Source organism: Musa acuminata, chromosome BXJ2-11 (assembly GCF_036884655.1).
Source record: "Musa acuminata AAA Group cultivar baxijiao chromosome BXJ2-11, Cavendish_Baxijiao_AAA, whole genome shotgun sequence".
Taxonomy (NCBI): domain Eukaryota; kingdom Viridiplantae; phylum Streptophyta; class Magnoliopsida; order Zingiberales; family Musaceae; genus Musa; species Musa acuminata.
The window spans coordinates 3,829,710-3,897,349 of NC_088348.1; the positions used below are offsets into that span (position 1 = coordinate 3,829,710).

Genomic DNA, 67,640 nt, shown 5'->3' on the forward strand with positions numbered 1-67,640 from the left:
TGAGTGTGGATCGACCTATGATCATGTTTTACGTCGAGTGAATGTCGACCATCATAAACTTAGTTATTATTATTTTGGAACATGATTGTTCACCGAATATGATGTGTAGGTTCATGGTCCTAAAAAGGAAGATAGAATCGCCCATGAACTTCATAAATGAAGAAGTCGTAGAATGAGATTATTACTCGAGAGGTTATGTTTTTGAAAAACATTAAAATATATGATATCACGTATCAACATGTCATCTTTTAATCAGCAAAATTTAAAGTTGAGACCAGAAGTTCCATTCAAATAAAATACGTAAGAAGTAAAAAATTCACTTTTGACAATCATCAGACATGATTAATAAGGTGCGAGACAAGTAGTTACTACTATGAATGAACTCCTTAAGGAATATGAGTGAATTTTTGAAGATAATTTTCTCACTAATATCATTCTTTCTAATCTAGAATATTATAAAAATAATATTTAGATACTATGTCCAGCCATTTAGTTGGATCAAATCAAGAATCCATAGGGTCTCCAGGGGTTAAACTAAAATTTTAGAGATTTGAACTAACTTAATTGATGAAAAAACTTATCGTTATTTATAGATGTAAATTCCATCTTTAACACTTATTTATAATATAAATAAATAAAAAATATTTTAATTATATGACTTAAATGATAGCTTAGAACGGTAAACTTACTCGCTATTGTATTTGTCTCACCAATATTGGGAATACAATAATGAATATTCTTGTTTATGTAGAGTAAATCATGCAAGAAAGTTTCTTCCATGACTCGGTGACCTATTAAAAATTTGCTCCTTAAATGACTCGGTCATCTTTGAACACCTCTAGATGTGATGTCACCTCTCACAATCCTAATAAATAGGCCCATAAGTGTGAAATTTTCAGAGGCCAAGTTGTTCTTTGCTTGCAATATGTGGACTTGGCTACGTTGATTAAATCAAATACTCTATCATGACCTAAGTTAATCTTTTTAGGTTATGTTCATAAGCTTTATAATGAAACGAAAGATTATTGCCATCACAAATGAATCATATGACACTACGTGACATGACGTCGAACATTTTGTTGGACATCAAATGTTTGCAGCCATGACCGAGTCTATTTTAACCTTGACATCATCAACATTGGAAGTGTTCGTAGGCGGTGATTGCAGCTTATTTAGCTGCATAATTACTATTAATCCGTACGTAATGTCACCAAACTCACGGAGACACGCTTTCTTGCGTCAATGAAACAAGGAACAGGTCGACTCATATTTGAGATTGTCAACGGCTTCTGCCAATTGGAGGTTTACTAAGTAAACCTGCACCTTTCAACCATTTAATGATCGTCTCGGTGAGACTCTTATAAATGGCAATCCCTGAGAGCAGGCTCGGCATCCCTCAAGCAAATAAATCTTTCTTGCTCAAGCGAAGAAAAGCTTCAGATTAAGGTTGATGATGATGGGTTGCGTTTCTCGTTCTTGTTGGATCGTCTTCATGGCGGTCCTCGCCATGGCTTCTTCAACTTCGGCTTCCCTCCACTTGGGTTTCTACCGGAAGACGTGCCCGTCCGCGGAGGCCATCGTGCGCAGAACCGTGAGTGAGGCGGTGGCCAACAACCCCGGCCTCGCCGCTGGGCTTATCCGGATGCACTTCCATGACTGCTTCGTTAGGGTACGTACGTGCATGGACGTCGGCGTCCCTTCTTCTCTTCTTATTGCAGTGCTTGCGCACGTAGAATACGAGGGCGAAAGGTTCATCGTTGTGTGTGTGCGTGGGTGTTGCAGGGATGTGATGCTTCGTTGCTGCTGAATTCGAGTCCGGGGAACACTGCGGAGAAGGACGCGCCACCAAACAACCCCAGCATGCGAGGCTTCGAAGTGATCGACGCAGCGAAGGCGGCCGTCGAAGCACGCTGCCCGTCCACGGTGTCGTGCGCCGACATCATCGCCTTCGCGGCGCGGGACTCGGCCTACCTGGCCGGCGGCATCGACTACCCTGTGCCCGCCGGAAGGCGCGACGGGAGGGTGTCACTGGACTCGGAGGCTCTAACCAACATCCCCTTGCCTAACCTCACCGCCGCCGGGCTGAGGGACAGCTTCGCCAAGAAGGGGTTGTCGGTGGACGAGATGGTGACGCTTTCGGGAGCCCACTCCATCGGCCGCGCCCACTGTACCGCCTTTGCGCCGCGGCTGTACAACTTCAACGCCACCCATACGCAGGACCCGTCGATGGATCCCGCCTTCGCGGCCTACCTGAAGAGCAGATGCTCGCCTTCCACTGTGGACTTCACCAGCAAGGACCCGACGACGGTGCCGTTGGACGCGGTGACGCCGAGAAGGCTGGACAACCAGTACTACAAGAACCTGGCGAAGCGGAGGGGGTTGCTGTTCTCGGATCAGACGCTGCAGGCGAGCCGGCTGACGGCGAGGCTGGTGCGCCTGGACGCGAAGCTGGGGTCGGTTTGGGCGGCCAAGTTCGCAGCGGCCATGGTGAGAATGGGCCACATCGAGGTGCTCACGGGAAGCCAGGGGGAGATCAGGAAGATGTGTGGGGTGGTGAACAATCGCCCTTAGCCTCTTCTCTTCATCATATGTTTGCACAAATGTCAACGCATCATTTTGTTAGTTCTTTTTCCCATTGAAAACAAGTCCATGCACGATTTTGTTGTAAGTGTTTAAGCAAATTATGTTCGATCTGTGTTCTTTTAATTTCAATGAAAGTTCTTTCGTTAGTAATTGCAGCTTCACAACTGAGTTTAGTGATGAGTTGGTAAAGCATTGACAACCTAGGCTAAGCATTAAGGCTGGAGAGCTGTTCTCGCCGTATTATTTGACTTTGGAAGTCACTTGAGCTGTTGACAATCTCAAATGAGTTGACCTGTTCCTTATTTCAAATCACAATAATGATCTGGAGAGCGTGTGTTTACTGAGTAAACCTCCAATCGGCACAAGTCTAAAAAATCTTATAAATCAAATCACAGAATATTATATGGTTCAGGTTTCGAAATAAGAATCCTTCATTTTATTGCAAATATAGGACCGGAGGCTTAAGGAAATTTGTAGAGAACAATCAAAGCTGCATGAGGAAACAAATGTTCATGTATCATAAACGAAACCTCCATGTAACAAAAAACTATATATTAACACTACTTGTGCATGAGATGACATAAGCCTTAAGGAAAAATTGGTAGACTTGCTAGTTCTGAAACATAATCATAATTTTATTTGTATTATTTGATATTTACATAATCATAATAATATTTTTTAAAATATGTATCTCTGAAACAAATTAATTAACTTACTAGTTCTCATCGATTCTTAGCGATTTTACTTCGGCAGATCCTACCTATCACACTACTCATGATTGTTATTATTAAAAGGAACCCCCTTTCTTCTTACACACAAAAAGAAAGAAAATGACATGAGATCTGTTAGAGTAAACAACCTTAAGCTGTGGCCTCGGGATCGACGCGGCTAAATTCGGGTCCGAATAATTAGGGATCTTCCTAGAACGACCTTTGAGACTGCCGAGGTGGTCGATTACGGTGGGTCAGCCGTTTCCTTTGGGAGGGGGCTCTTCGTCTGGGCACGCGATGGGAGTCGTCCCTGCACACAGATCGGGTCGGGAGGCTAGACCCGACCCCTCCGACAATCAAGTTAGTTGATGTGAAGGGGATTTCAGATGAAGAAGTCTTTTTTGGTCTCTCCCCCTCTCCTTCCCGTTTAGAATACGAGGGTATTTATAGGGAAGCTTACTGTTTCCTGATGTGCCCGCTTGCAGGGGGCAGGCTGGTAGCGTCTGACATCGGTGTTGGCGTGGCGTAACGGACCAAGCCTGAGCGGGGCGTTAATGCGCCTCGGCGGGTGTTCTGGTCCGTTTGACCAAGGGCTGTCGGGTCGATCGAGGCTTGAGGTGTCATAGGTGACGTCAGCCGAGTCTTATCGTAATTAGTATCCTCATCAGGGCGTCATCTAGGCCTGCTGATGTCATGCGAGTCTTATCATAATTATTACCCTCATCACACTCCCCGCCCCAAAGGAAGCCATGCGTTGGTTGTCGCAAGAGGGGTTCGAGGCATGGCTTCGGCTCTAAGTTCCGGGGGTGTGGGAATCGTGGAGCTTGGCAATTGATGAGGGCTGGTGGTAGTGGTGGCTTTCGGGCAGCGTGGGGTCGAGGAGCTGGACTTGGGTGGGCAGGTCGCGCAGGTGTGGTCTCGGGCATCATGAGACCAAGGGGCACGACGCAGGAGGGCTGCGGCCGAGGAGTCAGACTTGGGCGAGCAGGCCGCGTAGGTGTGGTCTCGGACATCATGAGACCGAGGAGTACGACGCAGGCGGGCAAGCCGCGCAGGTGTGGTCTCGGGCATCATGAGAACGAGGGGCACGACGCAGGCGGGCTGCGGCCGAGGAGTTACTTTGGCTATGTTTGTGTTGCGCTGCGGGAGGCGCAAGTGGCCAGGCAGCCTTTAGTTTTAGCGGGAGTCCAGGGGACGAACCCTTTCGGGAATCGCCAGTTTTCGAGAAGGGCGGTGCTTCAAGCCCGTTGGTTGCCACGCGTAGCGCACCTGTTTGCCGCCGCATCAAGCCATATTTAAGGTGGAATGATGTTTGGCCAGCCCGACGTGACATGCTTCAGGAGAGGAAGGGTCGCTGTTTTGGCGGGATTTTGTTTATAAGTAGCATGCAGTTGGTCCCCCGATGGTCTTGCTCGTTTTTGTTCCGCTGCTTCGGACTTCATCGTTTCGTTCGCATCGACCATTTTCCTTCTCTCACTAAATGTTAGTAAGGATGGCGTCCTCTTCCCGTTCCCCTTCATCTCCACCCCCGGCTTCGGGTAAAGTCGAAAAAATGGTGACTCCATCGAGCCCCAATTCGTCGTCCGACGAAAAAGCAACCCGGGCCCTAGAGACTCTGATGTGGCCGCACGATCTCGATTCCACCATGAACGAGTCGTTGCTCGATCGCCTCTGAGATCACTACGACATCTCGGAGGAATTCGTCCTTCTCGCCCCAGAGCCCAGCCAGCGAGCGTACGACCCAATTCCTAAGGGTTTCGCCCTTACCCTCGATGCTTTCGAGGCCGGGCTACGTCTCCCCTTGCATCTCATTATTGCTTCATGCATTTTGTGTTGGCGCATTTCCCCGTCTCAGATGGCGCTTAACTCCTGGCGCTATCTGGTGGCGTTCCTAGGGGAGTGCCACTACGCCAACATCACCCCGACCCGGTCCCTATTCCTTTCTTGCTTTCGTCTTTCCAAGGGGTCGGGTGGGTACTATTTGTCTGCCCGAACGGGCTTCCGGGTTAGCGAGGCTCCTTCCAGTAATAAGGGGTGGAAAGAGCGTTTCTTTTTCATCCGTCGCTCGGAGGATTGGGGTTTCGGGCTCCAGTGGGCGGTGCGCGCAATTGACAACACCGCCCCGGCTTTGGTCGATGAGGAGCGTCGGGAGCTCGAGAGGTATGCCATAAGGGGTAGTTTTTGGGCTTTTCGTTGGGGGTTATTCAGCTAATTAACCAATGTTGGTATCTTCATGCAGAAATGGTGAATCTCCGAGCCTTGTGCGGGGGTAAAGCTTCGTCGTCCCCATCCACTCGTTCGCCAACCGAGGCGAGGGTCGGCTCGAGGGAGGTACCAGTGGACATCGAGGCTGGTCGGCCTCGGAAGAGGACGAAGACTTCCGCGACAAAGGCCTTTAAGGCGGCCGCAACCCAAGCAGCAGGAGCCGTCGCCGTGCCGGCCGGCCGCGTTGGGAGAAGCCTCAGGAGAGGGGAGGCTGGCACTAGTAGGGAGGCGGCAGGGAAGGCGCCTCGCGAGCCTTCCATCCGCGATCTTTGCCACCTTTCGGCCGGGGGGGAGGACGAGCCCTACCAGACGCGGGTAATGGGCGATCTCCCACAAGGCCAAGCTTTCGACCCGCTGGTGGGCTGTTGGGAAGGCTTTACCCGAGGTAGCCGGGTGTGGGCCGACGGGGACTCCGTGGCCTGGTTTGTCCGCGGGGGGCTTCATCCCGACATAGCTCGGGATCTATACACACTGCCCTCCAAAACCCTTCTTGGCAAGTCTGCCAAGTCACTGCTGTGGGTAAGCGTCACAGCCCCAGTTTGGCCGTATGTGTTTAGGTAGTTCCTTCCTAACTCGCTCTCCTACAGGGCAATCATTATGCTGCGGCGCTGATGGACCGTGTTCGCGATGCAGGGCGGGTCATTGGTATTTTGAGCGACCGCAACGCCGAGCTCCGGAAGCAGATCGAAGAGGTCCACGCCGGGGCGGCTCCTGAGGCGGTCGCGGTGGCTGAGTAGCGCGCCTCGGATCTGGATGCGGAGGCGACATGCCTCCGATCCGAGCTCAAGGTGGCCGAGGAGCAAAACAAGGAGACCCAGACGCATTTGAAGGCGTCACTGGTCGAAGCCCGTACAGCGAGGGGGGAGTCATTCGAGTTGATTCGGAGGTTGGAGGAGGCGCGCGCCGAGGTGCGGGGAGCTTTCGAGGCCCTCGCTGTCGAGATCCGTGAGAGGCCGGCAAAGGACAAGAAGTTGATCGAGGACTACAAAGAGTCATCGGGCTTCTAGCTTGGCTTGGTTCGGACTGGGTGGGTCTCGTACGAATATGGGTACCGGATAGCTCTAGCCCGCTTCCAAGCGCGCTATCCTGACCTTGAGGTTGCGGATGATCCTTTCGACTCCTTCCCTGAGGATATGAGCGTTGACATGCCCGATGAAGTCCCATTTGACGACAGCGTCGACGCTCTTGAGAAATAATGTAATCGCTTTTGTAGTTTCCTTTTTCTTTTCTATCTTGTTGTTCAGGTGTTGTAATGTGTCATCTAATGCAATAGCACAACTGTGACTTTTTGTCAAGTCTCTGTCCGTCGTATTACGGAAAAAACCTTTTGAGGTTTTATGCATTCCAAGTTCTTGGCAAGGGTTGTCCCTGCATTGTCGTGAGTCTGTATGTACCGACCCCAACAACGTCGATCACTCGGTAAGGACCTTCCCAACTGGGAGCTAACTTACCACGCGTTCTGGTCAGGTCACTGACTTCGGCATTGCGTAAGACCAAGTCACCTAGCTTAATTGGTCGAGGTCGTACCCTTCGGTTATAGACTCTAGCGATGACCCTCTTGTAAGAGAGGTCCTTCAAGTGTGCGTCAACACGTCGTTCCTCGAGCAGGTCAAGATCGGCTCGTAGTCCTTGGGCCGATACTCCTTCGTCGTAGGTCACCATCTCGCGAAGTAGGGAAAACCCTTTCGGGGGGCAAGACAGCCTCGGTCCCAAATGAGAGGCTGTAGGGGGACTCTCCGGTTGCGGTCTTGGGGGTGGTCCGCAGGGACCACAAGATACTAGGGAGCTCATCCACCCAAGCCGATCGGGCCACAGACACCCTTCTCCTGAGTCCGTCCAGAATAGATCGATTGGTTACTTCGGCCAACCCGTTTGTTTGGGGATGGGCCACGAAGCTGAACTTCAGTTGAATCCCGTAGGTCATGCAAAACTCCTGGAATCTTGCACTGGTGAACTGGGATCCATTGTCCGTGATGATGGCTTCGAGCAAGCCGAACCGGGTCACGATGTTTTTCCAAACGAATTTCTCCACTTGTCGCTCCGTGATCGTTGCTAGTGGCTCGGCCTATGTCCACTTGGTGAAGTAATCTACGCCCACGATGATGTATCGTCGTTGCCCCGAGGCTGGTGGGAAAGGGCCGAGGAGGTCCAATCCCCATTGTGCAAATGGCCACGCACAGTCAATGGGGGTTAGGGGAACCGCCGGCTGCCGGGGGATTCGGGCATGCCTCTGGCATGGACCGCACCGCCATACGTAGGATCTCGCGTCTTGGGACATGGTAGGCCAGTAGTATCCTTGGCGAAGGATCTTGAAGGCCAAGGTCCGACCAGCGATATGCTCTCCACAAATCCCCTCATGGACCTCGGCCAGGATCGTTTGAGCTTCTTCCGGCTTGAGGCACCGTAGCAGAGGTTGCGAGAAGGACCGCTTGTAGAGCCGTCCGTTTACCTCGGAGTACCATGCCTACGTTCGGCGAATGCGCTGAGCCGCGGCCTTGTCGTCGGGAAGAATCCCGTCGCGTTTGAAGAGCAACATCTCTTGTACGCACGTGGCGCACGTGTCGGTGGGAGCTATAGCCGAAAATGAGATAGCGCATAATGGGAGCTCTCTAACCTCGGAGTGGTTTCTGTGGTCCGGCCCCGAGGCCAGCTTCGCCAACTCGTCGGCTCATTCGTTTTGGCTCCTCGGCACCCTGGATATCGTAAAGTAAGAGAAATTGGAGGCTAGGCTTTTTACCTCCGCCAAGTACGTCGCCATGGTCAGTTCCCTGGCCTCGTACCCACCGCCGAGTTGCTCAGCCACGAGCTGCGAGTCGGTGAAGACGTGGACGGCATCCAACTGCATCTCGAGGGCCAGCTTGAGTCCTGCCAAGAGCGCCTCGTATTCGGCTTCATTATTGGTTGCTCGGAACCCGAAGCGGAAGGAGCGTTCGAACGAGCGTCCGTCGGGGGTCGAGAGTACCAATCCAACGCCTGCGCTACTTGAGGTAGCCAAGCCATCCACGTGTAGTAACCACGCCTCCTATGGCTGCTCGGAACTTCCATTCTCGTTCTGGACAAGTTCCGCGATGAAGTCGGCCACAGATTGGGCTTTGACTGCAGTCTTCAGTATGTAACGTATGTCGAATTCTCCGAGTTCTACCAACCACTTGAGGAGCCGTCCTGAGATATCAAATTTAGAAAGAACCTGTCGGAACGGTTGGTCGGTGATTACCTCAATCGGATGAGCCTGGAAGTAGGGGCGTAGCTTCCGGGATGCCAGCACGAGCGCCAAAGCGAGCTTCTCGATTGGCGGATACCGCTCCTCGAGCCCATTCAGGACATGGCTAATGTAGTAGACCGGTAGTTGCTCCCTAGAGGCCTCTTTGGTCAGGACGGAGCTGACCGCGTGCTGGGAGGCGGCTAAATAAATACTGAGCTTTTCCCTGAAAGCGACCGAGGCAAGGTGGGGGAGGTTGGCCAGGTGTTGCTTGACTTGTCCGAAAGCCTTTTTACACTGCTCCATCCATTGGAAGTCCTTCGGGTTCTTCAATGCTCGGAAGAAGGGGAGGCAGCGATCACCCGACCGGGATAGAAATCGAGATAAGGCAGCAAGCCTTTCGTTTAGTTGCTGCAAGTCCTTGATTGTCCGAGGGGCCTGCATGTTGATGATATCCCGAACCTTTTCCGGATTCACGTCGATTCCTCTTTCATGCACGATGAATCCGAGGAAATTTCCCGAGCTGACGCCAAAAACGCATTTCGCCGGGTTTAGTCGTAGGCTATGCCTTCGTAGCGTGGAGAATGTCTCGGCCAAGTCGGTGAGGTGGTCTGCTGCCCTGCGACTTTTCATGATCATGTCGTCAACATAGACCTCGACGTTCCGCCCAATCTGTGGGGCAAACATTTTGTTCACGGCTCTCTGATAGGTAGCACCTGTGTTTTTCAGTCCAAATGACATGACTTTGTAGAAATACACCCCTAGATTGGTGATGAATGCCATGTGCTCTTGGTCCTGGGGCGCCATTCTGATCTGGTTGTAGCTGGAGAAGGCATCCAGGAACGATAGGCGGGAGTGCCTGGCCGTTGCGTCGACTAGTTGATCGATCCTCGGGAGGGGATAGCAATCTTTTGGGCATGCACGGTTGAGACTAGTGTCGTCAACACACATCCTTCAGCTCCCGTTAGGTTTTTTTACCAGAACTACATTAGATAGCCACAGTGGGTACTTGATTTCTTCTATCAAGCCTGCCACTAAGAGTTGTTCCACCTCCTCGCAGACGGCCAGTTGCCTGTCTGGGGCCTGGCGTCGTGGTTTTTGTTTTACCGGCCGGGCATCAGGTAGTATGTTCAGGTGATGCTGGGCAGTCACCGGGTCAACACCCGTCATGTCGGATGGCGACCAGGCGAAGACGTCGGCGTTCTCCTGCAAGAAACCGACGAGCCTCTCCCGCTCTTGCTCGGGGAGTTCCAACCCGACCCTAACCGTCCGATCCGGCTGATCCTTCAACAATGGCACGTCGCAAGTGGGCATCGTCGGCTCAGGATGTGGCATCGGCCGCTTCTTTTCTCTCGGGTCCTCCAGAGGTTGGTCGGTCTTCGCCCTTTTGTGTAACAAAACCACGATCAGGTAGCATCGTCTAGACTCTTGGGGGCTTCCCCTGTCCCGGCGTGGGTTGGGAACTTTACCGTCTGGTGGTAGGTGGAGACCACAGCTCTGATCCTATTGAGGGTGGGGCGGCCCAGGATGGCATTGTAGGCAGTGGGTAGATCCACCACTAAGAAAGTGGACATCACCGTCTTCATCCTGGGTAGCGCTCCCAAGGTTAGAGGCAAGGTGACCGCCCCCACCGGGGAGATTGAGTCGCCGGTGAATCCTGTGAGCGCTGAGCAGATAGGCTTCAAGGACTCCTTGGCTAGCCCAAGCTTCTGGAAGGCATCAAGATAGAGCACGTCAGCTGAGCTCCCGGTGTCGATCATGATCCTTCTCACCTGGGCATTAGCAATTCGTGTCGTTATCACAAGCGCGTCATCATGCTCTGGTCGTACAACGTCCTCGGGAGGGAACGTGACCTCGGGGTTGGGACCGCGTTGGAGAGCATCGACCCTTGCGAAACAGGCGTATGCCTTCCTCCCGGACATACTGGTCCCTCCGGCCACCGGGCCTCCAGTGATCACATCGATGTGGCGCTCCACGGGGCCCTCCGGATGGGGCGAAGGATCCCCGTTCTGTCGGACGTACCGACTGAGGTGTCCCCTGCGGACAAGCTCCTCAATCTGCCTCTTCAGCTCGTGGCACTCTTCGGTGTCGTGCCCGCTTTGTCGGTGAAAGCGGTAATATTTGGATTGTGATGTCACCTATCACAATCCTAATAAATAGGCCCATAATTGTGAAATTTTCAGAGGCCAAGTTGTTCTTTGCTTGCAATATGTGGACTTGGCTACGTTGATTAAATCAAATACTCTATCATGACCTAAGTTAATCTTTTTAGGTTATGTTCATAAGCTTTATAATGAAACGAAAGATTATTGCCATCACAAATGAATCATATGACACTACGTGACATGACGTCGAACATTTTGTTGGACATCAAATGTTTGCAGCCATGACCGAGTCTATTTTAACCTTGACATCATCAACATTGGAAGTGTTCGTAGGCGGTGATTGCAGCTTATTTAGCTGCATAATTACTATTAATCCGTACGTAATGTCACCAAACTCACGGAGACACGCTTTCTTGCGTCAATGAAACAAGGAACAGGTCGACTCATATTTGAGATTGTCAACGGCTTCTGCCAATTGGAGGTTTACTAAGTAAACCTGCACCTTTCAACCATTTAATGATCGTCTCGGTGAGACTCTTATAAATGGCAATCCCTGAGAGCAGGCTCGGCATCCCTCAAGCAAATAAATCTTTCTTGCTCAAGCGAAGAAAAGCTTCAGATTAAGGTTGATGATGATGGGTTGCGTTTCTCGTTCTTGTTGGATCGTCTTCATGGCGGTCCTCGCCATGGCTTCTTCAACTTCGGCTTCCCTCCACTTGGGTTTCTACCGGAAGACGTGCCCGTCCGCGGAGGCCATCGTGCGCAGAACCGTGAGTGAGGCGGTGGCCAACAACCCCGGCCTCGCCGCTGGGCTTATCCGGATGCACTTCCATGACTGCTTCGTTAGGGTACGTACGTGCATGGACGTCGGCGTCCCTTCTTCTCTTCTTATTGCAGTGCTTGCGCACGTAGAATACGAGGGCGAAAGGTTCATCGTTGTGTGTGTGCGTGGGTGTTGCAGGGATGTGATGCTTCGTTGCTGCTGAATTCGAGTCCGGGGAACACTGCGGAGAAGGACGCGCCACCAAACAACCCCAGCATGCGAGGCTTCGAAGTGATCGACGCAGCGAAGGCGGCCGTCGAAGCACGCTGCCCGTCCACGGTGTCGTGCGCCGACATCATCGCCTTCGCGGCGCGGGACTCGGCCTACCTGGCCGGCGGCATCGACTACCCTGTGCCCGCCGGAAGGCGCGACGGGAGGGTGTCACTGGACTCGGAGGCTCTAACCAACATCCCTTTGCCTAACCTCACCGCCGCCGGGCTGAGGGACAGCTTCGCCAAGAAGGGGTTGTCGGTGGACGAGATGGTGACGCTTTCGGGAGCCCACTCCATCGGCCGCGCCCACTGCACCGCCTTTGCGCCGCGGCTGTACAACTTCAACGCCACCCATCCGCAGGACCCGTCGATGGATCCCGCCTTCGCGGCCTACCTGAAGAGCAGATGCTCGCCTTCCACCGTGGACTTCACCAGCAAGGACCCGACGACGGTGCCGCTGGACGCGGTGACGCCGACCAGGCTGGACAACCAGTACTACAAGAACCTGGCGAGGCGGAGGGGGTTGCTGTTCTCGGATCAGACGCTGCAGGCGAGCCGGCTGACGGCGAGGCTGGTGCGCCTGGACGCGAAGCTGGGGTCGGTTTGGGCGGCCAAGTTCGCAGCGGCCATGGTGAGAATGGGCTACATCGAGGTGCTCACGGGAAGCCAGGGGGAGATCAGGAAGATGTGTGGGGTGGTGAACCATCGCCCGTAGCCTCCTCTCTTCATCATCATCTGTTTACACAAACGTCAACGCATCATGTTGTTTGTTCTTTTTCCCATTGAAAACAAGTCCATGCACGATTTTGTTGTAAGTGTTTAAGCAAATTATGTTCGATCTGTGTTCTTTTAATTTCAATGAAAGTTCTTTCGTTAGTAATTGCAGCTTCACAACTGAGTTTAGTGATGAGTTGGTAAAGTATTGACAACCTAGACTATGCATTAAGGCTGGAGAGCTGTTCTCGCCGTATTATTTGACTTTGGAATTCACTTGAGCTGTTGACAATCTCAAATGAGTTGACCTGTTCCTTATTTCAAATCACAATAATGATCTGGAGAGCGTGTGTTTACTGAGTAAACCTCCAATCGGCACAAGTCTAAAAAATCTTATAAATAAAATCACAGAATATTATAAATCAAAATAAGAATCCTTCATTTTATTGCAAATATAGGACCGGAGGCTTAAGGAAATTTGTAGAGAACAATCAAAGCTGCATGAGGAAACAAATGTGCATGTATCATAAACGAAACCTCCATGTAACAAAAAACTATATATTAACACTTCTTGTGCATGAGATGACATAAGCCTTAAGGAAAAAATTGGTAGACTTGCTAGTTCTGAAACAAAATCATAATATTATTTGATATTTACATAATCGTATTATTATTATTTTTTTAAATATGTATCACTGAAACAAATTAATTAACTTACTAGTTCTCATCGATTCTTAGCGATTTGACTAATTGCCCAGAAACATAAGAAAACAAATTCTAATATGTTTTCAGGAAATATACTGCATTTATTAATTTATTCCACCACTACCTATCAAAAAAAAAAAAAAACTATAACACATAAGGGACTCTAAATATATATCATCAATACTAATGACGGGGAAGAGTTGTTGAGCAACATTACATTCTTCACGAAGAAAAAAGTCTGTTGTATAATAATTGCTATTTTATCTAATATCATAAATCACTAGAGGCTTTTGAGCACGAGTATTGGCACATTATCTAACACAGCATATGAAGATATTGAGAATGTCACATGGCTTATTGTCTGTTGACTTCCACCTTTATCTTCTTCATTCTTTTCAACATCACTATGCAAGCCTAGATCACATGAAAGGAACCGAAATTTACCATTCAAGTTTCATATGATAATAATAGGATTCTCAGATCATTTTGTGTCTACCTAAACTTTAGTCAAGTTACAGAATCGACAAAGAATATGGTCTTGTTAGCTTTCATTATGCATAGTTTTGCATGCCTGTGATTCGTATGTATTACAATGGATCCAAACTTTTTTAGCAATGGAAGCTAGTAGTTATTCTGCAACTTACTAGTGTGTCCTTGAGTAAGCAGCTGGAAAGAATTTTGGCCAAATCGTGTTCTTTGCTCTTACTATCAACCAATATAATCCGTATAATGGGACATGTATCAGTGCCATGCCAAAGTACCTGCAGGGTGGATACGTGTGAGCGTTAGATTTAACTGACATGAAGTAAAGCGTTAAGAGTCAAGGAACTAAGCTTACCAGAGGCGCGCCCTAGGAAGGAGTAACAAGATCCAGAAAAGGGTAAGGCCACCTGAAAAGGCATCAAGTGGCAAGTAATGTCACAAATCTTTAAAAGAGAATTGTATTCATAGTCGGATGTGCATTTTTACGTGCAACCATGAACACCTAGAGTGGTAACAATTATATGCAAGTCTCCGGTTACTCATATTTCATACATGTGATGAGACAGATCTCTTAATCATGCCATCATTGAGAGAATGCATTAAGCCCATTATGCAGCATTAGTGGTCATCAGAAGCATAATTTCTCAAAAAAACTTTAACATAATGATGTATATTCTTGATGCATGTGGCAACCCTTCCATTATGCAGCATTAGTGCACTAGAGATGCTACAAAGTCCCTTACTGTTGGAAAATAAAAGAAAATAATCAAAAAGTATGCCTTAAAAGCTTACAAAGAGACAACGATGCCAAATCCTCAGAATAGGACAATAATAATCAGAAACTAAAATAACCCTGAACAGCAACTGGCGCTCTCACTTTTCCAGACATATCAGACAAACCTTCATGGAATTTTAAGCAGGCCAACAGCCTTTGGAATCTGGGGCAGCTTGGAAGAGGGTGACGGTCCTTTCCTGCTCTAACTAGGAGTGGAGCCTCTGGCTCGACCAAAATAATACTACCAAAACCCTGTTCAGCTGGTGAGAGGGCATTACTTGCCCGAATCAACTGGAATTATTGGTCCACGAAGCAGGTAGGACTGGGCGAAACCAGTTGGGTAGAGAGACTATAGGCAGGCCAAAATGGTCCAGCAAAGACTTCATAACACAACACTTAATAGCGTTATCTATATTAGGTTATGTAATTCTTTGTGTTATTCACATTGTTCAGGAAGAAGAAGTGTCCCAGTAAATAATTTTATACAACTCTCACAAATTATGTGCCATGCTTTACTGGTGCGTCAACAACAAGGGCAACGATCAAATGTGCTCTGTTTAAAAAGCAAGCTAGATAGGATAGTCCGGCAATGCCAAGCCAGGCAACTAATCAACTTCACAGATAAATTGAAATTATGTGCCATGCTTTACTGGTGCATCAACACAAGGCCAATGATCAAATATGCTTTGTTAAACAAGAAAGCTGGAGAGGATGGTACTGCAATGCCAAGCCAGGCATCTAATCAACTTCACAGAGAATTTGAAGAATATGTCAAATGTAAAGGAAAAGGGGAACCCATAACTCAAAACTCTTGAAACCTGGTTGCAAAGGTGCAGGCTTATCTTGGAGTCGGAAAGTAAAATCAACAATTACCAGTAGATCATTGTCACGTAAGGTGAAACATTTGCACAAAGAGCACACAGTCTATAACCTACATTTCTATTCAATTATATGGACATGCACAAAAGATGGCGTTACTTCCTAGAATATTTGCTAAGCAATCAATTCAGTCCTAAAGTTTAATATTTGCAGCTTGAAAAATGTATTAGTTCCACAAGAACTAATCCCATGAAAATGACTAGAAAGTAATGTTAAAGAAAGATGCAGCATAAATGGCTTGGTGTCCACTTTGCCATGGATGTGGTCAAGAGATATATGACATCCTCGTTTTTCAGTTTCTTTCAGAGTAACACTTAGTAAACGAGGATACATCCACAAATATGTATGACACTGAGCCGATGATGATAACAAATCAAGAATATCACATCAAATCAAAATGAAAAGAGAAATTATTGCATAACTATTTACTTGCAAAAGTTATGATCAATGGCCAACCCTTCTGAGGGATATAATAGCTATCTCTATTACATATATTATCATTTTCCATGGAATCTTCAAGAGTCATTTTAGTTTTTCCAAAATTCCCCTTAGATGATGAACTAAAAAAGGGACAAAATATCTTATTTATCTTATGAGGGTGTGAAAATAATCAGCTAACATAATACAGCAATTCATAGAGAAAACACAGCAGCAGATCTTCAATACACTTGAATCAAATAATAAATAAAAGAATGAATGAGAAAATATAATCTGAATCACATATGATCTAGAAATAAAGTTCACAATTATTGAATAAGTATGAAATCTATGGACAACTAGCTATACCAAATTCATAAGAGAATGTAGTATTCCAAGCAATAACTAGTAGATCTGATGAACCCCAAACTTCTGAAAGTCTGGAAGGATTTACTTCAATCTCTACCATTTCAAAAAGCAAATGTAAAAAGGTGATGACCACATTCCCCCTAAGAAGTTAATGGATAACTTTAAGAAGACATGCACTATATAATCTCTGAAGTCCAGAAGCAAATGTGAAATAAAAAATCTATTAATTCCTAATGTCTAAAGACGGATATGATTAACTATGAATTCCCAGTTAGATTGAACAAGAATCAGATTATTGCTATTGAATGTTTTATTCATGCAAGTCCAGGATACTCACAGAATTTACCATAACATGTTCAGAGGACACAAGTGGTACTAGGAGAACCCAAAAGGTGATATCTGCCAAGATTACAGCACCTACACTGGTCTGTTAATTGAATGCTAACTGTAAGTTTCATATCTATGACTGAAAATGGCACGATCTACAGCAATGACAAAATTATTTTGGAAATTTAAAGAAACTTATCGACAGGCTTTCAGGAAGTCACCATTATCTAAGCGATGAAGATAGTAATGGGCTCAAGAAGCATATACTGGTTACAACAAATACTTTGGATGGAATCAGGCATGTAGAGACAAATGTAAAATGTCTTTTTTAATATTATATCATACTTGCATACACCAATCTGAGAAACGTAAGAGAAGGTAAGACGTAAGCTAATATGAAAGTTGTGAGAAAATATATAATTTCTTATAGTATTTTCATAATTTATCCTAAATTGCAACAGTTGACAGAAGCAAAGACCATAACCATGAAAACCTGGAAACATTTGATGATTAAACTATAAGCAACTTTGAATACTAGTCACAACACTCCTAGTAACATAGACTGCCCCATTCTACTTTTGATGCGATATAATGGAAATATATTTTTAGATGCTAACCCGATAGACAAGTTGCATAGCATATGCCTAAAATCCAGCTATTTTTCCATAAGTTTCTTGCTGTTCATGTTGTTGTTGGTTCTGATAGGTAGAGTCACAGAATTGTTTTGTTCAACACCTCCTTTTGGGAATCTGTTGTAGTCCTCATCTTGTTTAACACGTCTTTTTGAAAAAAGCCTGCAGCCATGAGCAGATATGATGGTTGCCATCTACAGTAGACAGACGAAAATAAGAAATGCTTAGAATTGAATCCAGCTACGCGGGACATAAGAATCAACAAATACAAGCTAAGCTAACATTTAGAACAAAAACTCTTCAGCTCAAAGAAGAAGATGATAGTGTCAAAATTAAATATAGTACATATTCTTAACCAGTATAAAAAAGAGAGTGGAAAAACATACAATGAAATAGACAATGACTAATGTAAAGGTCCACCTGCAAATCATTCATCCAAAAATAATCAACTGAAATAAACAAGCTAAAGACAGATTAATTGGACATAAAGAGTCATATAGATAACAAATTAACTCAATGTAAGATGACATTGGTAAGAAAAAGATGCAATAAACAGCAGATCCTACCTATCACACTACTCATGATTGTTATTATAAAAAGGAACCCCCTTTCTTCTTACACACAAAAGAAAAAAATAAAGAAAGAAAAAGGCATAAGATCAATGACCAATCATGTCAATAGAAAGAACACAAAATCCATGCATGTTACAAGTTTGTTGCAAGAAATATGATACCATAATCTTCTCCCGGACAGAAACAAGAATTCAATTATTAAAAAAAATTAATTACTCAAAAACTATGAAAGAAGTTTTGAAAAATAAGACGTTATCTATATGACCAAATTAGAAAATAAAGATTGTTATCTTGCTCATCAAATACTTGACCTAAATTAAATCTAATATAGTTATCTTGTTCATGTTTCAAAGCTTTATTTCATGTTGATTATCACTGTTTCTCATAACGCAACAATACATATCAGGGAAACTCTTACATATCTTCTATCATCTCAAAATAATAATAAGAAGCCACAATTAACTTCAATTCTCAAAGTGACTTCCGATCATCTGTATTAGGAGAATCAAATCTCATTCATCTGACAACAAAAAAGAACTACTAATTCTTATACAATTCGGAGAGCAACAAACACTTTACCTAAACTTAAGCTATTTGCTCGTGTTTTTAAGCTTTACTTCATGTTGATTCTTTGCCGTCTCTTTAAATGATATAAAACATATCTTATTGCTACTATCTCAAAAAATTTTATAATCCATAGAATGGCATCAATTTCTAAAGCGGTTTCTGATCCCATATGCTGTTAAAATCATGTATCATTAATGTAATGAAAAGAAGAACATGCAAATCGTATAATATTCAGAAAGAATCCTCACTGGGCGTAGAAATAGAACGAGGAGAGCCCATCGAATCGAACCATCCGGAAAAACAGCCACGCCATTGCCAAGAACACGAGTTCGCGGTACGCCAGAAGCCACGCCGGGTGCACCCCGCCCCAGCACGGCGCCCAGAGGTCGACAGCAAGGAGCGGCTTCGCCCTCGCCCTCGCCCTCCCCACGACGGCCACCGCAGCGACCGCAGGAGCGGCGACGATCAGGGCGCATTAGCCCTAATGAATCGGCGTAGAGAGGAGCGTAGAAGAGGACGGAAGCGAAGCGAGGGACGCAGCGGAACCTACCCGAAAGCTTCTAAAAGGGCGAGGGAAGGGGTTTAAGGTCTTTTACATGTCCTACGCTCCATTTATGGACATGTCCTATCGCAACAGCCACCGTTAGATTCAATGTCGTTCACAACGGACGGTCCATAGACACCGATGGAAGTACTCGAGGGTCGGACGACTCGCCGTAACGACCTCGATGCTGGAGGATGTAGGATGGAATGACGGTATTACCCTCTCAACGTCTCTTCGTGCAACCGTGCGACTTATCGTAATCTATTTTTTTAAACGATTTTATAGAAAACCCGAAATTTGAATTTTCCCTCTTATTTTCCAAATATCTAAAAAGAACTTACACTATCCTCACAAACAAAATAGCTTTAATTTAATCTTTCAGTTTCCCGCCGACCAAACTTACACTATCAGCTGCAGTATCTAACTATGAACTAAAAATAATATAAGTCAATATTAAGGGATTAAAATTCAAATAAACGTTAGTTATTAATTTTATTATATTTACTAATTTTTTATTAAATATTTTATTTTAGAATTCTTAAGTGATTTTGAATGCAAATAAAGAATGTTTTGACATATGGCAAATATTTTTTTTTACATAACCTTAAATTCAGGTCTATAATTTAGAGAGTCTTATAATACTTTATTTTAATTTATTAAAAAAAAATCCAGTTATAATATTTTTGAATGGACTTCTAATATTCTCGACATTGAATCAAAACACTATAACTCAATTTCAATTAATTGAATTTTTCAGTAAATAATAATATCAACTTTCCTATATATTTGAATGTATTATAAAATTATTAATATGAGAATTTGAATGATTTTGGATAAAATTATAAAGATCTTGACATATTTCAAATAAACTATAATAAATTTTATTTATTCTACTTTCTCTTAAATTTAAGTCTCTTTTTTTAAAAATAAAATATTTATAATAACTTTATTATAATAGAATGATAATAAAAAATAATGAAACAATATCTAGTTGCAGTATTTTTTTAATGTTATTATAGTGTTTTTAGCTCAAATAAAAAATACTATAACTCAAATGAAGCACATTGTAAATCTAGTAAGAAAATATTATAAACCAAAAATTCTATAGCTTTATTGAAATGCATTATAATACTGGACCAATTTATGTAAAATTAAATTTTGATGGAAAACACTTTTAAAAAGAAATGAACTCTCTTTCATAAATACAAAAGCGAGGGGGTTGTGAAAAAACACAAAATATGGAGATTTTTCAGAAAATCACCTTTTTTATATTGCTTGTTCATAAAACTATAATTTATTTTTTTTCGAAAGTATAATGCTATGTGATAATTTCTTTTTCTTTGATGTGGTTCAATTTTATATTCTTATTATTAATGATCAATGATTGTGATTGTTTATAGTGCCCGAATCTCACTTAGAATTATATCTAGTATATTAATAGAAATATAAATTATATATATATATATATATATATATATATATATATATATATATATATATATTAATCTCATAATATGATTTATGATATCTATATTTCATAAATTTGAGCATATGCTATCGTAAATTAAGTTTGAAGTATATGTTTTCTACGAAATATTGATTAGACATATATAAGTATTAATATTTATGTTAAGCATAATACAATAAGTCTATACATATAGTAACTAGAAGTAGTGATTGAATTTTAATCGTTTTTAAATAGATCTCAAAGTTTGAATGAGCTTAATCATGACTAACTTAATGAACTTTAAATTTTAATATTATATATGTAGAGGATATTTAGGCATGGATGAAGTAATGAAAAATTAAATATAAATATAAATTTAAAAAGAGTATTATACTAAATGTTGAGATAATTGAATGATGAGTCTAGACCAAAAATATCATATTCATCCAACCAAATTAGACTTAATTGAGGATGTTGTAAAAGAAGAAAAAAAATTAAATATGACTTAATGTGATTGAATACTATATCTCAATATAACCTCACGTATCTCTACCTTATTTTTAATCTTGTTATTTTTATCCCAACGTAGTTTTAATATAATAGAATAGGTGTTGGTATTTGAATTAAAAGGATAATTTAGCCTTCAAATGATTTTATTTTAAGAAAAAATTAGTATGTATTTAGTTTTATATGTCTCTAAATTTATGATAATTCAACATCATTTGGTTAGTTAGAATAGTGAAGTATTTTTTTTTTCATAATTGTCCAATAGTTTGATTGTATTAATTAGTTCTAGTTATAGAGTGAATTGTTGAAAAACTAGTGGTGAATTTTTGATAAATTTTTAGATTGAGTATAGCCTATTTTATAAGAGATTTTATCAATCTTTTTTCTATAATTATTATAAATAAATAATTCAAAAAGTATGATTTTTAATTATGGTATCCCATGACCTTATGCTCCCAATTTGATAGGTGTATCGCTCTTACATTAATGGTTGTATAGATTATCATATGTATCATATATTTTAGAAAATATGTTTCAAATGATATGATCATCATGAGTTAAACATGAACTAAATATAAATGTATATATTTTGTAAGTAATATATATATATATATATATATGAATTGTGATGAAAATGTATAGTATATATGCATATATTATAACATGCAAAATGGAAGTACGCATATGTGTTATAACATATAGTGTGATTGTGTATGTATATATTATAACGTGCGATGAGAGTATATATATATATATATATATATATATATATATATATATATATATAATTATAATTATTTATTTAATTATTTATTTATTATGATATACAATATGAGAGTAGATGTACATAATATGACGTGCGATATAAAAGTTGACACATATATTATGATAATATGCGATATGGGAGTGCACATATATGTTATGATATGAGGAGTAAAAGTTGATGAATTTGCTAAGCTTTTTACATGTGCATATAATCATTTTGAATTATTTAGACATAAAATTTTACTTCTTTATTTTATAATATTATAGGGTTATGCATGCTAAAGAAGTTATAGAATGAGGTGTTTACTGTTAATTATCTTATATTGATGATTTTAAAATATGGTGTACATGACTTGATGCATGCTCACTTGAATAAAGCTATAAAGACTTATACTTATGGAATAATTATTTACTATAGATCTTATTTTGTATGTAATAATATTAGTACCCACCTTGATGATTTGGTATGAAAGTAAGCGTGTGCAAGCCTATAAGAACATACATATAGATGATGATTTGTGAGCATTTTATGTATATAACTTTTAAGACATATAATGTGTGTATATTTTTTTTTATGTGTTTTTTTGTCAAAGATTATAGATTTGTACATGTTTCTAAAACACTGTATATAGGAAAAATTATATCATTTTGTTTAATAAATTAGCATGTTTTAATTTTAAGTTTGTTTATTTTTTGTTGCACTCTATTGATAGGAACATTAAGATATTACATCCTATTTTAATCATATATATGTGAATGTAATTAAGAGTAGGATGTTACATAAGATGAGTTGCTCTTTTATTAGTAAATTATCATAATTTCATATGTTTTATTAAATTATTACTATTATATTTTTTTTTTAATGTTTATCTGTATTTTTTCTTTTTCTCCATATTGTTGAAGTTGGTAAATTATTGAAATGTCAATATTAAAAATTAAAAAAAAATCAAAACATAATATATTTTTTCTTTTATCAATGATTATAATTATCACAATTACTGATTGATAAGAGAAATATTCATTTTCAACCATACCTCGATACCTGATTTCATACTCACTAAAAGAAGAAAAAAAAAACCTTAATTGATGACATTGCAATGTTAATAAAATTTGAACAAAAAAAATGATACAAAATATTCTCAAAAATCGTCCCAACAGTAATCGATTATAATTATAATCAGATAAGATAAGCCGACGATTTCAAATCTTGCAGGCCAAAGATAAGTATCACTCGACTAACGTCAGCTGTTGCATCATTCGGTGCCTATGAACTCGTCCACCGGTGCGGCCTGGTCTCCGAGTCGAATCGGCCTCTGGTTCGGATTCGGATTCGGATTCGGATTCGGTTCAAAAAACGAAACCGAGACCAGCGTTATTAATCATTCGTGTGCCGTGGATAAGGCTCCATCAATTCGGCGGTCACATAATGATTCCAGCACGAATCTCCAGAAAAATGAACGCCCACGCCTTCCCTCGAATCGAGGCAACTGACTCCGAGATACCCACCAATCTCACGGGCGACGCTATCGATCCGACGGCCTGCCTTGCCTCAGTCCGGTCAAACGGCACGCGGACCACAGGTTGACCGGTTTGATTTTTGGACCTGGTCGGCCCAGACCCTGCTCCCTCCCGGCCTAAATAACCCCTCTCCGCAATGAGCGCAGTCGACCGTGGCGCTCGCTTCGTACCTGCCTCTTGGCCTGCAGTTACACCGGTGGGGCCCCATTGATGATCCGTTAAATGCAGGTGCGCGAGCGGGTGAGTTCTTCAAATGGGAAAGGAAGATGTGGCCGTATGGCTATCGTGGGGCCCGCGCAGGGGACAGCGACAGACCGTTCGAGGTTGCGACCATCGCAGCCAATCATTTCCACCTACAGCCGACCCAATTTACTGAAATAGCCTTCACCGGCTCAGTCGTCATCTGGATCGTTGGGCCGTCCGATGCTGATCGTTCGCATCGTTGGGCAATAAATCAAAGATGGGATCAGAACCGTTGAGGGGGTATTTTGGGTACTCCAGCCCATCAACTTCGACCTGTATTTTCGAAATCAGAGGAGGGTATTATGGTTATTAGGCGCAAAATTAGGCCGGAATTAGGAGCTCCGCTGGCGCATTAACTCTTAATTTGCTAATAATAGGGAAAAGGGCCGCGCAAAATTACGAAGGAAAAATAATTATTACATTATTATTATTGCTATTACAATATTATTTGGGGGTGGGTTGGAGTTTAAAGCCGGAGCGGTCAAAGAAAGGGTACGTTATGAGTACTTGGGAGAGGCTTTTCTTTTGACCGTCATCGGGAGGAGTAAAAAGAATCATATACTACCCAAAAGCGAGACAGGGAAGGAGATTAAAACCCTCGATTCCTGTTCTCCGTCTTGCCATCGCAGTGGAGGAGGGAAGGAGGAAGGGGGCGAGTTGGGGTTTGGCCTTTTTTTCACGTGTTTGATGTTGTTGGTTGCGGTCGATCGGGCTGGCGAATTTGGAGACGAAGGTTGGATCTTGTGAGCATTTTGTTTGTGCCATTCACAATTTTTTTTGTAGACTTGGTTTCATGAGTTTTCCAGTAAATGATCCGACTTCTTGTGCTCCTCCCCTGGATTTGGCATCAGTTCACCGAGTTCTGAGGTGATGTTGCTGTGTGTGTCTTTTTGGTAACGTAGAGGGATTTTGCTCGAGATTTTGTCATATTGTGGTTTATAGGACTTTTCTTGGTTTTTGTCTTTTAATTAAGGGAGCGTGGATCTTTAGATTTGCTTGAAAGAAAAATATGTTTTTTAAAAAGATTATTTGGTAGCTTTTAGCTGCAATTTTGGACTCTTTGGCTAATGAAATGCAGGTCTTTTGGTGCATTAATCCATGCTGTTCTTCTTTATTCATGTGATCCTCTCAATCTTTTGTAGAAATGTTGTTCTTTTCTTGCTTTATTTGTAGTTCTCCGAAGAGAAAAAGGTAATGTAGTTTTCTGGCAAGTTGGAGATGGTTGATATTGGATTCTCTTACCCACATTTTAGCTAACGGTAAGCACGGTCAAGGTTTACTGTGAGATTTACATTAGAGAAGATGATCTATTATTATTTGCCTGCGGACCATTGTTTCATCTTATGGTTTGGGCTATAAATTGGTTGATGTTTCTGATGTAGCGCCACTGGTGATCAGACATGAGTGTGCTAGAGCGTGAAAATCAAGGCCAGTAACCACGAGGCTTTAGACTTGGTGTATATAATTGAGTACCTGTAGCGGACAATGTTCTTCAGAAATTGTTATGGGTGATCGTCAGAATAAGTCTTTGATTTAACTTGACAGTTGAGAAGTATTTTAGATCACTTGCTAAATTTATTTGACAGGTTACTTTGGCTTTGGATTTGAACAGAATGAGCATGTGTTGCTTGGGTGCCGATAATTTATAAGTTAACTCAGCTATTGAAGTTGGATGAAACTAGTATGTGATAGCAGAGGGTGAACAGATATTTAGATTGAAATTGATGCCAATATTGTGGTTGAGATATTCAACAACAATAACGTTAAGTTGTAATGTTCCATCTATTTGGGGCCAGTTATATGAATCTTTTACCACCATTTAACTTTGTAAAAGGTTGACATATTAAACTAGAGAATACAAACAACTTGGAGTACTGTGAATGTTGTAAGGGGTTATTTCAGTTATTTTGCATCTTTTGAGGAAGTTGAAGTTTCTCATGTTATTAGGAAGGTAATAGAGCAACAAATTGGTTAGGAAGCTATGAGAGGATTTACAACTCAGGCTTGTTTTAGAGAGGGGACTGGCCCTTTGATTTGTATTCCATTCCGTGATTTGATGTACAGGATCTTGGTTTTACTAGTATTATGAAGTAGTTAATATATTTGCTCTTTTCTGGAAAAGTAATTGTTTACCACTTTCATAATTTGGTCGGTTGAAAAAAATTGCGTACCTTTTGGTTGTGCAGCTTGGGAAGTGACTGCTGATATTCTTTAATGAACCTCTTGATAATATATTATAGCAGTTGTGAGTGGTGTATATGCTTTAATGTTGCTCTCTCCTTGGTTAACAGCAAAATATTCATGCCTACTGAGAAGCCAGAGGAATAAAGGACTAAATTTACGAGACACATATTTGATTAACTGTATGATTGGTCATATGAAATTCACCTAGAAGTTTTACTTGTTCACAGTATTTTTTTTCCCCTGCCTGTAATTCATGTGTAGCTTCCTTCTGCAAAATGATTTTAGTTCAAATTTTTTGGTAGCTTTTATATGTGCAGTTGGTTTTTGTCTTAGATATAGTGCTATAGGTCTTGCCTGTCAGGCAAAATAATTGAGATCGTCTTTTCATTTTTGTTCTGCTTACTAATATCCTCTATATATTTGACAACAGGTATACGATAGCTTTTTTCGGAGAAAGGTGCTTAGGGTACATTGCAATTGGACTCTCCTTAATTTGTATCACACATAAATGGCTTCAGTGAGCTTGGTGCCCCCTTCAAGGTTGAAAATCACCAGTAGCACTAGTGTTGGCATGGACAGGTTGCCTGATGAGATGAGTGATATGAAAATAAGGGATGATAAGGTAGATGGTCAGCACTTGTCATGGTTCTGACTACTGACATGCATTCTCTATGACATTGATATCAAATTAAGTGCCACCTATATGACAAATGAGACATGTGATGTATGCAGGAAGTGGAAGCAACAGTGATTGATGGGAATGGGACAGAAACAGGTCATATAATTGTTACTACTGTCAATGGGATAAATGGACAACCAAAGCAGGTAAGCACAGTATGCAAACACAAAAGAGATTTTGAGGACATTTATTTTTATCTTTATTTTTTCTTTTGATACAAATAAATATTTTGTGTTTAAGGGGGTTATGATGCAGTAACCTATGCATGCAACCCTGACTGCTCTGACCTTTGAGCACAAAAATTTAAAAATTTCAAAACCTTTTTATTTGTTGTAGTTTTCTTTTGCTAAATTTTTTTGATGTTCTGGAAACTTGATCTTATAAGTCGCTGATTTTTAACTGCAGACAGTAAGCTACATGGCTGAGCGTGTTGTAGGACATGGATCATTTGGAATTGTTTTTCAGGTCAGTTTGGTGATTATTTCAGACTACAAAAGTTCTCATCATGCTTCACTATAGGGACTTTTAAATTCTGATTGCAAGACACTTTAGCTTGTAAGTAGTGCATTGCATGGTTATCTGATTTAGCATGAGCACACTTCCATGATGTTATATATGTCATTGATGTATACTGACGTGATGGATTATGAAATTGTTTCGGTAACACCATGATCTTTTGTCCTTTTAATAGGCCAAATGTCTAGAGACAGGTGAAACCGTAGCTATAAAGAAGGTTCTTCAAGATAAGAGGTACAAAAACCGTGAGCTGCAAACCATGCGCCTTCTTGACCATCCAAATGTTGTCTGTCTGAAGCATTGCTTCTTTTCAACAACTGAGAAGGATGAATTGTATCTCAATTTGGTACTTGAATATGTACCGGAGACAGTTCATCGTGTTATCAAACACTACAACAAGATGAACCAACGTATGCCGCTAATATATGTGAAGCTGTACATGTACCAGGTAAGTTTGAGCTCATAATGGTGTCATTTCTGCCTTTGATTAAGAGTGACTTCATTTTTTATTTCCAGTATAATAATGGTACACAACATGATGGCCTTTTAGCTTGTTTGGTAATTTATAAATCTAGTAGTTCTTAATATTGTTACTCACTTATAAGCTGGCAAGACTAGTGCCAATATTCTATTTATTGATACTAGAAAATAGTGAAAATGAGCGATAACTCAGAAAGAAATTTGACTATGGTTGAGAAACTGATCAGTTCAAAATTTTGCTGGTTACCCTTTTTGTTTAATGTAATTTTAGGTCTGTTGATACAATTTGATTTTCTTCTTTTAACAGATATGTAGAGCGTTGGCATACATACATGGTAGTATTGGAGTGTGCCACAGAGATATTAAGCCCCAAAATCTTCTGGTATTTGCTAACACAATTCTTGCTTTTAATTTATTTATTTTGAATCTAATTTGCTTTGCAACCACCAGGATAACCTCAAAACAACAAACTTGACAGTTTGATAGTGTTGATTGCTAAAATCTTGCCATTATGTTATCTCTGTAGCATTGAAATATGTTGTTAGTTTCTGATATATTTTTGGAACCACTTATTTACAAGGAAGTGGTGCTTTTTACTGATGTGCTGCTTCGCATTCTGTAACAGGTTAACCCACATACTCATCAATTGAAATTATGTGACTTTGGGAGTGCAAAAGTGTTGGTAATTTAGTTCGTCTCCAGAATCATGGTTGTCATTTTTAATGTTTTAGAAACCTTAATTTTCAAGCTTTTTTATGCTTTGATAGGTGAAAGGGGAACCAAATATATCATACATCTGTTCCAGATACTATAGAGCTCCTGAGCTTATTTTTGGGGCAACTGAATATACTTCAGCAATTGACATCTGGTCTGCTGGTTGCGTTCTTGCTGAACTTCTGCTAGGACAGGTGATAACCTCAGTTTATACAAATACACTATAGTAGCATAATGTTCTGTATTGGATTCTATTTCTTAAGCATTATTTGGCAAACTAACATGATTCGTCATTCAAACAGCCTCTCTTTCCTGGTGAAAGTGGAGTTGACCAGCTGGTTGAAATAATTAAGGTATGTTCTATTTTGTGTTCTTGACTTGATATCAACTGCTAATCCTTTCGTTTACTCTTCATTCATGTAATCTTGCAATTGCAGGTTTTAGGTACCCCCACAAGAGAAGAAATTAAATGCATGAACCCAAATTACACTGAGTTTAAGTTCCCCCAAATTAAAGCTCACCCTTGGCACAAGGTATGTAACTATATTTTCTGCGAAGTTTTTAACTTCGGATGATTTCCCATGTATATCTACATAGTTGATTTTATTTTTGTCTGATGGTGAATTCTAATCAGATCATTTACTTTAATCAGATCTTCCATAAGCGAATGCCTCCTGAAGCTGTTGATCTCGTATCTAGGCTTTTACAGTACTCTCCAAATCTGCGATGCACTGCTGTGAGTAGACTTCCTTTTCTAAGAATTTTATGATCGTGGCATGTTCAACATATTTAGTTTTCTTCTCTTTCATGGGTACAGTTAGAAGCACTAATTCATCCATTTTTCGATGAGCTTCGAGATTCGGATACTCGGCTGCCAAATGGCCGTTTTCTGCCTCCTCTTTTTAATTTCAAGCCTCATGGTGAGAGTCTTGGTAGAGATAATAATGATCCATCAAGTAATTTTCTTGTTATCATATTTTACAATCTGATATATTTATTTGCTTTATTTCTTAATCAGAGTTGAAGGGAGTGCCGATGGAGATAGTAGCGAAGTTGATACCAGAGCATGCTAGAAAGCAGTGTGCTTTCTTAGGATTATAAGTTGTTGATAGGATGATTACCTGAGGAAAGTTGCATGCATCTAACCTAGTAAAGAGAGGTATTTCCAAGTGAGATTAGTGAGTTGACGGAGCAGGTGATCTAAAGAAAACTGTGCTGTTTTCATGTGTATTATGGTCACTCCCTTGTCCTTGGTCTAAAAGATGGTTTTCCGTTCTCCAAAAACCTCGATGGTTGTTATCTACTAACCTTTTGGTTTTTTCTGAAAAATTGTAACATTATATTAGTGCATATATATTGTTGTTGTTTAGTTCTTGAAATATGGACCAAAATGTTCTCTGGTTCTGGTGTGTGGCTTTTGAAGGTCAGGGAAATAGTTGCTTGTAGGTCTTCCCCCATCCATGCATCATCTGAACTTTCTGATCTATTCTTCTTGGTTTAGTGATCCTTTGGAACTACCTGAGTGGAATTGAATACCTTAGAGATTGCTTTCTAGGTCTTGCATTTGATTTACTGTGAAAAGATCTTCTAAAGGAAAATTGATGGTTTGATTAGAGTTCTACTGGTTGATTTTTAGAGTAACCAAACGCTGAAGTAACTTGACTTTGGAGAAGTCCAAGTTAATGTTGATCTTTTTTCCCTTGGATCATAAGAGAAGGTAAACAATATATCCGAACACTACGAAAGATCATTAGCCAAACAGTCAGATCCCAGAATGAAAATGTTGATGATTAGATTCCTATAGTTATCAGTGAGTTGAGTCTTAGAAACATTAATATTAAGTTTGCTATGGATTGTGAGCCCTACTGGGATATCCATAGTTCTTCCAACAAGTTCCTTATTCACATTAACATCTAATTTTATGAGACAAAGGAGATATAGATAATACTTAGGATGCAAGCATAATCTTTTGTTTGCTGTGAACAATATTTCTTGGGAATTACTTTTGGATATGATATTTTTGTCCAATGGAGTAAGAATAATTGTATGATATTATTTGATGGAACCAAAACTGTATTTTGCTGATCAGCATTTGTTGATATATACTTTGTTACAGACAGGGACATGAGTCTGATTACTAGCTCTCTGTCAATCTAGAGACAAACAAACAAGATAATTGAATGGATTCAGATTCAAACTGTGTACCCAATTGAAATCAGGTTGTCCAAATATTGTCATTCTGTCACCAGATGTAGCTTTCTTTCGACTCCAGAAGTCACCTGGGCCTTCTCAGTGATGTGATTCCCTTCTTCATGGTTTACATGCAATGCTTCCCTTTTCACTGTCTTACATATTAATATCTTGTGATCTGAGTTAGGCACAGGGCAAACATAATCATCTTCCATTGCTCAAGTTTCAGGACCATCTTCCTCTTCAATAATATGGTCAGGAAGCTGAAGAAGAAGAAATGATCCAGACTGATGACCAACTTGTGAAAGCAAGAAGAATGGATGAGAGATGTTTAGATTGCAAGCATGCATGGCCACTTGCTGTTGAGCTCATGTTGCTATTGGACAGGCCAAAGACTTATTTCTACTGAGAAAGCTCCTCAATGGACTGCAGCTCTACTTGTTGCATGCGCAGAACTCCACCGACCGCCGTCCTACCACATCCTGTTTCAATACCTACCATCCTCGATCTCACAGAAGCTACCAACTGCAGCCAGTGACATCTTCTACCTCAAACAACCACATCTCAGATATGGAAGGACATGGTGAGGACGAGATGTTTCGAGCTCTTTATGCAACAGAACCTAATTCAATGTGATCTTGATCTCATTGCTGAAGCTTGTGCAGGAGGTTCAGTTGATGTTACAGAATCTGCTCCTTCCCTCCGATGGCCAAGCTTGGGTCCCAAGAAAGTGAAAGGGATATCTAGAGCATGGGGCTGTTCTACCACTGCTCTCTCTCTCTCTCAACTATTATATGCGGACTAGACTCCACATTCTCATAAAGCCAAGCCCAAATGGAGCTGGTCGGTTGCCGCCATTAGAATAATCCGTGGTGCAGCAGAAGAAGAACCACAAAGGAAGACCCTGCCACTACCTCCCCTGCAGTCTATAAAGTTGCTCAGCCCAACATTTGCACTCTGCATCTCTCCCTTCCAATTCTCTTCCCGGTCTTGCACTTACGCTGCATCAACTGGCAAATGCCGCAAATGGAGCTCGCTAGGATGGTCATTCTGCTTGTCTTCATCTCCTCTACCTTCTACTCTATTCCCGTGCACGCGAGGAGTCATCATCACCACCATAAGAAGCATCCAAAGCGGGACGGTTCTGAACCGCCTCCGTCCCCGTCCATTAGTCTGCCTCCCGCTTCCGCTCCCGCTCCCTCCCCTGAACCTACCACTGCAGGTACTATGAGCTCTACAACCTCATCTACCCTGTTGCATTCGTCGATGCAGGGGCTAATGCGAACTCATCGAATTCTGCAGTTCTCAATGTGCTATCATTTGGAGCAGTCGGAGACGGAGTGTCCGACGACACCGAGGCGTTCAAGAGCGCGTGGGACTCCGCGTGCGAGGAAGGGCCGGGCGTCGTCCTCGTCCCGCAAGGCTACGCCTTCAAGATCAGGTCGACCATCTTTGCAGGGCCTTGCCACGGTGAACTCACACTTCAGGTACGCTGCATTGCAGTAGAGTGACTTGCAGCTGCTGCCTTTGTTCTGAGGCTTGTCGATTGACTGCGTGGAGGAGTTGTGTGTGAAGGTCGATGGAACGATCATGCCACCCGATGGCCCCGACGCGTGGCCTCAGGGCACCAGCAGGCGGCAATGGCTCGTGTTCTACAGAGCCAATGACTTGACGCTGCAAGGCGGTGGACTCTTCGATGGGAAAGGAGCCAAGTGGTGGGATCTCCCCTGCAAACCCCACAAGGTAGGAGGAGATTGACTACCAAGTAGATGGTAGTGTTAGCAGATGATTAACCATTTCAGCTTGTGATGATGGATGACAGGGAAGGAACCACACGACATTGCCCGGACCCTGCGATAGCCCTGTCGTAAGCTCTCGGATCAACAATTCAATCAAATTAATGTCCTCGGATTCGTTCGAGAATGTTGACCTTGTTGTTCCTTTGTTTGCAGGCTTTTAGATTCTTCATGAGCTCAAATCTAGCAGTGCACGGAATCAGAATCCATAACAGCCCTCAGTTCCATTTCCGATTCGACAACTGCAGGAACGTCACCGTGGACGCCATCTTAATCAACTCGCCCGCTCTCAGCCCCAACACCGACGGCATTCACGTGGAGAACAGCGTCGACGTGGGAATCTACAACTCGGTCATCTCCAGCGGTAAGTGACGACTTCTTCTTCTTCTTCGTCGTCGTCTCCTCAGCTCTTCCGCAGCCGAACTCATCTCCTCGACAGGTGACGACTGCGTCTCCATTGGAGCCGGCAGCACCAACATACACATACGTAATCTCACATGCGGACCGAGCCATGGCATCAGGTACGCTGCAAGATACAACTTCTCGGCTTCGTTCTTCCTCTGCTCACCGGAGCTTGGTTTCTCCGTTCAGCATTGGTAGCCTGGGGAAGCAGAACACGCGGGCTTGCGTGACCAATGTAACAGTGAAGGACTCGGTGATCAAGCACTCGGACAATGGCGTCAGGATCAAGACGTGGCAGGGTGGGTCGGGGTCGGTGTCATGGGTCAGCTTTGAGAACATACGCATGGACACCGTGAGGAATCCCATCATCATCAACCAGTACTACTGCCTCACCAAGGTGTGCAAGAACCAGACGTCGGCGGTGTACGTATCGGACGTCTCCTACGCCGGCATCAAGGGCAGCTACGACACCAGGAGCCCCCCCATCCATTTCGGCTGCAGCGACGCCGTTCCCTGCACCAACATCACGCTGACGGACGTGGAGCTGCTCCCCGCGCAGGGCGACGCCATTGCAGACCCCTTCTGCTGGAACGTGTACGGCGAGTCGCAGACGCTAACGATCCCTCCCGTCTCCTGCTTGTTGCAGGGGCTTCCTCGCTCCATAACGGACATCGATTCAGATAGGTGCTACTGAGGATGTTACAGTAGAAATCACCGTGAATGTACACTGCAACAGAAGCGCTATATAGAGATATATGGCCTTATACTCGATGTAATAGTGATCCTAAAACGAAGCTTGTTTTGTACTCATCATTAGCTTGCTGGGAAAAGCCTTCTCCATCTTCCTAAAGTTTCAGCAAAATCCAAAGAGCTTCCTGCATGCATGAACAAGAATCATGCAAACAAAGCCTCAGATCTGCGCTTAGTAAAGCAAGAAAGCTTAGTTCTTAGAACGTACGTCTAACATTACACTGCTTAGTTGTTGACGCCAACCAAAGCTTATGCATGGAAATCAAATAAACCTAAACAAAGTGTGGTCTGCATATATGGCAAGAACCACATTCAATGCATTATAGTGCTACGTAAGTTAGCCTCAGGACGGTATAAAGAAGAGTGTCGAGTTCAGCTGCGTTGGAATGATGCTTGAGATAGCACTATCACTCGCACAGCATTGCCGAACGCTGCTACTCAATGCAGGTTTGGGTTTCGGATTCAAGTGCTTGTTGGACTTCACGGCTCACGAATGAGAGAGACTGCACAGACTTATTGATGGTGGCAACCAATCGATGAAGATGCCATGACAAGAGCAAGTAATGGAGTAATTTATGGAGCACGGTAGTGCTGCGTGATAACTTCATGATGGTTTGCCGAAAGTTGAAGGCTCAAATTTCCTCTGCAAGAAGTGATCACAAACCTAAACAAGTGAGCATGCATGGAAGTTGCCCACCTTGTTCTTTAGTGCAGAAAAGGCGAAGTTAGTGTGCTTGTGGGCGCGTGAGCTTTTGTGCCTGGAGAAGTCCATGAAGATCGCAATCGTGGATGAGTATTAATGAGAAGGATGAACCATTAAGTGCCTTTAGCTTTAGCTTCTTCACTCACGAGGCAGGTTAGAGTTGAGGCAAAGCGAATGCGTGTTTCGACGGCGAACCGAAAGCGATTTGAGATACAGTGAAAGTGTAGTTCCTCTCTCTCTCTCTCTCTCTCTCTCTCTCTCTCTCTCTCTCTCTCTCTCTCTCTCTCTGTAGCTCATGCAGGAGCAAGCGTAATGATCATGGCAATGGGCATGATAGATTTGTGTGGGCCGGTGCACGAGCTACACTCGGAAAGCCAACACCACTAAGCCTCCCTTTACCCTCACGCTTGCCTCTCTCTCTCTTGCTCCTTTTGCTGTTTGTGCTTCTCTTTGAAGAACTGTGGGAGGATAGAGTGAGGAAATTATAAGGTCATGGGTGTGCTGCCTTTTGGTGGGCGTCGTCACCCATGCACGATTCCCCTCATTGGGGACTATACAAAATATTCCTGACCTACATTTGGACAAGAAGATGCTGTAGAAGTTGATGATCTTGAGAGTTCTCGACATGGCATCCCATATGCCCATTTCCTTTGCCTTTATTTCCCTCGGGACAAAGTATATTCCAATATTATACTGCTTCCATTTCCTTTATTGATTGCAATATACCAAGAACATTAACTAACACAACCGAGAACTCTGTCAGGGAAAGGTTAAACCTCTTTCAGAGACAATCTCCTGAAAAGAGTGCTGCCTTTTACTTCCTTCAGCTGTGTCAGTGGAAGCCTCCGATACAAGAATTTACTACACAGCAAAATCCTTCATTTACAGATGCAGGTTACAAGACACACACACACACAGCAAAGAAGGTGGTCCTCTCTATGCTCGTCAATCATTGGAGAGAAGCAGACAATTATAAGCATGCAGAATCAATGCCTCGGTCTCCAGGCTAAGATAAAAGATCTACTACAATACTCCCAAAGCAGGAAAGCAACTCGTACTAGTTTATCCAAAGCAAATTTCATCACATAAAAGGCTCAACTTTACTACTGAAATCAAGGCATCGTGATAGAATTTAGATCGAGTTTAGAGGATTGGTTAGAATTGTTAAGGGAGATGATGGTGTGAGTAAGTACACATTAAGGGAATTGTGTAAGCATGAGAGGGAGATGGGTGGAGTGTTCTTTATGGCAGATTCTTTCTGCTGCTAAAGATGAGAGGAATGCTGCGTGTGTAAAGCTGCACAAAGAGTGTCCCGGCACATAAAGGGAGCAATACGACCATACAAAAGCTCATAAAGGCGAGGAAGCTTTCTTTTAGAGCGCGCGCACACACTGTGCCACCCACCGCTGGCTTCTGGATTTTAGCTGTTATACTGTGTTCTCCGTGGAAGAAGGAGAAGAGGACGAAGAAGAAGTAGGAGAAATGCCGATTGGTGACATTATTCTAACTCGTTTCTCTCTGTCTGATATCGACCACTTGGAAGTTCTTTGTTGTAGCTAAGGATGTATGATTGATGTACTCGGCACTTGGACATGCGAGTATGAGTGACTCAGCTTACAACATACTAAGAATGAGAATTATATAGAGGAGAGTGGATTTCCTCAAGATTGAAACTATATTAAGTATAACTAAAATAATGATAAGCTTTGTGCACACAAGAATTAATATATACAATCTTACCTTTATATTTAGAGAGATTATCTCTGAGTCTTTTGAACTCTATTCTTCCATGTTGCAAAGGACCAATGTTATATATAAAGAATTAGAGGCCAAGGATATCATCTAATTCAAAATGTTAATGTTATGTTCATGAATTAGTTGTTTCATATCTTCTTATACAACAATAATAAATCATAATGTTCCGACTCTTTAGTGCTAGCTACATAAATTCTTTTTCATTATTAAGTTATATATATAATTTGATATAATTTTATGTTGATTATCAGTGACATGACATAACCCTCGATCTATTTTGCGATCGATTATGTTAAATTTTTTTAGCTTGTTAACATTCGTAACTTTTTGAGAGACTACTCAGCCACAAGTGAATATCCAACTAAACATTAAAGTTAATGATATAATTTACAAGACAAAAATATTATTGGGAGGGCCTATGAGTTGAAGACATCAAGCCTACATCAGGAACATCAAAGTGTATGGTAGGACCAACAAGGCTAGCAATTGATAGGGTATGGGAGGGCCAACAATTGGTTTACATGTTGTCTCCTGTTTTATTCATTCATTTTTTTTGGAGTAAGGAAACATATTAAGACTTAATATTGAGGATATTGCATGAGAGCATGGTAATTGGGTAGACACCATCAATTCTAGCATAAGAAGCTAGAGCATGGACACATCCTAGTTGCATTCTCTAAACAAGAAAAAATCATTTGGATAGACTCACTTTGTCAAAAAAAAAAAAAAAAAGGAAATATTTTGCAATAATTAGAGAAAAAAAAAGCAATATGTAAGACTGAGGATGATGAGAATTAGTCTGGAGGAGGTAAGAGGTTTATACCAGTCTGCACATTGGGTAAGTCATACAACACAAAAGCACATTTAAGACTCAAGAGCAAGATCTACTCACAAACAATACACAAAGAGGCAACCCTTGAAGCAATGTTCAATTCCATCCACCATCTTTCTGCACAGAAGAACACAGCAATTACACACAAAATACCCCCTTTTAGAGGAATTATATTGTCTGTTTATCGTCCGCGAGGTGAGGATGCCATAAGTCGATTGTACTTCAAGACATGTCGACAGGTCCAAATAAGAGAGACACTATTTATGGGGACCTGACTCGATGAGAAGATGAGAGTAGTACTAGTGAAGCGAGGCAAGCACTTTCAAAAGGGAAGCAGCAAACTCCATCTGGGTTTCCTCATCAATTGTCGAGAACAGGGGAACATGCACAAAGAGAGACTTGATTCTGTTGCGCTCAGCAAACCACAGAGAATGGTAGTACACAAAGTTGCAAACGAATCGACCAGCATCATCAGAAGGCATTACATCATATCCCATCTTCGACAAGTTCTTAACAATTTCGTTGACAGGAAGAGAAGTCTGCAACAGCAGTCCAATGGGAAACATTAAACTGATATTTGTTTCCAAATGAAACATAGACTTCCTTCAATATTTGATCAGAGAAGACAAACAGTAATGGCATGTAAAGTGCTCAGAAAATAGTTATGCTATCTGTACAACCGTAAACTCTATGGATGTTTTTGTGAAAGACACAGTTGTTCATTTAGGTATTCCCAAAAGAATAGAAAAAAAATAAAAAGAAAAAGAAAAAGAAAAATGAAAGAACAGTCTTATGCAAGACAGTAAATGCTTGCAAGAACACGCTAAGTCAGCACTTAAGATTTAAAGTGCAGATCAACATCAGATATGCTTGGCTTATGGTAGGTGTGCGAGCCATGGATCCAAGAACATCCAAGTTTGCAAACATCTAAGATCAGCTAATGCTCTCATAGCCAGATATGTGACTCACATAACTAGGATTATATGGTCAAGGCCAAATAACCCAAATATGGAAAATAAATGTCCTGATGCTCCAGTAACTACAGTGAAGTGTGTTTCCACTTGGTGATTGCATACAGGACACCTAGAGGTGATCTAGGTGTGTCAACACATTTAACCTTCATATTTAATCAAAATTCAAGCCTAAAAAGATTTGTAAAATGCTTAAGCTTAAAAGTTCTAACTTCCATGGATTCATGATCTATATATTTGTTAAACCATGTTCAGTGAATTGAATGACACAATTACTTGTGACTTTAGGGAGGCAGGCCCTGAGCCACGCCAGGAGAAGACAAAACAGAGTATCAATCAGTTGATTGGTGTGTAAGATTAAAAGGTAACCTACAGTTATCTAACCATAAGTTGGGATGAAATTCCATATTAGGACTTGCTGCTGATTACAGTACATCATATTGGATCAACTAGAGTTTGCTAGATCACAATAGAACTACAACAGAGAATCACAAGAACATTTTGGTCAAAGTCCACAAGTAAAATATGCATGGGAAAGTTAATATAAGCCTAAGAGATCACTAAGGGATCCTTGTTAGTACATTGATTAGGACAGACATGACAAAAAATTGAATAACTTCGATCTATCTGTCGAGTATAAAGGTAAAAGTACAGAAGAATAGAATCAGATTCTTTTTTTAGTCAAATGACACAAGAATCAGATTCTTATGTGCATAGAATTGTCTGATGCAGAAGATGCATACAAGGACGATAAACACAAGGACATAGTGCAGCAATGTAATTCAACTATTTCCAGTGTTGATGATGCAAACTTGTAGATAAATTTTCAGAAACCCAAAAACCAGAAAAGTCCTCTTCTCCCAATAGAATAGAAAATCTAGAAGAGGTTGGTGAATGTCCATCTTCTTGCTAAGCACCTGAAATTTCCATGGACATCCAACACAGATGATAAAAATTGAATACCAAAGCAACTCCAAGTTCCCACTTCTCCCCAAATTAGGAAAAACAAGAAAAAAGATACCATATCTGATGCTAAATGTCTGAAATCAATTCCCAGGTTCCTAATCCAAAATATTCAACCCTTTCTAGTTAAAAAGATGAAAAATGAATAAAAATGAAAAAGAAACAAAAGAAAAGAAAGAAAGACTAAGGAACTCATATCTGACGGATGGGAGACTACATTTGCTGCTGATTATGTCCATTGGAGTTCAAAATGACAATTTTGAACACTTACCACAGCTACTTAGCAATTTCAATCTCCATCAGGAAGTTAAAATTTACAACACATATTTTCTCTTACTAATGGAGGAAAGCCAGCAATAGATCAAAGTTGGCCAAATAACACTAGCCATGTTGATAAAAGTTCCTTTCATTTCACTAACTGAAACTTCATGAGAAGATTATAGTAACCATAACATATATATGGCATCTTCAGTGAGAACCTGCATTTGAATAAATTTGTTTATGCTGCCAGAATCAATCCTTTACATGGAAATGTGTCGGAAGGAAATCCAGATGAGGTAACCTAGTGATAAACTGAAAGTTATTGTTTTCCATCCAATCACTTCATTCTTCTCTTGGTTAGTAACTGAATACAGATCAATCACAAGAATGTTGTTGAGGAAAAGAAAACAAGGTAGTGTGTCTCGTGATCATAATGCAGTCGAAAGAACCATACTTTATGTACTGTTGAGTTGAAAATTTTAAATGGATTGTTTATTTAGAGGTCGGATTCTATATGTTAATCTAAATAGTTTTAATGACATATTAGGATTTGCATGGGATGAAAAATATCCAAAATCAAAGGAAAGGAGAAGTTAATAGATTTGATGTGTTGGCATTGAATCGTGTGGAAAGAAAGAAAAACCAGAATTTTCTAAATGGAAAAGAAACCTGTTTTAAGTGCTCTTCTACTTCATGATGTCGGACTTTTCTGTGTGCTAGAGAATCTTACTTCTTTTTTGGTTTGTATAATCATTTGTTTTATTCCCATCTTCAGCTTTTTATATTTCAGCTTTTTATTCTTTCTTTCTTCTTCTTCTACTTACTCTTATTATGTCCTTCCTCTAATAATGAATTACAATGGTGTTATATCTCATCCCGATAGATCTAGTAGGCCTATAATTTAGATGGACTTAAACAATTGATCTGTTTCTATCCCCAGAGCAAACACAACGATTTAGATCCTGCAAAAGTCTGTGTGCTCATAAATATGTGTATAGCAGAACAGCATGTACTGATGTGGGTATACTGAGAAAGAGGAGCTACAATAATAAATCTAGTTTAATGAAATCAACTAATGAATGTCTTTGGGACTTCTAGTGAAGTTGTTCTCAGTGATTATACATATCTCAACTAAGAAGTTTGATATTCATCCAATAATTTATTCCATACCATTTTACATAACTCTTAAAGATCATGATGTTTCCAAAAGAGCAGGTAATCATGATCTGAAAGAAAAAAAAACTAAACGTCAATGAAGAAGTTGTCATACTACAGCCACAATGGTCAGCATACCTCTCGAACCTGTGAGATGCTTCCATCAGAAGGTACAATTGCAACTTTCTGCATGGTGAACAAAAGGCAATTGTTTACAGAAGAGTCATCGTGCAAAAGTATGATGTACAAATATAAGAGTAACTCAAGCAATGAAAAACAGCAAAGCACATATGACCTGAGGCTTCCATCCCATCTCATCTGGACAGCGAAAGGTTGCCTCATTGACTGCTTGATTCTCAATAGCAAACCTTGTAGCACCACTATTTACTCCAAGATGCAGCTGATAAAACAACATAACAAAAAAAAGAAGAAAAAGTGTGAAGACATAACTGAAAGAGAAACCAGGTTAAGTCAGCAAGTAAATGACTTGATTGCATTACTCAATCCAGGTCTTATTTTAACTTAGCAAAAACATTTGCAGGTTTCAAGTCTGGTTCCAGTTGCTTTACTTCATGATAATCATAATTGAACTTCTAAAATGAACAAGCTCCAATTTCTCAAGTCCAACAAGCAGAATGCCTAGCAAAAAGGTTCTTGGAATAGAGAAGAGACAAAGTATGATGGTTCTGCACCAAGAGTTGTTCAGTGAAATTTTTTATAGGACTGAAACTAAATTTTACACCCTGGTTTTCTCTTGATTTATTTCTTCCCATATTTTCTCAGTCATTTTGTCTGAGATGGAAAATATTATCTGGTTACTTGCGTGAGTAATGATGAATACAGGGAGGACAAAGTGTCTCAATAGCTATTGTACCAACAAGATTTGTTGATCAACCTAATAGAACTATTATACTACCTACTGAGATGTTTAAAAAGCAACCATGCACCATATCTTTTGACCAAAACCCAGATATTATCAATTCAACTACAGCTGCAATGTCAAAGCAGAATATTAAACATATGGAACTGTAAGACCACCAGAACAGGTAAGGTATTCATTCATAAGAAAGACAACAAGCTCTTCTTTTGTTAAAAGAGAACAGGCTCCATGATGGCAGAATTCTTGGGAGTAAAACAAAAGATAAGAACAATAAACACAAGAAGTTTATAAACACCTATTAAAATCAGCATAATCATATTTTGTGATAATTGTACCACCACTATTCCTGTTTCAAAAGATACCAGACGTAAAGCGAGAGAAATACCCAGATGATTTGGCCCCCATTGGATGTTTCATTATTTTGCCCAGCAACAACAGACTGAAATACTTCATGAAGATGAGGAAGCGCCCCCTCTCCAGCTGTCTCGAGAACATTGCAACTACCAAGAACAAGACCCTCTGAAAATCCTTTCTTTTGCATGAACCCCTTCAGATTTGTGACAATTATCTCTGTTGGATTCTCAGATACCCCGTGGAATTTCTTAAATCCAGTAACATGAATGGTTACCGTGGAGGGCCCTTCAGAACCCATCTTCCTTAATTTTTCACGTACAATTAATTGACCAAGTCTTTAGCGGTCTACAGGTAAATGAATTCTTTGTCAAACTAGCCAAATGTACCTACAAGATTACATCAAACAAATCAAACAGAATCATCTTATCACATGTAATTCTGCATATTGAGATATGAAACCTCAACAAATAATGAAAACAGAGCAAAAATAAACAGTAATTATGGTCACAAGATGAAATCTCAAGAAAGCTCTAAAATATGGAACATCCAATGAAGAGATCATGTAAATGGTCCAAAGATGAGTATCAATCAAAAACAACGTCAAGCAAACAATGACTATGCTACGACTCCTCTGGGCAACCAGATTGAAAAACAACTCAAGCATTATTCCAAGAAACAAGAAGCTGATGCAGAAACCTGAGATCAATTATTTCCATAATCGAAATAAGCCAATTCGGAGGAAATATAAAGCAAGCAAAGAAGAAACATTGCGAGAAGTTCAACGAATGAGGCTAACAAAAAACCTAGTCTGTCGCTAATTATTAATGAAGTTCTCTTCTTTTCTAAGAAAGATCTCCAACAAAGGAGACGATAACAAATTAAACCCCAAATGAGCTCCTACGCTCATCAAATAATCAAAACGCCGTAGCATGATGAACACCTTTTCTTCACTAGTACACTATAAGAATCGGAAATCAGAGATCAATCCACCAATGAAATCAATCAAACAACCACACAGAAAGAAACTCAAAAAACAAAGCCAATAAACAGTGTATTAGAATTCACAGATTTTACTTCGCTTTTATAAATTGCTGAAAAGCCAGGAAACCCCAGCCCTACAGTCCCCGTTGACAAAGACTAAATTCTGGGGGAAAAAACAGACAAAAAAAATGGAAACCCGAGCAAAAAGAATCGAGAAACCTAGGACACAGTACGAGAAGACGGCATCTTTCTCGGATATCGACGCCCATCGTTCAAGGAAAATCCTAAAGGCCTCACCTTTGAGCCTCTTGGAATCAGAGAAATGGAATCAACAGCGAAAGAATCGATCTTTTCGATATATAAACCTAAATTGAGCAACTAGCGGTGATGACGAGAGGGAACAGAGCTGGTAGCGAAAGATGAAGAAAGCGAAAGAGAGCGAGAGCGAGGGAGGATACAGACAGGAGGCAGACGGCGACGGATTCCTCATTCAGGAAACGACCATACAGATTGCTGAAGAGGCCGAAGGTACGAGCGATCGGAGGAGAGGAGAGGAGAGGAGGAAGAATAGAGACACGCCAGCGTCGGTGCAAGTCAAAAACCTGACATGGAGAATTCCTGCCTTGTCTGTGTCGCCATCCGCCACTGCCAATATTTAAGCCCTAATCGATGCATCCATGAATTGGACTATTAGGTGGCATTCCACCCATCCTAAGAAAAAGAAGTGCGTGCATGGATTGCTTCTTGATCTCACCCTCCAAATTATTGACGTCAATGATTGGAATCATTTGGTGGCATCATCGCAAGGTTTTGGATAGACACTATCATTAATATCATTTAATACGATAGTCCAAATAAATTATATCCGAAATTACCGAAGAAAATATTCGTCTTTCTTTGAATGCACCTCTCGAAGTTTCATCCTTCACCTAAAGAAAGCGACAATTTTTGTGCCGATGAGTCTTCCAATGATCTTATCTGTTATGTTTAAAGAAGATAATGACATCGCCTTCAAAGCCTTATCTGTAAGAAACCGAGCGTAGCTATCGCCTTGTCGCCAACGTGATTGGTCGGCGGTTTCCGGCCGCACCGAAAACCCACGAAAGGCATTCGCCCGCAGTTTCCCATGGAACATTGCGATCGTCCGATATGGACCGTAGGATCGACGGGATCCAGCCATCGGACGGTGGAGATGGCTGGGACGCGAACCCGGGGCTGAAGTTTACATATTTTGTTTGTTGAAGGACGAGAGTAGAAAATGTGCTGAGCATTTTCTTGAAAAGCCCTCCTTTTCCAAATATTTACAATGAAATTATTTCACTTTGTTATTTTACATTATTATTTAGGTCCAGAAAAGTTTGTCTAGAAAATATAAATTATAGGGGTGTTTATGAAAATAATACTTCGAGGGGAGAGAAAAAGAGGGAGTAAAAATATCTGCGGTTGGATGGAATTTGGACCGCCGAAGAGTGGAAGGAGGTCTCGCGGTTCCCGCCGGAGTCAATGCCAGTCCTACTCCCGTCGTCCGCTACGGCCGAGGCGCACGCCATGGTCTCCGTGTCTTCATCGATCGCGCGGCCCTCCTCCGTACGACTTCTCCCGCTCCCCGCCCCTCGCTTTCCTCCCGTGAGTCTTCGCGTCTCTTCTTCTACCCCGTTCTTGCTCGAATCCAGTTCCTCTTAGGTAAGCCCACACTGTACATGGAAAAGGGTTGAGGAGATCTGTTTGATCGCTTGATTTTGTATATCTCAACTCGGCCCTTCAAAGGAATTAATGCATCGGTGACTCCAATAAGTATATGATTTACTACCCGAGCTGGGTCCTCTACGTTCGCTGTGCTTTGGAATTGCTCCTAAAGGCGAAGCATTTTTTCTGGCATGGTAAGTTCCGGATTAGGATTAAGCATGTGGCAGATCCCGAAGTTATGATGCTCGTCGATATGTGTGACTGACCGAAATCGATTAGTTTGCGTCATAATAGAATTCTGATGAATGCTAGCAATTGGAATATTGTTCCTAATTACTACACGTGTGCGTGCAAGACACTTCGAACTTGGTGATCCGGTCTGGTGCTGCTTCATGCTACTTGAAGTGGGCATTGTGCTTCTTTTGCTTAATTTTGAGTCACTTGTTACCTTGATCTGCAAGGTAATGATGATTATGACGGGCATCATGCTCCGTTTGCCATTTTCTTTTTGTGCGTGTGTTACTTGTTAGTGTCACCTTGATCTGTAAGAGAAGGATGATTGTGACGTTTCATTTATACAGTTAACACTAAAGTTATAGACTTTTAAGCTGTTAGTTATATATTATTAATATAATTGGAGATTTGCATTAAAATCAATAAGTTTAGCATGCAAAAGCATCGTAAAGATTTGATACTTCCATCAGAAATCTTTTTCCTTCTTGAACTGGAATAAGCTATAATAGGAAAATCATGTCATATCAACTTATTTCCATTGTCCTTTTTCACCTATAGAACTAGCCGAAATCAAATGGCACTCATTCACTTGTTTTTGCTTGTTTTAGACATTACTAAGTGATTCTACCTAACATGCTAAACTGTAATGTCTTCTCATTTGGACAACCATTTATATGCATAGTTCAAAAAGGCTGCCAGACACACCAGAACATCAAAATTACATCTGAGCTTCATTTATTCTGGAGCTTTGAATAAATTTCCTCTGGTAAAATATTTAATGAATAGAAAACATAATGACTTAAGCATAGCTGTCCTGTAGAGCAATAACAACAACAACAAAAACAAGCCATAATATCCCAATTTGGGTTGGCATACCTGAACTGTATGAATAAAAATTTACAATTAATTCTTGTAAAATTTTGAAATAACAGCTTTCTGAATGCTTATCATACTTATCAGATTGCTTTTGCTTGTGAAACTTGAAATAGCAGTTTTCTGAACACTTTATCACATGTCCATTATTGTTTCATCATTATCAGATGACTTTTGCTTGGTTACTTTATCAGATATTTATAAATATATTGATCTTAAATGCATTACTTTGTGTAACTCTTCTTCTTCTTTAGAAACATAAACATACAAATTTGGAAGCAAGGCATCGTCCCTCCTGTGTAGCTCTGTGCCTGTGGTGAACATATTGTGAATTTTTTGTTAGCGGAATTCTATGAGCAACATACATGGTTCAGACTACACAGTGCAGATGCCTTATGAACTTTGAAATTGGCATTAAACTGATAGCCCGAATTACATTGCACTGGATGCTAAGAAGGTGCCAGTTTTAAGGTTACCCAGATAGTCATCTTGGAAATTTGTACTAATGTTATCTTGGTAGGATGCATCTGTTGTTCTTTTCTTTCTTATGCTCCTCCAAATTTTTTCCTAATTATGCTTAGTTTTCACCAGGGAATTCTGTTTTTATTGCTTTTGTATGATACTTCTGAGGAGAGATGTTGGTCTGTACATTTGCCATTTTATATATAATAGTATGTGTTTTGAACTGCACATTTGCCTTCTTATATATCATTGTATTCATGTTGGACTGTACATTTTCCTTCTTATGTATCATAGTACTGTACTGATGAAATATTTCTAGGTTGCATCAAAATGCTTCTTCCATTGTGCTGCTTCTGGTACCACCACTAGAGTTTGTGAATTAAAGATTTGGATGCTTGAGAAGCTTAAATGGCGGAAGAATTTCAGAACACATGGATGGGAAAAGAAGCCCAGGATGCTTCAAGTCCAAGGTAAAGATGAAAGTCATGATCACATAGAGGTTTTCACTATCATGTGAAAGGAGGACAGCAAAGATATGTGGTTCAGTGGTTGTTCAAGTTGAATGGTTAAATGAATATTAAAGAGCTATCAACAAAGGCAGTTTTTATTTGCTTTATCAATTATTTATTAAAATCTATGTTTGATGATGGTGCTAATCAATCTGTGAGTTAGCTGGTGTAACATTATCAATGGAAAGTATTTACAGCTTGTTCCTTCTCGGACTAATGACTTATCCTCTTTCCGCCTCTATCACACAATATTGTCTGAAGATGACATATTTATTTATGCAGATTCAGTTGAAGAAACAACATCAAATTCTGAAGTTGCAGAAAGTTCTCCTCCTAATGTTCAGCCAATTATTCCTAAATATCTTGAGTCTTCCACGGAATCTTCCTCATCTTCTGCTTATGGAAATTCAGTTGATAGAGCACCCTCTCTTTGTATAGCTGTTGTAGGAGCTACTGGTGAACTTGCAAGAAACAAAATATTTCCAGCATTATTTGCCCTGTATTATAGTGGTTTTCTTCCAGAGGTATAGTTTTCTTTGGATCCTCATCTGTTGCATCTATTTGTTTGGATGTCTTTTTTGCCTTTCCATTGTTGGCTGATGCATGTGAAATTATGTCTACATATGCAATCAACATTCATTTGTGTTTTTCAACCAATATTTGGGCTCTATTATGTATGACCTGATGATTTTAGTAGTTTTTTGGTCTACACTATTTAATTCAATTTTCTTGGCTGTTTGACTTTGCATTACATGATTGTAACTTTTTCCAAAACAAAAAGGAAAGGAAGTGAATAAAAAAACAACAATTGTAGTTTGGTATCCTGGGTCGAACCCAAATAGTTGAGACTTAAGGCGTTGTTGTTTGGTATCTTCGATACCAGATGGTACCAGTGGAGAACAGTGATCATGCCTAGCCTATTCATCAAATTTCTAGGTGTGGGCCTCTGTCGATACTTTTTGTTCTCCATGGCCAAAAGCAATGAATTGAAACCAATTTCAGTGTTTTCAGTAATTTTGTATCTTTTATGGAACTGCTTTGCAGGAAAACATGTTCCTTGCTTACTATGGTGTCCTCTTATCCCTCCCTTTCTGTCACTGTGAAACTCTTCTTTTCTGGTTGCCTTCTAAAACTTTACTAGCTTTGATGGTTGGCCTGGTTGGTTAGCAGACCTATATTCTCTGTATTTTGTGTGTTTGATTCATCATCTTCATACCGGTGTCTTCTCTCAAGTTCTGAATTACTATATGAACCTACAATATGTATCTGAACACATTGTTCTTGTAAAGTATTAAAACATCAGACTTTGTACAACAAAGCTGCATACTTGGATAACTACCAAAGCAGAGTACATACCGAGTGTGATCTTTTAAAAATGTTAATTAGGGAGGAGCAGAGTACGTATCGAAGATGATATTTTTAAAGGTTAACTAGGGGTAATGCTTAACATACATTACTGTTATTCTAATTCCTAGACCAAAGATATACTAACATGTTTAGGATAATAACATGAGTATCCCATGGTTATAAAACTTGGCTTTCTTTGATAGGTTCCTTTTACAAACTGTTTTTCATGATTTGTTATCTTACTTTATCTGATACCATATCAACAGCTTTGACACCACAGTTTTAATCTGATATCTTATTAAGAATGATCATCATCTGTACATATGACATGCCATGATCCATCATTGTAGTCTTCATGGTATAGCATGTTCTTGGTTTAGACCCAGAGTTAATGAAATAATTAAATCTCATTAACCTTATATAGTACTCTCAGGTGCTCTGCTTTGTCCTGACCATCGGACTTGACAAATTAATTGGTACTGATTTCTCAACAGGATATGCGAAATGCAAAGTATTAAATATGTTTAATCTGTTTAGATTTTAGTTGTTTGGTAATTTCTTTATCTGAGTGTTCTTGTTGTACTCGCACTTAAAATTTTATGTAACACATTGGGATGAACATTTTCCACTGTGAAGAGTAACATTTCTGTATATACTTTTGACAAGCTAGCTGGACTAAACTGATGGTTTATTTGTTGAGGTTTTGGGTATCGAGAAACATGAAATTAATGCAGATGATGGCGAGCTGAAGCATTTTGATGGAATTGTCATTCATCCAAGTCTGCAGTTTATTCTTGTAGCTAGGTTTTTGGTTCTGCTTTCTTGATTACATTAGTTTATTAATGTTTTAATTAATCTTTGTCTTCGATAACATGTACCTTATCAGGTACTATGATGCATTGTCTTTTTAGTTTTATTACGTTTAGTAAAGCTTTGTCATCTTTATCTTCTTTGCTATCCTCCCTTTTTGCAGAATGTGGGCATTTTTGGATATTCTAGAAAGGACTTGTCAGATGAGGATCTAAGAAACATAGTTGCAGCAACTTTGACTTGTCGAGTTGATCATCAGTATGTTCCCCTTTCCATCACAACATTTCTTCTGTGTAATTTCAAATTTCAAGATTTTTTTGTGCCTGTAATTACTTTCTTTCGTCTGTATTCGTTAATGGAATCTATTAACATTGGCCAAGATTTTCATTATACATCTGGAAGTATCAATTGGCAAGAACGGCACTTGTTTTCTGAAATTGGAAGTGAACGTGTTTTCCTTTTACAAGTGGTCTATAAATTACTTAAGAATTCAAAGTGTGAAATAAATATATCTCAGTTCAGGATGTTCTTATGGTTTTGTTCGGTTGTACGGGTCTCTGTATCTCTAACATCATGCTGTAACATGTTTCTTATTTTTGACTCTCTTGTAGCTTAGCTGTTGTTATGGATATGTCTCACCGAGTTTAACATCATTCTGAACTCTGAAGATTCCAAATATTTATTTTTTGATTACTTTTATAATTCAAGCAATCCAAGAAATCTTTACAAAGAATAAAAATTGTAAATGTACAGCGAGAACTGCGGGGATAAGTTGGATGCCTTTCTTGATAGAACGTATCATATAAATGGAGGATTTAACAACAAAGATGGGATGAAAATGCTTAATAGGCGAATGGAGCAAATTGAGGTAAGGTTTTAGTCTAGTTTGCTTATATATATTTTCTTATCATCTCAACTCCTGTTTCTTCAAAAGTTTCCGGACACTAGAGCTGCTTGTGGGATCATATATAATTATCAATAGCTAATATCTCACCTTCACAGGGTGAACATGAAGCAAACAGGATATTCTACCTTTCAGTTCCCCAGGAAGCACTTCTTGATGTTTCAGTTTCTCTTGCTGATAATTCCCAAACAAAAAGAGGATGGAACAGGATAATCATTGAGAAGCCATTTGGCTTTGATGCATTATCTTCACACAAGCTCACACAGTGCTTTCTGTCAAAGTTTCAAGAGAAGCAGCTGTATAGGTGCCTTGTATTTTTTAACCATCATAACATTATTTTTGTTGCATCTGTAACTAAAGATCCTTGTTTTTTATACACTCGAGTAATCTACTTTGTCATTCAGGTTACCTCTATTGAGCCTTAACATAACATTGTTCTTGATAATGTTTGTTTCAGGATTGATCATCGCCTGGGGAAGGACCTAATTGAGAATATCACTGTATTGAGGTTCTCTAATCTGGTTTTTGAACCATTATGGAGTCGGACTTATATAAAAAATGTGCAAGTATGGTGTTTTCCTTTCTGATGCATTTTGTCACACTTTATGCTTCTATTGATTTTTTGTTTGCCACATATATATTACAGGTTATCTTTTCAGAAGAATGTGGCATGGAGGCACAAGGAAGGTACTTAAGTGGCATTTCATTTGAGCCAAAAAAAAGAGGAACAAAAAAATATAAATGAAGTAATTTTTTGATGTGCTGATTATTATTGATCAGATAATCACATATTTATTGGTCTACCTCATGTGAAAGTATCAAATATTTGTCATGGGTTATCTTTGTAGATCTGTCCTTTGAACATAGAAAAAGAAGTCCTGAAAATCGAAACAGAGGAGGCTAGGGCCTACAAGTCTAGGAAGTTTGTTTGCTTGAAGAATCATGAAAAATAGTGCCCCTTTGATTTTTTAGGTTTCGGTCTGACACTCTTTTCTAACCTATCTCATTCTGACCAAGTTCAACCTCTCAATGCTATACCTCCAATAACTCTTTGCCAACATAAACATTTAAACAGGTTTTACAAGTCAGTATCCACTATGCACTTATTGAATGGTTGGCATGGTGAAATGGTTTTCATCATCGATAGGATTGCTTTATTGCCTCTATCTGTTTCAACTAGTTCAATTACTTTTTATCAGTCTGCTAATGATTACTATGGTGTCTATAGTACTAAAACATACTCATATACCAATCATGACCATAAATTGCTAAAGTCAGACAAAGAATTTAATGGTACGTGAACTTTACAGAAAGTTAGTTATACATTCTACATTCATGCTTAAATTATCTATCTAAAGTGACTAATGCTGATTTTATAAATTGTCAATAGATACTTTGGTCACTATGGTGTTATCCGTGACATAGTTCATAGTCACATTCTTCAGACAATTGCTTTATTTGCTATGGAACCACCTGTGAGTCTCGATGGGGAAGACATACGAAATGAAAAGGTAATGTATCTCCACCATATTGTTATTCCCAGACCAGGAAAATGTCAATTTACAGATGTTTGACTATGCATTTATGCAGGTCAAGGTGCTCAGATCTATCAGAAAGTTGAATCTCGATGATGTTGTTCTTGGCCAGTATAAAAATAGTGCAGATAAAAGTAGTTGTTACATGAACTCCCTGACGCCTACATTTTTTGCTGCTGCTCTGTACATTGACAATGCACGCTGGGATGGTGTGCCTTTCTTAGTAAAGACTGGAGTGGGCCTTATTAAACACAGGCAGGTGCTTTTATTTACATTGTGGTAGGAAGTAGTTTCCTTCTTTTGTTGATATTTTCATGGGTATAAATGAATTAGACCAATACGGAGAAAAGAAAATAAAAAACCGCTTGCTTTGACTTCATTTCTTACCTTCTATAAAGTTTTTTCTAGTCTGGGATGTGATAAAAGGCATGGACTAAAGAAGATAGGTTCAAACTAGCTTGGTTTAATATCTCAAGACATTAATACTGCAATCTAAGTTTTTATTATTGATAACAGTGAATCGCAAAAGAGGTGGCTTATGTTGTTATATTTAAATTGGGAGAAAGATAATAATATATTGCTTTGACAAACAAAGATTTCTACCCATGTTGCTCAGAAACACCAGCTTTCTCATTCACCATGAATTTTCTTCGGTGACTTCCTGACATAGATGATTGCAGTTTTGTTACTTGATCAGTTAGTCCTCATTTCAGGTATTTTATTGATTCATCACTATACATTACATTCTTGATAATGCATTTGTTGGGTACAGAGTTGAAATAAGGATCCAGTTTCACCATGTCCCTGGCAATTTGTACCGTGAACGCATTAGCCACAACATTGATCTCACAACAAACGAACTGATCCTACGGGATCAGCCAGATGAAGCAATTCTGTTAAAGGTCAATAATAAGGTTCCTGGACTCGGGTTGCAGCTGGATGCTTCTGAGTTAAACTTGCTCTACCGGGATAAGTAAAGGCCACATAATGTGATTCTGTGTCTATCTTTGCTTTACATAAAATGTTTGCTAAATCGATCTGTGTTTATCAGGTACAATGTGGAAGTACCCGATTCATATGAGCACCTTCTTCTGGATGTAATTGATGGAGACAACCATCTCTTTATGCGGAGCGACGAGTTGGAAGCTGCATGGAACATACTAACCCCAATTCTCGACAAAATTGAAGAGAATAAAGTGGTGCCGGAGCTCTATGAGATTGGGGGTCGGGGACCTGTTGGCGCTTATTATCTTGGTGCCAATCATGGAGTTCGTTGGGCTGATGACTAAACTCATCTTATTCTTCCGTAATGGATCGAAACATTCAACACACTCAGCGATTAGTCATTGGAGGTAAACGATACAAATATGCCTTCTCCCATGATGTTAGATCAACATATCACTTTTGTAAAGGAACGATGGATCGAAATTTTGTGACATTTAATCCAAATTATTTAATAAATGATGTGGTCTTTGGTCTCTTTCCAGAATCAGAAACTGGACGTGAAGCTGATTCCATCCTTTCTGAGGTTGCCTGGTTTCAGAACGAGTTTTCTTCACCTATCTACTTTGAAGGGATCCTTGAGCTTGCCAGGTTCGAGTCGTCTAGATTGTCTTTCTTATTGTATATATTGATCTTCTCCATGACTCCTCGCACTCCAGATGAGTTGGTAGTATCTTGTACTCACAGCTTACATGGTTGTCCATTGTCATCTGCTCCATTCTAGTGCACCCTTCCTCCTCTATCTCCTCGTCCTCCTTGTCTTTTTTCCTTCGTCTTTTTATTGTATCAACAAATAATTCTCCTTGTCCTCCTAGTCTTTTTCATTCATCTTTTTATTGTATCAACAAATAGTATGTAACGTCAGGTCAAATCAACCTGACCAAATTCTGATAATCAAAACTATAAATCTTGTCTATAATCATTCAAAATATTTTTCTTTTATCCAACCACCATAAAACTTTGAGACGTACAAGATATTTATAAGATAATTAAATAAAAAAAGAATATTTTTATTCTTAAATTTTTTTACTTGTCAACTGGGCACTTATGATCCATATGTCATTTCTTCAATGAACCTATCCAAGTTCGTAGAATTGCCCATAGCAACTCAGAATAGGAGCATGGTACCTTTTCTTCAACCTTTCTCCTGGTACGAGTTGACCGCTGCTCTTTTCCCTCCTCGTCTTTTTCTGGTTGCTTCTGGTCAACGACTAAAACTAGTTTCTCTTTTGCATAGCTTTCTCGCTACCGGACACAATGTTTGGATTAAAAGGCTTCTCCTCCGATACGATGTGGAAAGGCAGCGCCCTCGTCCCAAGCCATGTCATAGCACTTCAGTTGACCTCCAATCAGCCCCCCCGCCGTCGCATACGGTTGACCTTTCGTTAGGCTCGCAACTCTCGTCACGAAGATACAGCAGGAAGGATCGGCGAACCTTCGCAAGGCATGGTTGGCATCATCGCACAACGTGCCATCGGGCACCGATCACCGTACAATACTTGATCTGTGTCATGACGCATCACACTGCCTTCCTTGAAGCTTCCCATCCCATACTACTCGTCATCTCTACCTCTCCACCTCCACCGAGCCTACTTCGTCCCCATCGACGTTGAATCACATGTGAACTCACTTGTTCCGATGACAAAAGGGATGAGAACACGCGCGTGCGTTGGACTTCCCATCAGGTGTCAAGAGCTTACTCGGATGTCACTATTCTCATGCAACTGGCCAAAATGATCTACTAAAAGCACGAGGGAGACACTCAGGCGAAAAAGAGGAATCTGTGAGACAACCTCAGGATCACCCCAGTCGGTGGAGAACACTGGTTAAGAACGATTCTCTATGATCTCAACCCTTAATCACGATCTGATCCTAGTGTCCTGTATCATCAATCAGACTTTACTTTTTAGAATTTGATAGGGATAAATCATGATACCCCCAACTTTTCTCGTTACCTACTACCTATGATAGTAAACAATAGGTCAGTCATATTACTTCCCAACATGTGTCTATACGTTCCACTACTCATCGATTTCGTAGTTGAAAAAATAAATCTAACTCTACATTAATGATTGACGGTATGGCTTGGGTTCACCGACCTTTTCTTTCGGACGAATAACGAGAAAATTACGCCCTGCCTGACCCAAAGAAACAAGAAAATCTGATCGAAGGCGTCATCGCGATAGTCCTCAAACGCTACCCCTGGATGCACACACGAGCAAGTCGACCGTATTAAATGTTTTCGTCATATTAGGTAAAGGGAGACTTGATAGAGGCCCATCTACTTCTTCAAGGGGTCGAACCAGAATACCCCTAAAGTAAACCTATTGTGCAGGGTTGTTAATGTAGCTCGGAGGTACAATTAGAAGGCTATCGAGTAAAAAAGACCACCTAGCTTCCAAACCAAGTTTTACCATTCGAAGACTGAGTTATTCCTTCTGAACCATCTTTCTCTATAGCTTTCTTCATTATTTTCGTAATGTGTGCTCTTTACATCAGTCAAGAGAATCTAGTAAAAAAAAAAACTATACTTATTAGTCAGACCGACTGATCGATCGATGATCTGTATGTATTAAAAGAACTCAAGAAGGCGATTGCACGAGTCTATAGAACAGATCTGTTTAAGGTCGAACATTATATTAAGCATGGACGACGTAATCATATGTTAAGTCAAACATACCTGACGCACATATCAATCCTCTTTAGATACGATTCTCCTAAAAGTCAATTCTTAGGGCCTTGATATCAGCATGCTACTCTGATCAAGATATCCACTGTATCCAACTTGCTATACGAACCATGCACATTTTCCTCGATTCCTAGTGTGGACGGCAATGGAGTCTCCGGGCCTTCACCGTAATGTTGCGTCGTCACCCACTTGAGAGCTAAAGAAGTCCGACGAAGACACGGCAGAATCACACGACGGAGATAGAGAGAAGGAGAAGAAAAGTCAAACTTCAAAGGACATGTACGCTGTTTGATTTCAGTCAAAAAGGCATGTGGTTTCAGTCAGAATCACATGACCATTGCGGCTCACTCCCTCCACACGTCTTTCCTACGCCTACCATTCTATATAAGCTCAGCCTCGCTGACGACCAGACTTCAATCCCGTCCCACTCCACCTCTCATCTGCTGACCCTTTAGAGGACGATCACAGGAAGTCGGAGGAGGCAATGGAGTTCATACCACGAAGCGAGGAGGAGATGGAGCTGAGAAGAGGAGCGTGGACTGCGGAGGAGGACCTCGTTCTGATGAACTATATTGCTCTTCATGGCGAGGGGCGATGGAGTTCCCTCTCTCGTCGCGCAGGTATCGATTCTTACAGACTTGTATAATTAGCATTGAGATGAAACAGGAATCGGTAATCTAACTCTCTGTTTCTCTCTCCCTTCTGCAATCTAACCATCAGGACTGAGGAGGACAGGGAAGAGCTGCCGGCTCCGGTGGCTCAACTACCTTCGACCCGACGTCCGGCGCGGCAACATCACGCCGGAAGAGCAGCTGCTCATCCTCGAGCTCCACTCTCGCTGGGGAAACAGGTAACGCAGTGTAGCATCGACGCGAAGGCTTTGGCAATTTAGACCCTGAATAACGGATAATTATATCTTGCAGGTGGTCTAAGATAGCGCAGTACTTGCCCGGGAGGACCGACAACGAGATAAAGAACTACTGGAGGACTAGAGTGCAAAAGCACGCGAAGCACCTCCACTGCGACGTCCACAGCAAGCAGTTCAAGGACGTCTTGCGGCACCTCTGGATTCCTCGCCTCGTCGAGAGAATCCAAGCGACTTCCGGCGACTCCCCTGCCGTTGCGTCTGCCGGTGCTGAAGCTCCGACGACTTTTGGCGGGCCGGTGAACGCCATCCCGGAGCTCGCGCAGGTGAAGATGAGCCCGGAGAGCTCGAGCACGGGCGGCTGGTCGTCGGTGGACTCATTTGGGTTGGATTTCTCACCGCCTCCGGTCTCAAACGACTTCGGCGCCGGCATGCAGGGTGGTGAGGACATCAGCGGCGTCGACGGCCTCACTGGATGCTGGTCGGAGTGCGGGTATGCTGACCTGGGGTTACCGGACTTCGACCAAAGCATATGGGAGGAGGAGTTGTGGAGCATGGAAGACACATGGCTTCAGCAACAGTTTTAGGAAGGGGAGGAAGAGGCATATATATATATAAAAGATTTTTCAGACACTTTATCCTTATATTCCCATTTTTATTATTCTTTTTTAACATGTAATTAAGTCTGAAATGAAGTTTTCAGATTTGAGATGAAGTTAACTGATAAAAATAAATTTGTTCTTATTTATTGTCTCAATAATTCTTCAAAATAACAAAAAAAACGAAGAAAATCTCGAGTCTCATTTACTGCTACTTTATCTCCAGACACGCATGAATGATATATAGAACACTTTTGGCTTATCTATTGCTGCGGACGGGCACAAATAAGTGGAGGTCCCATCTGTTTCACTCTCATCATTAGTTGGCCACTCATACGTGCGATTGGAGATAGGCTTATATATATATATATATATATATATATATATATATATATATATATATATATATATATATATATATATATATATATATATATATATATATATATATATATATATTCTAAATAAAAGTTTAGGGCACCGATCACCCGAGGAGAACGTGTAGCAGAGGCTGACCGACACGTATGGGTTGCCGCCGAGAACCTTCAGGACCAGCTCACCCGGACCCGCATACACCCAAATCATTCGCTAGCGGATCAGGTGATGGGGCCCGCTAGCGACGCGCACACCTAGGCATCCGCGGGCGTCCGAGCTGGCGATGGCGGCAGGCGTTACGCGGGCGGGACTCGCGTTTCCCGTCGACGCGCCGGTCAAAACGGCTGGTTCGGTCAAAGGTCTGGTCTTCTGCTTCCTGCCTATTTCCCAGTGTGATTAGCCACCTCCGGCCATTTAATTCGAGGTTTGTTTGTAATTAGCCAATCAGGATCTGCCACGTGTTACTATAAAGATTTCCCGTAAAAGTAAAGGAATTTTGATCTAATTTTCTAACAGCAAAAGACATTTATTTTCTAATTTTATCTTTTAAATAAATAATACTCTTTACGATGACCTAATCAAGCATTTATTATGTCGCATTCAAGTGACTCACTCATATTAATTTTATATAATAACCATTTAGGTTTAGCTTTTGCATGAAGAACTATGTCTTCCAATAAAAGAAATAGAAAAGAAAAGAAAAGAATGATGATGGCATTAAAAAGCAGTATATTAATGTGATGTAAAAGTTAAAAGGGGGGAAGGAAGAGAGCAGTGAAAGCCAAGGAATCCGAACGAAGGAAACGACCCTTCATCTCCATCAGCAGCGAAAGTCTTCGAGGTAGGACAGGCCAAGGTGGTGGTCAACTCACGGATGCATGTTAAGGCCACCACCACTACCATACGAAAGCCTTCCTTGATTAGATGTTGTCGCTGGACAAGCCCTAGTGGCTTGCAAAGGAAGTCTAAAGCCGAGGCTTCTGCCATGAATGCCCATCATCACCATACCCTTTTTTGTGTTCTTCCTTTCTGCCATCAAAATATCCCCATGCTCTGTCCAATATTCCACTCTAAACCATGTTATATTGCCTGAGCTATCACGCTCTAAGTTTAATGGAGAAGACAAGCTCAACATACGAGAGAGAGTGAGAGAGAGAGGCAGTGACATATTATCACTTGGAGCCATCATAATGTGAGATTATGTTCGAGAAAATGTCAATTGGTCATATTACTAATGGAGAAGACAAGCTCAACATACGAGAGAGAGTGAGAGAGAGAGAGAGGCAGTGACATATTACTACTTGGAGCCATCATAATGTGAGATTATGTTCGAGAAAATGTCAATTGGTCATGTCATTTGAGATGACAAACTGTTATTGATCTTTGTCCGTGTTATGCTGAGGCCATGGCCATGTCTTCGCAGTTGCAGAGACCAAGGTGGATCTCTCACGGTTCGGAAGGATCGGCGGCTATCACAGCTTCCATGGACGAAGCTTTTCTGTGATTGCTGTTCTTCGCAACACAAACGTCCAAGAAAAGAGAAGGTAAATGGAGAGCTGAGGTCATTCTTTTCTCAGATAGGATCAAAACTCCTTTCACAACACACCAAAAGGCCTTTACCGAATAGAGTTGCAGTGGATACAGCGAAAACTAACATACAAAAGAAACGCAAATAATCCAACACTCTGTACATTGCGACAAACTCAACTGGTCACGAGAAGAATATTAGAGCCTGTGAAACAAAGGAAGCAGACGGCTGCAAGGCATATCTCCTCTGAACGCAAGATACAAAAACTAATTTTCATGGATGACGGAGTAGAAGGAAATACCCTAAATAGCTCAAGAGGGATAGACTGGAGAAGAGGGCAAGTGGGAAGCGAGAAGAGATGAAACGAAAGAACGGGTAAGAAGCCTGGGATGAAGAAGGAGATGACGGCGAAGATCGACCGATTAGGTCTTACAAGGCCAAGAAAAGGTCTTACAAGGTCAAGAAGACTTGCAAGGGAAGAAATGAGGAGAGAAGGATTCAGGAGGGGAGAAGCTCAGCGAGGATAGCACCGTTCCGAAGCTAACAATAAGAAAGGTCAGCGAGGATAGAACCTTCGCTGTTGACTCCAAAGGCGAACCTTTCTTCTTCATGCAGCCAATCTGGTGCACTGCCGAGGATGACGACAGAACCGATGGCCGACGGCCCTCCCATTACAACCTGCAAGTAAAAGAAGAAAAGAAGGTGAAGAAGCATAACAGGAGGAGAGGATCAACACATCTATCATATATTTCTCCCCACCAAGTGATCCAAACCCTCGTCTTCCATTCTCCACATCTAGGGCTCGACCTGCAACAGCAAGAAGACGAGAGAATGAGAAAGGAGATATCATAAGTATCACGCCCATGCATCCACCTCAGCTCAAATTCTCTTGCTCGGATGCCTAACATACCTTTGAGCGAGGGAAGGATATCTACTAGCTGGTTGGCTTCAAGGGATGATAGGGAACATATATGGAGGATGTAAGGGCAGTAGGTGTTGATCTTTAACATCCTGGCTCGGCACGTGCTAACTGTAATCATGAAGTGTTGCCCTAATAAATAAATGATAATGCTATCACTTAGATCGACAAACACATGTTAAGACGAGGTGGGTACTGAGCACAAAGACTCTCACATGAGGGTACGTGCACCACGTAAAACAACGTTGTCGCTGTCTCTTTGAAGTTTGTACAGCTCAAGTTGAGACGATGACCCCTATTTAATGAGCCTTAATCTGTGCTCCATGGGGAAGTGGGAGACCGAGTGCACGCGTCGAGCACGAGATAGACAATAATGATCGACACGGCAAACCCCAGCACGGTCTTCAAAGCGAGGGAAGCCGAGACCGGTCATACGTATGTGATTCGTGCATGCATGTGGAGGAAGATACAGGTAGAACTTTTGATTCTAAAGATTTAGAGCTGTTGCGTAGTATTGCTTATAATAACAAGCTAATCATAGAGAGACAGAAAGAGGTCGATGTATCAGAAGGAGGGGAAGAAGAAGAAGAAGAAGAAGAAGGCGCCATGTGCACTATTAGTAACCAAAAGCTCCGATCTCCATCTGGGTTAGGCGGCACCGAAGGAAGCAGCTCTAGACATCAATGAAACTTTCGCCAAGACAGTAAAGAGACAAAACCGATAAAAGAGCTTCATAATGACTTGCAGGTAAGAAGAAAACAACAGGTACTCGCTTGCACCACTGCATGAAAGGCTGTCATTTCATTCAAGTGTCAACCTTTATATCATAGATTTGAACTCTGACAGTGATCTCATGGTCCCTCATCCTTCCCTCCTTCCATCTCTCTCACACAGACACACACACAATCTGTCCCTGCTAGCCCTTGGTTTAATTCGCTCTTCCCGACGATTTAATTGCATGCCCTAGTTTGTGTGTTATCTGTTTCTGGCATTTTGCATCACTCACGTGAAGTTCATATCCAAACGCAGGTTTACTGACAGATTGACGGGGACCTGTCATGAGAATTAGGACCAGCTTCTTCAATGAACCTGATGATTTCTTTTGTTCTTCAGCTGCCAATTCTTGGGAGCTTCAGTGTGCTGCTGCATGCATGAAGGGTGAAAAGGGTGGCCTGTTTTTGATGTACCGTGCCTCAACTTACGACAACAGCGTAGTGATTTTTACTCAGCACAGACGATGATGTAAAGCATCATAGCTTTTAAATTGCATCATGTGCTCGGAGTGAAAGTGTTAATGAACGATGAGAAAGGATGCACTCTCTACTGCAAGTTTTATATATTCCTCCAAATATTACATCTCGGTATGTATATCACTATCCTCTAAATTCCATGTAGAAAACTCATGTTAATTACTTCTAACAGTGGTCAATATTAGTTCTTTCCATGTAGAAAACTCGATTTGATTTGCCTACGGCATGTATCGAGCCTGAATCAAACTCATATCGGTGCGCGGGCTCGCCGGACTGGATCCTCTTCGACTCCTTTTACTGGGTCCCCAGAGTCGCCGCCGGCCTCGGTGTACACTGCGCCTACGTCAGCCTCGTCACCGCCACCGCCAACGCCTTCATGTGGCCAGCCTTCCTGCTCGCCATCGGCGACTGGGGCCACCGCGTGAAGCCCGAGGTGATGACCACCCAGCACCGCTGGACCCCTTTCCCCACCTCGCTGGCCTACCGCCGTCACGAGGCCTTGCAGGTGCTGCACGACATGGTCGAGCTCAAGGGCCTGGGCGTGTCCGGCGCGTTCCGGCTCGGGTCTTCCCTCTCCGGGTGCGACGTCGTGACCGTGCGTAGCTGCCCCGTGCTCGAGCTCGAGTGGCTCTCCCTCCTTGGCTGGCTTTGTGGCAAGCCGGTGCTCCCTCTCGGTCACTTCCCTCCAGCTGCTATGAAGCACGACGCCGCCGGCAGCTTCACCGAAGGCAACGACTTCTTCCGATGGCTTGGCAAAAGGGAGGTTCGCTCGGTGGTGTACGTCTCCTTCGGGAGCGAGCTGCTGCGAACCAGAGAACAAGCTCACACAGGTGGCCGACGGCCTCGAGATCTCCAACCAGGGGCCGGGGACTGGTGATCACGGTTGGGTCCCCCGGATAAAGATCCTGGCCAACCCGTCGGTGGGTGGCTTCATGACCCACTGCGGCTGGAATTCCCTGGTGGAGGTCCTGCAGTTCGGGTTGCCGCTCGTGCTGCTGCCATTGGCAAACGATGAAGGGCTCAACGCCCGCCTAATGGCGGAGAAGAAGGTGGGGGTGGAAGTCCCGAGGAGGGAGGTGGCGAGGCCTTCGATGGGGATGATGTCGCAAGGACAATGAGGGTGGCCGTGGCGGACATGGAGGGGAGCAGTGCAGTGCAGTGCAGTGCAGGGCCTGGGCGAAGCAGCTGCACGCTGTGCTTGGGAACAGAGACATGCATGACCGCTACGTGAATCGACTTTGTCGAGTTCCTCAAGGAGACGGACGCCAAGCTTTGCAGCAGTCGCCTCCAAAGCCAAAACACAAAACAAAACTCTTTCTTCATTGTCATTCTACTTCGGGCAGAGATAAATCGACAACAGATTACGCATCGAATAAGTATCGAATCATAATTTTATTTTATTTTATTTTTATATATTTTAATCTTTAATTAATTTATGATATGAGGATCAATCATACATTTAAATGCAAAGGCATGATTAAAAGAAATTTCTCTCTCAAAAATATATATCATCTTAATAAATAAAATTTTCTCTTTAAAGGTTTTCTCACTTCCCCTATTCCTTCCTTCCTTCCTTCTATTTGTTTCCCTTCCCTCTATAATCCTCGTTGATCTGCTCCGATGACACCAATTCCCTTCTCTGCATTAATTTGCCTTGACGAGAGCAACTCTCGTGCAATCGAGAGCAAGCTGATCTACACATCACAGCTTTCTCTTTTGCTCTTCTTCACCTACTGCTATTGTTGTTGCTACAGTAATAATGAAACCGCTTGCTTGCTAATTTGCAACAATAGGCATCGCTGCAGCAACAATACCTCCACCTCCCCATCGTCGCATCTCTGCCCCATCGCTTACTGTCTAGATCTTGCTGTAGCCATCCTCTGTTCTTCGTTGCAGATCCAGCGATCCACCGACAATGTAATCGATCTTCATCATAGTCTCTCTTTCCTCCCGTAGGCCTTGCTTCTCCATTGGATTCTAAGCCTCTATGCATTGCCCAATTTGCTTCCATCCAGCGATTCTCTTCCTCACATCGTATCGGACGCTTCCCACAACTAGTCAGCTCTCCATTTGCTCCGGTGCTTACGCTTGTACCAAAGTGGAAGACGCGTGATTCCTCTAATAACAAATCCTAATCACAAGTTATGTTTACGTCAAAATCACCTTATTCTATAAGCTATCCAAGCTTTAGTCACTAGCTTCGTAGCACTATTGATTTCTTCATGCAACACTATAGTCAAAGTATGATCTAAGTTATAAACCATCTTTGCTAATCTCTATCACACTAGCATATTTACTTTTTTATTAATCATGATGACAATAACCCAAAAGAAAAATATTATTATTGATTATATAAAAATAAAATATATTATTATACATGATTTGCCTTTAATAAATTCTCTCCTGAAGAAAGAAGAAATCATTTTCCACACTTTTAATGACATAGGAGATGAATAGCAGCTATTATTTAAACACATGATTTACATCATTTGAAGAACTATACGATAAACTATTTAATCATGAAACTTATCCGAAGCACAAAGAAAAAATGATAGGACTTGCAATTACAGCTGAGTTTTACTAAAAAAACTAAAGGCAAGGGCTTCAGTTTTTATTGAAGTAATAAGAACTTCAATAAAAGCTCAAATAAGATGCTTCTTAGATATTTGAGTAAGTGATAAAATTATCATCCATCACTCTACTACCAACCTATTAGTCACGATGGCCATTCCAACCTACGAAACAACTTCAACTACTACGAACTACAAAGAAACATGATACACTAATAACAATCACGGTAATTAGTGAAAAATCATTTACTAACTATTTGATAAAAGGTATGTGATTGGTGATGGCGCCTAATTGGCCTCAAACAAACATCGTGATTAGTCTAGTTACTTATATAAGTAATTAGATTATCGACCCAAGTAATTTATATCATATCACATTTGATTTACAGAATCTATTCACTCACTCCGATTATAATGATAATGAAGACATTATTTTTACACTTGTTTTATGACACTAAATTCACACATAAATATTTTTACACTCGATGATATTTTGTGTGTACTTCACATAAAAAAGAATATTATTTTTATTTCTCATTCTATAAATAAAATAATACATCTATTTAGTTCTTTCTTTACTCGTTTCTTGTAAAAAAATTGAGCACAATGATATCCTTAGTCCAAAATCAAAATCAAAATAATTATTACTGGTTGTGAACTTCATATATTACTTAGCCAATATCTACAATATCTATTGATTTAGTTGCTACTCTAATTGATGTGACATTATTACCTTAGTCATTTGTCATCCTCCATTCAATAATAACTAATTTCTCGTTATTTTTTTTAACTTTTAAATCAAGTAAAACTATTATTTATCATGATGCTTGCTTTAGTAATAAAAGTCACGTACTATCTTTTGAAATATCTTTTATATCCTACTCCAAACAACTTGAAATTATTTATACTAATATCTGAGGCCATATTCCAATCACTTTCTTTGATAATTTAAAATTTTATATTATTTTCATAAATTACCTCACTAAAGATACATGGCTCTACCCTCTCAAACACAAATATGATATCATATAATCCTTACTTATTTTAGAAAGATGATTGAGAATTTCTTTTAGTCAACCATTAAAATAATTTATTTTGATAGAGGAGGTGAATACTAAACTCTAACAACTTACTTTATTTCACGTGTTATATAATACCTTAACTCACTACCGCACACACATAGTTCAACTAGTTGGTTTTGTTGAATGAAAGCATCAACAAATAATTGAAACTAGTATTACCCTCCTATACTAAGTCTTTATATAACTGATCTTTTGATCAATAGTCATTTGAACTACAATCTATCTTATTAATTATATACTCACCTAATTCTATAATACAAGTCACTATTTGAAAGAATATTTTATAAAATCTTGAACATTCAAAAACTCAAAAGTTATTTATGTTATCCCTAGCTCGTATGCTTCATATAAGTTAATATCAAGATTAAGGTTGTGCATCTTCATTGGGTATTGAATACCATGCTTTTCAATACTTTAATCTTCAAACTCATAAGGTCTTTGTATCATGTCATATTTATTGAGACTAGTTTTTCCTTTCATAATCTTGCTCGTTCAACAATACAAACTATTATAATAATCATCTATCATTGGGTTCATATGAGTACACTTCAAACCCTCTCAAGTGCACCTCTAACAATATCAATCGATAATTCTTTGCTAGACCAGTACTCAATTATTACATCAATTTAGCAACACCTCACCCCTTCTATGACTTCTCCATCCATCTCTCCACTAACTTGAAGTGTATCAACCTGATCAGATATGTATTACTAACTCATCACTAATTCTTATATTATCAATACAACTTAATAATAGCATCGTGCCTAAATATCATATGATAATATGTTCCAAAAATAACATATTCAAACAACACTAAATCTTTAATCTTCACGTTACCATAAACTTTTCACTTGACTCTTCTGTACTCACAAGCATCCCTCAAAGTCAAAAAATCTTTACATTGACATAAAATCATATGTGAGGAATACAATACCCTACTTCACAATATCACATAGATCCTTGTACCATTTCATCATATAAAATATCATTGGGTATAAGTAGATCTTCTAAACTAAACAGAATCCTGATTGATCCATTGTTAGATACAAAGTATGTTTAGGATCCATTACTAGATACGAACCATGTTTAGTAGCTAAAAGGTTTCACAAATAATCAAGTGTTAATTTATAAAGATATTTAATCTAGTTGTTAAACCGACGATAATTCAACTTATCCTAAGGAAGTCTATCACTCAAAACTAACATGTATGTTAACTAGATATTATCAATACTTTCTTATAAGAGATCTTAATTGAATATTTATTTACGTAGCAACCTCTTAACTTTATCGATACTCAATATTCAAACCATATATTATAAACTATGAAAAACTATTTATAAACTTCACTGAGAGAGCCTAATATACTGAACTTGATTCATTTTTACTATAAGTGAGCTTTGTTAATTCTAAGTCTCATAGCTCTTTATTCCAACGATAATAAAAGAACTATACTATATGTCTACTAGTTTATATGGATGATAATATCATCACATACAATAATTCTATGGAGACCAAATAATTCCTTAAACAATTGACAAATCGATTCTAGATAAAAAAAAATTAAACCTTATCTAGGTTTTGAGAGTGTAAATAATGATAATAAAAGAACGTACAAAATACCAAAGAAGTTATCATCCGACTCTTCTAAATTATATGATGATAGTCTATTATGGATTTGATATAATATTTATAAGTATTTGATTTCTTATAATATTTATTCTCTATATGTTCAAATATTTTATTTATAATCAATAAATTATCATAATTTATACATCAACTTTCCATGCATATTGGTTAGTACTAAAACATTTTCTACGATATCTTAGAGGAACATTCAAACATAGACTTCTTCATAAATACTTGTCCTTTCATCTTCGTACCTTTGTGGATGTGAATTATGTAAACAATACTAATACTAATAATAGAACATCTACATTAGCCCATCTTATTTTTCTTGGAGCAATCATAATTAATCGAAGTTTCAAGAAATAAAACGCAAGATCTACCACTAAAAGTAAATTTCGAGCCATCACTATCATCACTATAGAACTCAATTAGGTCATCAAACTATTACAGATATCACCTCCCAATCCACTCCAATAATATATTGTAATAATATAGGTATTACCTATCTATACTCCCACCCGATGTCCTGGCATGAACCATATTACCAAAGACTTTTGCTTTATTAGATATCAAGTTATAAAATATCAATTATGAGTTTCTTATATTCGTAATTCTAACTAGTAGATTCTCTCACAAAGACACTAGCTCTCAGGGTATTTCGATTAAATCATTCTAAAATTAACATCTTCGATGAAAGCTAATGATCATATTAAAAATAAATACCGAATGACAATTTCACATTCCTTCTATATATGATGGAATTTTTTTTTTCTTAAAAACTTATATAAATAAATATTACTTTAAAAAATAAATTGATCGAACTAAATTTTTTACTTAACAGAACGAAATCAAGAATATCCCTACAATTTATGCACGAGTATTCAAAGGCAACGCCTACAAGATTTACATGATTTGACTTGAGCTGGGATTGTATCTTTGTGTCGGATTTGAGTTAACTGGGAGCTCTAATAGGGATGAATGCTTAGATAGTCCAAGTCAATAAAAATAAGAAGAAAGCTAATCTAATACTAACTAAATTTTCCTGCCATTTGTAGGTTGAAGAGGTAGCTTTGATCCCATTGCCACAAGTCACAAAGTATATATCTATCATATTAATTTGAGCTGTCCCACCTTGATATTTATTTATAATGAGAATCACACAACTTGACATTATAAAACAGTGTCGACATAACGTGTTCTTATTTAAAATCTTGTATTACTTGATGTACTTTTGCATAGTTTTGCCATATATATTTATATTTGACCAAGTACGTGGATTTCTCGTTTGACTGGGTTTGATGAGCAGACACCAACGACTAATGAGACTGTTCTCTACATCCTGAGGAGGAAGACGCAGAGCTCAGGGCCGCCACTGATGTCGCTCCCCTTGTGCCTCAGTGAGTCTGGATTGATCAAGTAGAACGCTTCGGAATCTTTGCTTCCGACGACTCGCTCGAACTTGGCTCTCATGTACATAACCTCAGACCCGGCTGCTGCTCCACCTGATCCATCACACAGCTTGGCTGGTAGAAGAGGAGGAGACGGAGGCGGAGGGAGTACCCCGGCGCCCACCGACACAGGTTGGACCATGCTCAGCACGTGGAGGTCTATCTTGGTGCAGCGGCGCGAGACGGCGTAGCCGCACCGGTGGCCGTTGCAGTACATCGTCCACAAGGGCTCATCCCACAGTGGACTGTGCTTCTTGATGCTCTTGCTGGTGGCGGCAGCGGGAGAAGGTGAGGCGACGCGGTCGCACTCGAGGAGGATCCTCACCATCCCGGAAGCCATCTCCTTCACGAGGTCGCACGTCAGCATGGCCAGCTCAACCAGCAGGACCGGCTCCGACTGCGACTCGCTTTGCACCGCGAAGCTGACGCGGCCCTTCTTGTGGCCGAAGAACGTGCCGGCTACCACTCTCCCGCGGCCCGAAGACAGCGTCGCTCGAGGTCGCACGACGGGCAACGCCGGCCACTGGCACGTGGGGGAGATCAAGGAGTGGATTCTGGGGAAGAGGGATCGGACCATCCCGATGACGACCTTCACGAGACTGAAGGACCTGGTCGGCCTCGCCCCAAGGAGCGGGAGGTAGTGGTGCGGCGACAGCGAGCCTTCATGGTCGTCAGAGGCAGAGCTGGAAGAGGCGCTCATGGTGGCGGCAGCAACCTCCGCAGTGCTCCTCAGCTTTGGCCTCCGAGGTGGTGGGGGCAACATCTGTTCCAGATAGGGCGATATGGCAATTAGAGTGGCCCTGGTGCTGCTGCATGAATCACCCAAGTGGAGTGCAATGGAAGGAGGGCCAGGAGTGGGCATGCGCTACGGAAAGAGACGACACAGACATGATGGCCTTTTGAAGATTTGCAGCAACAACGAGAGGAAGGGTATATAAGCTTTTGGACATGATGGCACCAACAACAAAGAAGAAAACCTTCACAAGTCAACTTAATCCATAGCTTCTCATTACGTGTTCTATCATGTGTTGGCCTAAAATTATTGGAGATGATACACTGTGATGATGCTGTTAACAGTGACAGGGCTCGTTTGATTAACGAGGCTTCATGAAACAGGCAATCGGAGTGACGCAGGAGATGACACTGAGTTCTGCTCCTCGCTTCTCTTCTTTGCCTTCTCTGTTCTTTTACAGGTAAAACGGGCAATAAAATTAATACCATCTATTATTGTGAGACTTAAAAAATGATATTATATTTATTGATAGGGGTTTATAGATGATTAAGCGAGAATAATTTGAGCAAAATTCCGATCGCTTCTGCCCCCATTTAATGTCACGGGAAGTGAAAGCGTGAACTCACCTCCGGTGATCAGATACCAGCATCCCTTTCTTCTTCCCGAC

At 40.9% G+C, this 67,640-nt stretch overlaps 12 protein-coding genes and 2 long non-coding RNA genes across 17 annotated transcripts in view; 9 read left to right on the plus strand and 5 right to left on the minus strand.

Annotated features, from left to right (window-relative positions):
- The first annotated feature begins 1,383 nt into the window (after positions 1-1,383).
- LOC135627485 (peroxidase 5-like) lies at positions 1,384-2,747 on the plus strand. The gene is made up of 2 exons (XM_065133601.1): positions 1,384-1,669; positions 1,783-2,747. Exons 1-2 carry the CDS (start codon positions 1,451-1,453, stop codon positions 2,569-2,571), a joined length of 1,008 nt encoding a protein of 335 aa, XP_064989673.1. The 5' UTR covers positions 1,384-1,450; the 3' UTR covers positions 2,572-2,747.
- A 2,551-nt stretch (positions 2,748-5,298) lies between these two features.
- On the plus strand, positions 5,299-6,853 carry LOC135627113 (uncharacterized). Its single transcript, XM_065133077.1, has 3 exons — positions 5,299-5,453; positions 5,533-6,077; positions 6,146-6,853. The coding sequence occupies exons 1-3, from the start codon at positions 5,429-5,431 to the stop codon at positions 6,293-6,295; spliced, it is 720 nt and encodes a 239-aa protein (XP_064989149.1). The 5' UTR covers positions 5,299-5,428; the 3' UTR covers positions 6,296-6,853.
- Positions 6,854-10,163: 3,310 nt separating this feature from the next.
- Positions 10,164-11,223, minus strand: LOC135626300 (uncharacterized). Its single transcript, XM_065131507.1, has 2 exons — positions 11,164-11,223; positions 10,164-10,895 (listed from the first exon to the last, which is right to left on the minus strand). Exons 1-2 carry the CDS (start codon positions 11,221-11,223, stop codon positions 10,164-10,166), a joined length of 792 nt encoding a protein of 263 aa, XP_064987579.1.
- A 201-nt stretch (positions 11,224-11,424) lies between these two features.
- Positions 11,425-12,777, plus strand: LOC135627516 (peroxidase 5-like). Its single transcript, XM_065133643.1, has 2 exons — positions 11,425-11,710; positions 11,824-12,777. The coding sequence occupies exons 1-2, from the start codon at positions 11,492-11,494 to the stop codon at positions 12,610-12,612; spliced, it is 1,008 nt and encodes a 335-aa protein (XP_064989715.1). The 5' UTR covers positions 11,425-11,491; the 3' UTR covers positions 12,613-12,777.
- Positions 12,778-13,969: 1,192 nt separating this feature from the next.
- LOC135627653 (uncharacterized) lies at positions 13,970-17,385 on the minus strand. The gene is made up of 3 exons (XR_010492663.1): positions 17,184-17,385; positions 14,155-14,206; positions 13,970-14,077 (listed from the first exon to the last, which is right to left on the minus strand). It is a non-coding gene; the product is annotated as an uncharacterized LOC135627653 (long non-coding RNA).
- Positions 17,386-23,881: 6,496 nt separating this feature from the next.
- Positions 23,882-29,313, plus strand: LOC135627218 (shaggy-related protein kinase alpha-like). Its single transcript, XM_065133230.1, has 13 exons — positions 23,882-24,094; positions 25,976-26,167; positions 26,278-26,370; positions 26,630-26,689; positions 26,916-27,188; positions 27,528-27,602; positions 27,846-27,902; positions 27,988-28,128; positions 28,237-28,287; positions 28,372-28,467; positions 28,587-28,670; positions 28,752-28,854; positions 28,953-29,313. The coding sequence occupies exons 2-13, from the start codon at positions 26,054-26,056 to the stop codon at positions 29,033-29,035; spliced, it is 1,230 nt and encodes a 409-aa protein (XP_064989302.1). The 5' UTR covers positions 23,882-24,094; positions 25,976-26,053; the 3' UTR covers positions 29,036-29,313.
- A 143-nt stretch (positions 29,314-29,456) lies between these two features.
- LOC135627217 (polygalacturonase At1g48100-like) lies at positions 29,457-33,144 on the plus strand. Its single transcript, XM_065133229.1, has 8 exons — positions 29,457-30,707; positions 30,790-31,346; positions 31,427-31,611; positions 31,700-31,867; positions 31,947-31,991; positions 32,077-32,284; positions 32,360-32,441; positions 32,512-33,144. The coding sequence occupies exons 2-8, from the start codon at positions 31,142-31,144 to the stop codon at positions 33,014-33,016; spliced, it is 1,398 nt and encodes a 465-aa protein (XP_064989301.1). The 5' UTR covers positions 29,457-30,707; positions 30,790-31,141; the 3' UTR covers positions 33,017-33,144.
- Positions 33,145-36,446: 3,302 nt separating this feature from the next.
- On the minus strand, positions 36,447-42,635 carry LOC135581821 (uncharacterized). 3 transcript variants are annotated; one of them, XM_065134063.1, is made up of 5 exons: positions 42,530-42,635; positions 40,978-41,332; positions 40,008-40,112; positions 39,851-39,898; positions 36,447-36,901 (listed from the first exon to the last, which is right to left on the minus strand). In XM_065134063.1, exons 2-5 carry the CDS (start codon positions 41,242-41,244, stop codon positions 36,662-36,664), a joined length of 660 nt encoding a protein of 219 aa, XP_064990135.1. In that variant the 5' UTR covers positions 41,245-41,332; positions 42,530-42,635; the 3' UTR covers positions 36,447-36,661. The 3 variants fall into 3 exon arrangements, with proteins under 3 accessions (XP_064990135.1, XP_064990133.1, XP_064990134.1); XM_065134061.1 differs by having other exon boundaries at positions 42,390-42,611; XM_065134062.1 differs by lacking the exon at positions 42,530-42,635 and adding an exon at positions 42,225-42,378.
- Positions 42,636-43,363: 728 nt separating this feature from the next.
- LOC135627779 (inactive glucose-6-phosphate 1-dehydrogenase 4, chloroplastic-like) lies at positions 43,364-52,208 on the plus strand. 2 transcript variants are annotated; one of them, XM_065134058.1, is made up of 13 exons: positions 43,364-43,553; positions 45,502-45,652; positions 45,974-46,215; positions 48,012-48,106; positions 48,602-48,716; positions 48,851-49,056; positions 49,210-49,318; positions 49,399-49,439; positions 50,143-50,263; positions 50,343-50,542; positions 51,060-51,260; positions 51,339-51,639; positions 51,775-52,208. In XM_065134058.1, the coding sequence occupies exons 1-12, from the start codon at positions 43,431-43,433 to the stop codon at positions 51,574-51,576; spliced, it is 1,842 nt and encodes a 613-aa protein (XP_064990130.1). In that variant the 5' UTR covers positions 43,364-43,430; the 3' UTR covers positions 51,577-51,639; positions 51,775-52,208. The 2 variants fall into 2 exon arrangements, with proteins under 2 accessions (XP_064990130.1, XP_064990131.1); XM_065134059.1 differs by having other exon boundaries at positions 43,372-43,514.
- A 2,173-nt stretch (positions 52,209-54,381) lies between these two features.
- LOC103970428 (transcription factor MYB108-like) lies at positions 54,382-55,587 on the plus strand. The gene is made up of 3 exons (XM_009384204.3): positions 54,382-54,598; positions 54,699-54,828; positions 54,902-55,587. Exons 1-3 carry the CDS (start codon positions 54,463-54,465, stop codon positions 55,428-55,430), a joined length of 795 nt encoding a protein of 264 aa, XP_009382479.2. The 5' UTR covers positions 54,382-54,462; the 3' UTR covers positions 55,431-55,587.
- A 1,823-nt stretch (positions 55,588-57,410) lies between these two features.
- On the minus strand, positions 57,411-58,454 carry LOC103970429 (uncharacterized). The gene is made up of 3 exons (XR_670640.3): positions 58,256-58,454; positions 58,105-58,152; positions 57,411-58,023 (listed from the first exon to the last, which is right to left on the minus strand). It is a non-coding gene; the product is annotated as an uncharacterized LOC103970429 (long non-coding RNA).
- Positions 58,455-59,565: 1,111 nt separating this feature from the next.
- Positions 59,566-60,391, plus strand: LOC135626302 (UDP-glycosyltransferase 91C1-like). Its single transcript, XM_065131509.1, has 2 exons — positions 59,566-59,625; positions 59,714-60,391. Exons 1-2 carry the CDS (start codon positions 59,566-59,568, stop codon positions 60,389-60,391), a joined length of 738 nt encoding a protein of 245 aa, XP_064987581.1.
- Positions 60,392-65,897: 5,506 nt separating this feature from the next.
- On the minus strand, positions 65,898-67,268 carry LOC103970430 (protein MIZU-KUSSEI 1). Its single transcript, XM_009384206.3, has one exon. The coding sequence runs from the start codon at positions 67,100-67,102 to the stop codon at positions 66,125-66,127; it is 978 nt and encodes a 325-aa protein (XP_009382481.2). The 5' UTR covers positions 67,103-67,268; the 3' UTR covers positions 65,898-66,124.
- Positions 67,269-67,536: 268 nt separating this feature from the next.
- Positions 67,537-67,640, plus strand: part of LOC103970431 (protein AGENET DOMAIN (AGD)-CONTAINING P1) — a 4,577-nt gene continuing 4,473 nt past the window's right edge. Inside the window, exon 1 of the mRNA XM_009384207.3 lies at positions 67,537-67,640. This exon is cut by the window's right edge and continues 526 nt beyond it. The gene's annotated coding sequence lies outside the window, so the exon portion shown is untranslated.

Bases quoted from the DNA above. Each gene is read 5' to 3' on its own strand.
- LOC135627516 (XM_065133643.1), top strand. From the start codon at position 11,492: ATGATGATGGGTTGCGTTTCTCGTTCTTGTTGGATCGTCTTCATGGCG. The intron at 11,711-11,823 runs GTACGTACGTGC...TGGGTGTTGCAG, and splicing joins TCCATGACTGCTTCGTTAGG to GGATGTGATGCTTCGTTGCT.
- LOC135581821 (XM_065134063.1), bottom strand. From the start codon at position 41,244: ATGGGTTCTGAAGGGCCCTCCACGGTAACCATTCATGTTACTGGATTT. The intron at 40,113-40,977 runs GTATTTCTCTCG...TTGTTTTATCAG, and splicing joins ATGGGGGCCAAATCATCTGG to CTGCATCTTGGAGTAAATAG. The intron at 36,902-39,850 runs GTATGCTGACCA...CTGCTGTTGCAG, and splicing joins GCATCTCACAGGTTCGAGAG to ACTTCTCTTCCTGTCAACGA.
- LOC103970428 (XM_009384204.3), top strand. From the start codon at position 54,463: ATGGAGTTCATACCACGAAGCGAGGAGGAGATGGAGCTGAGAAGAGGA. The intron at 54,599-54,698 runs GTATCGATTCTT...TCTAACCATCAG, and splicing joins TTCCCTCTCTCGTCGCGCAG to GACTGAGGAGGACAGGGAAG. The intron at 54,829-54,901 runs GTAACGCAGTGT...TATATCTTGCAG, and splicing joins CACTCTCGCTGGGGAAACAG to GTGGTCTAAGATAGCGCAGT.
- LOC103970430 (XM_009384206.3), bottom strand. From the start codon at position 67,102: ATGCCCACTCCTGGCCCTCCTTCCATTGCACTCCACTTGGGTGATTCA.
- LOC135627779 (XM_065134058.1), top strand. From the start codon at position 43,431: ATGCCAGTCCTACTCCCGTCGTCCGCTACGGCCGAGGCGCACGCCATG. The intron at 48,107-48,601 runs GTATGTTCCCCT...GTAAATGTACAG, and splicing joins ACTTGTCGAGTTGATCATCA to CGAGAACTGCGGGGATAAGT. The intron at 50,264-50,342 runs GTAATGTATCTC...GCATTTATGCAG, and splicing joins AAGACATACGAAATGAAAAG to GTCAAGGTGCTCAGATCTAT.
- LOC135626300 (XM_065131507.1), bottom strand. From the start codon at position 11,223: ATGCAGCTAAATAAGCTGCAATCACCGCCTACGAACACTTCCAATGTT. The intron at 10,896-11,163 runs GTTAAAATAGAC...GGATTGTGATAG, and splicing joins CCAATGTTGATGATGTCAAG to GTGACATCACAATCCAAATA.
- LOC135627113 (XM_065133077.1), top strand. From the start codon at position 5,429: ATGAGGAGCGTCGGGAGCTCGAGAG. The intron at 5,454-5,532 runs GTATGCCATAAG...ATCTTCATGCAG, and splicing joins GAGCGTCGGGAGCTCGAGAG to AAATGGTGAATCTCCGAGCC. The intron at 6,078-6,145 runs GTAAGCGTCACA...GCTCTCCTACAG, and splicing joins CTGCCAAGTCACTGCTGTGG to GGCAATCATTATGCTGCGGC.
- LOC135627485 (XM_065133601.1), top strand. From the start codon at position 1,451: ATGATGATGGGTTGCGTTTCTCGTTCTTGTTGGATCGTCTTCATGGCG. The intron at 1,670-1,782 runs GTACGTACGTGC...TGGGTGTTGCAG, and splicing joins TCCATGACTGCTTCGTTAGG to GGATGTGATGCTTCGTTGCT.
- LOC135626302 (XM_065131509.1), top strand. From the start codon at position 59,566: ATGAGAAAGGATGCACTCTCTACTGCAAGTTTTATATATTCCTCCAAA. The intron at 59,626-59,713 runs GTATGTATATCA...CTTTCCATGTAG, and splicing joins CCTCCAAATATTACATCTCG to AAAACTCGATTTGATTTGCC.
- LOC135627218 (XM_065133230.1), top strand. From the start codon at position 26,054: ATGGCTTCAGTGAGCTTGGTGCCCCCTTCAAGGTTGAAAATCACCAGT. The intron at 26,168-26,277 runs GTAGATGGTCAG...TGATGTATGCAG, and splicing joins TGAAAATAAGGGATGATAAG to GAAGTGGAAGCAACAGTGAT. The intron at 26,690-26,915 runs GTCAGTTTGGTG...TCCTTTTAATAG, and splicing joins CATTTGGAATTGTTTTTCAG to GCCAAATGTCTAGAGACAGG.
- LOC135627217 (XM_065133229.1), top strand. From the start codon at position 31,142: ATGCCGCAAATGGAGCTCGCTAGGATGGTCATTCTGCTTGTCTTCATC. The intron at 31,347-31,426 runs GTACTATGAGCT...CGAATTCTGCAG, and splicing joins CCCTGAACCTACCACTGCAG to TTCTCAATGTGCTATCATTT. The intron at 32,285-32,359 runs GTAAGTGACGAC...TCTCCTCGACAG, and splicing joins CAACTCGGTCATCTCCAGCG to GTGACGACTGCGTCTCCATT.